Raw genomic sequence first — 72,089 nt, forward strand, 5'->3', positions numbered from 1 at the left:
GTAGGACCCACAGAAAATCCTTCAAGATAATCGTCAATTAAATAAAAAAATCCTTTTAATTCAGATTGACTATTAACCAGTCTGGCAAAAGCACATTTTTTCATGACTTGATTCTGCGCAATCATCATCAACGGAGCCGCGCTAGTGATGGAACTAATGTCGTTCCATGCTTTAGCACCACCAGCCTTTCCAGCTCCGATTCTCATTAGATTTTTAAAACTACAAAATATATGTTCTTCCTCATGCATCCAAGATATATTTGGACTAAATCTTGTTCCTGGCGTTTTAACCTTCCAAGAGTCAAACATTTCAGAGCTACAATACTGCTCCGTACCCGGGAACCATAAATATTTAACGTCCTCATTTCGTCTAAATTCAAACCTGCCCAAACCGAAATTCCATGAACTTGACCTAATCTGTTCCTGATCGTTATCAAAGTTCTCCGGCCTCAGGCTGTTACGTGAGAACGGTTTAGATGCTTTAACATCAAATTTCGACGAGGCCATCATTACCTTATATTTACCATATTTCAGTTCCGACGGCTTCATCATTGGTATATAATACTTGGTACTCCAATAACCATGAGTTAAAGTGTGACTATTTAGTCCCACAGTTTTATTATGCCTGTATGAAATTTTTATTGGGAATATGTTATCATCAGCTTTACGCGTATGAAAAGATCTCCATGTCACCGTACGATTACTGGTCTTATCCAGTCCCATCGCCACCGGAAAAACGTCCCATTCCCTGTATAAAAAATTCGATAGGCCAATCCAACTTAAAGTCCCTTTATTACTCGCATCACTATGGTTCTTCCAGATGCCCTGATTAGTATGAGTAACTCGGTGGACACCAGACCAGCCCATACAATACAGAATGATAGCCGATCTATATTGCTGTTCAGTTATATTATTTAAAATATAATCCATAATACCCGAATGATTCTCCAGTTCCAGAGACAGACCCGGTCTGGGTGCATAATTTAAGGTGACTGGATGAAGTCTACTTCCGCCTACCCCGTTTGCCCACAAGGTGGCGTTAATAGTCCACGTTTTACGTTTACTTTCTGCTTTCACCATGCTATTATCTGGATCTTGTATTCCCATCCATTCATGCCACAGCTTAATAATATTAGCACCATGCTTCTCAAAAACTTTATCATTCCATATCGAGGTGTCATTTAAATAACACACCCATGCAGATGTTGTTTCATAAGGAGACATACAGTGCTTGTCAATGTCATACCATAACTGATTCTCAGGAATATCACTTAGAAATTTATTTTTCTTCAGAAACGGACATTTCTTGTGAATTTCACACATTTCAATTGGCATAATCAGTTTTTCACATGTCACCCATTCTAATTCTACATAAGCTGGTTTAGGTTTATTTTTGTATATACCTACTATCAATACATATGGGTTTAGGCCCTTAGGCCAATAACCTTGTTGCACTGGGTTCCGGTTATCCATATTATCCCATGTATTCTTACTAATTATATATTTCGAGCCTGACGAGGCAGATCTTCCACTCCGCCTTCTGCTCTTTCTTTTATCGTCTATTGTTAGGGCAATCGATTTTTCAGAATTATCCTTACCCAGCCAAGATCTCTTAACTGTTGGTACAATGTGTTTAGTTAAACAATCCCAATCATCCTCTTTTGAGATCCGTAGTAATGGAGTATTCCAAAATCGATATATAACCATAGTAGACGTTAAATTAAACACATCGGAAAGATTATACTTAAGGCCCTGTAATTTGACGTGCGTCCGATTGTATCCTTTTAAGGAATTCCATCGTAATCTAGTTTTATTATTAACAATCTTGTTTCCATAAATACTAGGCACCTTTGTGGCACTAATACTTTTAGTACCTGTGCAATTCCAGAATGACTTATCTATATCTTTTATAAATCCTTTAAACATATTCTTTATCATTTTCGGTCCATATTTAGTACCATCAAACTTTACTGTTTGATTGTAACATATTTTCCGTACAACTTTCTCAGCAACAGAACAGGAGGCTACTCCAATCTCATTTGTTTGATTTTCTACTGTGATTCCAAAACCAACTATAAGGAGACATACTACCAGAACCATCTGTAGGGCTAACAGGAACAGTCCTACTTCACTTCTAGCACGAAGTAACGTCTGATACTTCCCCTTTAGTCCACTTCCTTTTTTCACCATTCTGCTGCTGAAACACACAAAAGATATAGATGCACAAAAAACCTCCTAAGCTTTCCCTATCTACCCTTTTAACCATAAGGCCATTCTGCTTAGTTTATTAGGTTTTTTGATGTTCATCCTTTCAACTTTGACCCCCTCTATCGATTTGCCTATACCTAGGTAATCCGAGGTGGTGGTGAGAAAAACTTTCACCTGCCATAATTCACTAGCCCTTTGTGAATCTAGCTTAACTTTAATTCTTTCTGTCCCTATACTAAGAAGGTCTGTTGTGACCTTGCTCTGACAGTCAATGAGGTTTCCCTTACATAATGACTATATTCTCTAGGCATGTATATTGGAAATTCCTCCTGAAATGACATTTTGGTCATCAATTCAACAAGTAAGTCATGCACATTTAATTATTTATACAGTCCTTCCTCTTTAAACTGAATTGAGCAACCATTGTCATAAAATGGATCTCTCACAACCCTTTTCCAAAGGTTTAGATCAGTATCCCTTGACAGTGTTTTATCCAAAACACTGTCTTTCAAAAATGGATCAGAATCCAATGGCATTGGGCCACCTGAACTCAACAGCCTTTCCCATAGGAAGGCTTTCTCGGTATTACAGACCAAAGCCAAGGGATTCACATCCCATTTATTCATAATTCTATCATCAATTAAGCAGCCTAGACTCGCTTCAGTTTTTCTAGACTGCCAAATATCTTTCAAACTTGTAATCTTTAACCATCGTTTTCTCAACATTAACTTACATCTAGGACACTTATTCAGCTGTCCTTGGTCGTCTAGTGCACATTTACACTCCTGACCCCGAAGACTGTACTTTATCTTACAGTCTATGCATGATTTGCATCCACAGTTCCCTGTGGTTAATTCATATTGCCAGACAGACCAACGCTGTCTGGACAACCGGCATGATCCACAAATGCTTACATCTCCAACAGAACATGATCCAATTGACCTGTCAATTGACCTGTCCGAACAGTACCACTTAGGTACTATTGTCAGTTGGCTTCTAAGCCAATGCTGGCTTTCCCTGACCTCTCTAGGTCCTTCCCAGAGGAGATGACAAATATCCTGTTTGCCACAGATCACACAGTCAGTAGGTTTCCTACGGATTGTAGCAGTTCCTGCCTCACAATCCTTATGCCATATCTTCACTAAGAAGGAATCACTAAAATCTTTACACACTACAACAGTGCCCTCTGCTGGACAATTAGCGTCTGACTGGAAACTTACTTTTGGTCTGTACACTTCACTCATGTTTTCCAAAATTAATCTTTGCTCTTCACAAGATTTCTAATTGACCAAATCCCGTTAGCTTCTAATCTAACAGTAGTATTTGAAGTTAATTCAACTACTATATCCTCAGTACCTGTTTTACTGCGAAACCGTCCCTGTTTTTGTTTTAATAGAATAAATACTTTATCTCCTACCGTGAATGGATTTTTGCTTGTGTCGGCTGGCTCACAAGTTCTATTGGTCTTCGAGACCCTATAATTAAGGAAATGGGTGCATTCATTAATCAAAGTGTCCCACTCACCTAGACCTTGATTCTTAACGAACCACTCTTTGGACGATTTAATAGCCCGTTCGGCGATGCCATTTGATGCTGGCTGATAACGAACTGCCTTAATTAAAGTAATACCCTGCTCTTTGCAGAAATTCTCTACTTCATGGCCAGTTAAATTATGTGCATTGTCCCCTCTCACGCGATCCGCAATTCCTCGGTATTTTATCCACTCCTTAAGGCTATTAACAACGACCGCACTTGTTGCCTGCTGGCACGGATAAATCTGTGTAAAGTTAGAACAGTTATCCACAATAATTAAGAAATAAACGTTCTTCCTTTTCGTCATTGGGTAAAGAGGCCCAGCGAAGTCGGTGCTTATTTCAACGTTCTCTTTATCAGTTTTGATTTTCCCAAAATCATGATAAATACTGGTCATCACTTTCCTACAATCAGGACAGTTAAGCTTAATTTTCTGGTAGTTAGTTTTCAAGTTCTGGATATGTAGGCCCATCTGCTGACAGTATTTCGCAAGATACGTCGTTGAAGGGTGAAACACCTCATCATGCAGTTTCTGCAGCAAGTTCCCTTCACTCTGCTTAGTAACTGCATGTATGCGTATGTATTGGTCAATTTCCTTGTTTCCAACTGCCGCAGGCGTTGTCTGAACTGTGTGACTGGACTGATGCAATACTTTCGGTTTCATAACCTTGTAATTTTCACTTATGCTCTTCCACAGTTCCGCCTGCGCTAAAGGTTTGCCTTTAGCATTATAAAAATTATTTAGTTCCCACCTTTCTAGGTGTTCAACCAATCCAAGGTAAGTATATTCACTATCCGTAATTAGTAAGCAGTCTGTATGATTATTTTCTCTCATGTGAATTAGAGCCTTTGCGAAAGCAGTAACTTCAGCTTCCTGTGCACTTTTATCATCCTCTAATCTTCCCTTGTCTCTGTGAATAATTTTACCTCTCAACTTAACCAGAAAACCCCACCACGTCTGTCCTTTTTCTGAACTTCCGTCAGTAAAGTAGCACAAATGTGCTGGGTTTATTATAGTCTTTTTCTCCTTTTTAGGAGTTTTTTCATGTCTAAATTCTATCTGATTGTCACTGATTAATTTAGTCCATTTAGACCAGGTAAAAGTGTGAACACGCTTATTTTCATTCACTAAATTCTTTGCTTCCCTGGCTAACAATTCAATTCCTTCACTTTTTGCAATGACTATAATAGATTTTTCTGCAGCCAGCGATTTAATAGTTAGCAAATTTCTCGCTACTGTGGCTAATATATCTACTGCAGATACATTTTCTTGTTGTCTTTGAGTAGCTGGTTTTTCATGAGAGATAAACATCACTGGACTTTTAGTATTGCCTTCATTATAGAGAACAACCTCCATTTCCTCAGGTGTGTTGTCTATTTTAACTATCAGGTTTTTATCAGGATCTCTTCTGATAATTCTTCCAGAATTTAAAGCCATTTCTATTATTTCACATTTGATTTTCTCTAGGTTATCATCCCATTCAAAATCGCCTCCTGAAGTCGCTTTATACAGCATTTTTGCTTTAGCACTGTAACCTGGTATTAAATCTCTTACAAAATGTAATCTTCCTAGCAGACTTTGTAATTCCCTTAAATTCGTTATCTTTTTATTTTTCAACTCTATCAATTTTTTCTGGGTTGATTTAGCTATACCTCTGTCTTCACCTGATATCTCAAAACCTAGGAAATCAACCTTTTCTTTTCCCAATTCTATCTTTTTCAAATTCAAGAGAAAACCGGCATCTGCTAACCTCTTAATGGTTTCCGATAGTACCTTCATGTGTTCGTCCACCGTTTGCGTGGCTATCAGTACATCATCAATGTAAACGGATATTGGCAATCCTTCGAGGATATCTAGGATGACGGCCTGAAAAACGTTAGGTACATTGCGTAATCCTTGAGGTAATCGATTATAAATTAATTGTCTGCCCTCAAAAGTGAAGGCGGTCCGCTCTCGACTCTCCTTTGCCAATGGTATTGACCAGAATCCATTAGCTAGGTCGATTTTAGACAATATTTTACCACCCCTGAGACCATTTGTCGCATCCCGTGCATTTATCAAATATCTGGTATCCGGTACCGTTAATTTATTCAAAGCCTTGTAGTTCGAAACCAAACGCCAAGAGCCATCCCCCTTGGCCACGCCCTGAATTGGGGAATTAGTAGGGCAATTTTCTCCTATGCTAATTACCCCTTTTTTCAACAATTCATTAATTGTTTCTATTATTTCTTTATATGCTGCCTTATTCAGAGGGTATTGCCTCTGTGGTACCGGAATTCCCCCTACAATAGTATGTTCATATTTGTCAGACAATTTTCCGCAATCATTCTTACTCCGGGGAATCTCATATTCTGCAACATCTGAATTGTAGTTATGCCATCTCCCTTGGCCTGTCTCGATGGACCACGCCTGGGCTTAGGAGTTATTTCTTTTTTAGATCCCTCTTTTCTTTCCCTTTCTTGCCGTGCAACAGCTGCCACGAGAGACAGATCTATCTGTTTGCTGATCAGAGAGGGCACTTCCTTACTGTCACTCTCCCCCTCCGTGTCAGTATCTGATCTCTCGGACTCAGATAGAGAATAAGAAGGTTCCTCTTCTTTAATCTCCCTCTGCCCATCCTTTTCATTTCTATCTTTTTTGTTATCTCTTTCATTTAAATTATCACCCTGTGTTAATTTTTGTTGTTTTCTTGGCGCTTTTCCTTTATTAGGAGGCGCTTCTTGATGTGTGGCTTTTCTGAGTTTCCACACATCATTAATTGTTGGTTCCTGTTTTTCCTTTTTCTGTTCGCCTAATAACAAGTAACATAACGATTTCTGCATGCAATCTAGTTGCTCTGCAAGCATATCTATTTTTGCTTTGGAACTCGTTCCCGGCATGTCCAGGATCTCATCAGGGGTAGGACCACAAGCCAGTTTTAATATTTTCTGGTTTGTTCCCTTTACAGCTGATAACTGTGAATCTCTGGGAGCAAAAATGAGACCCGGACATGTCAGAAAGGTTCTTCCTCCCAGCCTGTCATGTTCTCTCTGGTGAGAGCTACTTCGCCTCTCGCGAGATTGACTTCTAGACTTTTTATAATTAACTTCGAGGTATTTCCTCGTCTTCAGTATATTCTGAACTTGAACTTTTTTCGGACTCTTCGTCTACTTTTATTTGGTATCTACCTTTATCTTTTTTATCTGTAGAGGTTTTATACGGCCTAAAACCTATTTTTTCTCTTTCCCACGATTCTTCCCCTGTTATCAGGGGACTGAATCCGGCTATTACATTTCTTTGCTTAGGGATAGCTCCCATCTCTACCGGAGTGATATCATAATTTATGCCTAGGTGACCATAGTCACTTCCAGCCGCTCCCTCCCTATCAGTGTGTTCTGAAGGAGTGGGGGAGTCAGCTGCGATCAAAGTATCCGGATCAGGAACTCCATTCCTGGTCACCTTTATGTCGGTTCCTTTAACTATTGGTACAGTAATGTCACTATCCCCAATTTCAACGGTAACCTTTTTACTCCGACTTTTATGGCCTACTACTTGGACTAACTTACTTAATCCAGCTTCATTAGAAGTGTATAAACTATCTTCAGTAGCCAGTAGTTCCTCATTGCCTACTTGCCCTGCATCTTTCAATTTTTTATTTAGTTGGTCTTGTGAGAGCAAAGTAATGTTGGTTATTTTTTCCATGACTGTGTGAATCTGTACACTCCTCTTAGGCTCTTTTTGGTAACTATCTCTTTTATATGAGGTTTCTAGTTTAGGTACTCTATGGTCCTACAGCGCTGCCTCGAGATCTCTTGTTACCTCTGTCGTGCCTAACACAAAAACCTTATCTCAAGCGTCCCTGAGATATTTTCTAATGTTAGAAGGAAGTAACTGCTCTGTTAACTTCCTCAAAGCACTATGGAGACTTTGCTTTGCACTCGGATTTAGCCGTTGTCTTAGTTTTTGAAAACTATTGTTCCCTTAGGTTCTTGTGGGTTTTATTGGGCAATTAAAAAATGTCCCAATCCCGGACGAGCCCCCATGTGGTGAGTTCTGGTATTACACTCACTTTCCTGAATAGTATCAATGTGTCAAGGTGGTCTTTTGCTGTCAGGTCAGAATAATTCCCTCACTTGCTTGTTTAATTTATACCAGTAAATCTAGGTGTAGTCCCTACACTCCAAGGAAACAATAAACATCATTTCTTAACTAGACATATGAATTAAACTCATGCTTACCTTCCAGCAGAATCGCTCTTGGAACCCTTGTTATCTTCAGTTATAAGAAGGATTAATAGAATTGCTCTGTCCTTTGCTATTAGAACTGTTTTAGCAGCTGAAGTAAGACTTAACAGTGGTTGTCTTTTAGAAATAAAAATTTATTTATACAAAAGATTAAAACACTGGTTATACAAAGATTAATACTCGTAGCAAATCAAAAGAAAATGTTACAGAATATAAAACTTCAGCTTATTCAATCTCAACAGGGCAGTCCTGTATGAGTGAATATTACAAAGACTAATTACCTTGTAAGCAGTTCAAGCAGTTAGGAGTAAATATCAACTTGTTCTCATCCAAGGTTTTCCAAGTTACAATAAAACAGCAGAGCAGTTCAAACCAAAAGAAATTAAGCTAGAATTAAACTAGAAGAGATTTTAATTTCTCTCTAGGGATGCAATCGACATCAAAAATCAAAAATGCAGCAATCAGCAGTCAGAAAGCAGTTATATTTATACGGAACTGGGTTACATTGTTCCTATGCAGTAGCTTGGGTTTTTTCCAGAGGAACTAAGTTTCATGACAGGGTCTTGCGACATTAACCATCTATAGTCTCTGAGGGGGTTTTTGGTGACACCGCTGTTTCACATATATGGGCATTCTTGCGTCCCTTCCGTCCTCTGCGCTTCCGGCTTCTATGTATGTGTGTGCGTGAATATGTATCTGGAAGTGTGTTTGTGGGTCCAAAATACCTATTAAAATTCACAAATCCTGCCACACTATCTAGCTGCTAGCTAACTATGCTAACGTTATGCTATCTGGCTGTCTGCCTATCTCTCTCTATACTAGCCTATCTATCTATCTATCTATCTATCTATCTATATCTGTCTGTCTGTCTATCTATGTCTATGTATTTATCTATTATTTATCTATAATTTGCGCTGAATCTGAATACTCTCGTCTACTACTCGTCTCTCTAGTCACTCAATGCTCTCAAGGCGGGCTTTATTAAATTATCTCCCCAACGTGACGTAATGCAATGCATTGTGGTGGAAAGGAGAATTGCAAACCGCTGTAAGATAGTACCTACTTTTTCGTATTATATTACGTTTTGTGATACCCAACAACATAAAATACAATGGATAACAGTTCAAATGTTTATTACCAACAAGTAAATTGCACAAATTCGTTGAAAAATTAACCCTGCAACACGGCCTTTAAGAGCTTCTTCAACTCTCTATAAACATGTAAGATGATTTTTTATAAAACTGAAAGAATTGGTTTCAGTAGATTATAAAGAACTGAATGGTTTTCAACTTTAGTTAGTGTGATATTTAGGAAACCTCTTTCTCACTTTCACTGTGCTCTGGTATGCGAAGGAGGGGGTCAGAGCTCGCAGGAAGAGGACGCGCGCATAGACACACAGACACACACAGACACGCGCGCGCTCGCTATGTTTTGAGACGGTGTGAGATCATTCAGGTATGACTATATGAATTCAGTAAACCAGTTGTGTAAAACAATTTTGAACCCGTTTCATACATTGCATTTTTTGTGGACATCCATGGTATGGACATTGATGTGTTAACCCTCTGGAGTCTGAGCTATTTTCTGGGCCCTGGAGGTGTTCTGACATGCTCTGACATTTGTGCTTTTTTCAGTTATTTATAAACGTGTTAATGGCAAAGGTGTAAATTCACTCTATATAGCACAAACAGGGCTACCAAAATATCTGATCAACATGCATGTATATGTTTGAATTTTTAAGAGAATAATGTTTATGCGTGGTTATTGGAAAAAATTAAAATGAAAGTTGCAGAAATAAGGCCACAAAACACATAGTAAATATGTGTCAATAAGACTTTTGACTAATGGATGTGGTCGCCTATAGTTTTTTCTTCAAAATTATGTGAAAATAGTCTTGCTTTATCGTTCACATAAAACCATACATTGATTTAAATTGATGTAAAACAGGTTTTGCTTGGAAAGCCAATATGCGAGGGGGGCGTGAACGAGGAGTGGTTTTCACCTTAGATTACATTGTCCCACCCACTCTGCATAATGACTCTGCATAATTAGCCATTCATTCAGGTGTGAAACTGACTGAGCCACAATGCAAGGACAAAAGATATATTTAGAAGAAGACTTATATTGACCATTTAAGATTTTGCTTACATCTTGTAAATATGTTTTGCTATTTTATTAAAAAGGTTACAATTACAACAATAATTACAATTTTAACAATATTTCAAGTGTACTCTTTCTTTGTAAAAAAAAGATTATAGGCCTACATTTTATCTATGTATTCATATTTCAGTCGATTTTTACTCATCTCAGTCTAGCAATACAGTTTGCTAAAACATCATTCACACACGCGATTTAAATTTAACTTCTGGCAAAGATGAAGTTGATGATAGGCTTTTGACTCGCGATCTTCGCAGTAGGCTAGTGAACGCACTGGAGAAATGCACATTTATTAGGCTACATAGTTTTTTGGTTTTGGATGGTTTTGTTTAGAACCAGCTTTCTGTAAATATATTTCAATTTTTTTTAGACATGTGAGGCGAGTAGGCTACGGGTTCATGATGATCTCCAGTTCAGACCTTATGTTGTGATTGCTAGCATATATATATTTAAAATCCAGGAAATTTGTTAATGAAAAAATTATTAAAATTAAGATACAATTGATACAAAACGAAATTCGTTTTAAAGAAAGGATTTGTACTTTCTGTTTTGAGGTCTCTGTGAATGTTTGAAAGTCTTTTAGTGCTTAGAGCGCTCGCATCCATAATGGAGAACTGTCACGTAATATTGTTTTTTTCCTCATAAATGCGAACACGAAAAATAAAAGACAAAAGACTTTTAAGTAAAACTTACTCCGAAATTGTGTCCTCGGCGGAATTTGCTCTTCAAAATGCTGCCGTTCGTCGTCTGTTATAATCTTCCTCTGAGGAAACAACCCGGTATCGTGCATTCTTCCTCGCTGTCCAGAATCATCTGAAGGACGTCTTTATTACCGGAGAAGCGTGCCATACTCAAAACGCGATGAACTATCAGTAAGTCTGATAGAAACTGTGTTTTTATGGCATTGATCGGGGGGCGTTGTCATGATTCTGTCCTTGAGTTCTCTAGTTCTGAGACAGGATCATGGCAGACCCATGTTTGTGTACAACACATGGTCCTTGGTTTGGGCCATGTGCTTGTGTGTCTCGTTACCTTATCCCGCCCCCTTGTTATCCTCGTTTGTCATGATTGTCTAGTTAGCATCACCTGTTCCCCTTATTGGTTCTCCTATTTAGTCTCCTTGTGTTTGTTGTCTTGTGTCGGTTCATTGTGATCTTTACCTCTGTGTGATCATTGTGAGTTTTGAGACCTTGTGATATCTTGTGAGTTTCCTGTTCCAGAGTATTGTCTAGTTATTGTTAGTTATAGTCTAGTTTAGTCTCTTTGTGTTTTGTCTATGTTTTGCCCCCTCGTGGGTTTTGTTTTCCCTGTTTGTTAGTAAATAAACTATTTGTTATATATCCTGTTTGCGTTTGGGTTCATCCGTATTTATCGTGACAGAATGAACCGACCCTACCAGAACCCAGCAAACAGTACGCCACCACGTCTTGATCAGCATTTGGACCCTCTGGTACAATGGTGGCAGGAGACGATTGCCGATAGTAGGAGGGGCAAACTTCCCTTCCCTCCCCAGGGTGAGTGGTCCCTGAGAGAGTACGCCCGGGTCGTGGACGAGAGAAGGGGTTTCTTGCCTGACGCACTACTAAAACATTATCTCATCGCGGGCCTAAATGAGCCGCCTCCTCTGGCTGAACGAGAGAAACTGGTTCGTCATCCGTTCCAGGAGATGATTACCTGTTTGGCACAGAAGGAATCACGGACTTCCATCAGACCGTCATCACCTGGTATGCTGCCCGTGATTCCGGAGGGTCGCGTCCTCACCGTGGCCACGTTGGTGAACCAGATTTGTCCCAGCGCGACTTCTGAAGCATCCTCCACAGCTACAAGTCTTCGTGGAAAACGAGAGAGACGGCTGTCGTGGGAGTCGGCTTCAGAGTCATCCTCCACAGAGACGACAGTTCCTGCTGTGGTTCCCTCTGAGTCTTTCCAACCGGTCTCAAGTCCGGTTTTGGCCTCTGCTCCGCGGCCGAGAAGAAAGAGGAGGAAGAGGGGAACTTTCTGTTCTCCGTCTCTGTCTTCGCCTGAGTCCACGAGGACTCTCGAACCTGCTGCAGAGAGCGCAGGTCCCCAGTCAGCACTGGTGAGAGTTGTTCCTGAGGCTGCTGCAGAGAGGATTATTCCGGATCCTGCAGCAGTAAAGATGGTTTTCAAGTCTGTTGCCACTAACAATATCTCAGAGTCAGTTTCAGAGAGGGCGGCGGCCGACACAGCTGCAGAAGCACTCCTCCGGGCAGTATCAGCTCCTCAGGACATGCCGATTGCAGTTACGGCCAAGACTTTATCTAACTACTTGTCTAGTCTTGTAAAGATTCTGGAAGTTCCTGTCAGACCTGTTTTACCCTCAAGTCCTGCGTCCACAGCAGAGGAGAGTGCGGGTTTCAAGTCAGCTGCAGAAGGAGCGGTCTCCATGGTTACTACAGAGAAGTCTGTTTCTGAGCCAATGATGGAGTGTGTGGATTCCGAATCTGTTTCGGAGGATTTCGAATCTGTGGAGGAGACCGTGGGTCCTGTCCCAGCGTCACCGTCCGCCACAGCGCCTCTTGTTCCCGATTACTTACCACCGGCTACACCTCATGTCTTCGTTCCGTTGCCGGTTGCAGCAGTCCCCACTGTCACCCAGTCTCTGTATGTTTCCCCGGTCTTCCCTGTTAAGGCTCAACCCCGGACTGTGTCTACCATTTCCCCACCCAAACCCGCCCGGGTCCCTCGTCAGAGGTCTACATCCCGTAGACCCAAGACCACCGTCCCACTCACCCACCCTGGACAGTCTCCCGTGAACTTTGTTGTGCCTCCGCCTCCCCTTCCTTGTTTACTGTTCCTAATTTTTCACCCTAATCCTGTCATTGTGTTTTCATGTATGCCTTTGTTATTATTGGTTATGTTGTGTTGGTTCATGTCTATGTCTCGAGTTTTGTGTCCTCTTGAGAAGCGTCTGGTAGCCGCTTTTTAAGGGGGGGGTTCTGTCATGATTCTGTCCTTGAGTTCTCTAGTTCTGAGACAGGATCATGGCAGACCCATGTTTGTGTACAACACATGGTCCTTGGTTTGGGCCATGTGCTTGTGTGTCTCGTTACCTTATCCCGCCCCCTTGTTATCCTCGTTTGTCATGATTGTCTAGTTAGCATCACCTGTTCCCCTTATTGGTTCTCCTATTTAGTCTCCTTGTGTTTGTTGTCTTGTGTCGGTTCATTGTGATCTTTACCTCTGTGTGATCATTGTGAGTTTTGAGACCTTGTGATATCTTGTGAGTTTCCTGTTCCAGAGTATTGTCTAGTTATTGTTAGTTATAGTCTAGTTTAGTCTCTTTGTGTTTTGTCTATGTTTTGCCCCCTCGTGGGTTTTGTTTTCCCTGTTTGTTAGTAAATAAACTATTTGTTATATATCCTGTTTGCGTTTGGGTTCATCCGTATTTATCGTGACAGGCGTATGCGATGATCACCTAAACTATTTACATGTGAATCGCGCCGGGGGCGGGGCGGACGCAGCTGATTATAAAGATAATGAGGCAGAAGGAAAAACGGTACCTCTCCTTGCTTTCAAACGGATTACATGAGTTTAAAACATTTGTTTTTTATATAAATTACTTCATTCAAAAGAAGAGATTTCAAGCTTCATACAGACATATCTCACGTGCCTGTGTGAGAAGTATTCGCTGAGTTATGATTCATTTTCGGACGCGTTTCAGAATGGACTACACGGAGAGAGAGAAGGCAGAACTCGCTTCGTGTTTATTTTTCTTTATTTGGCGAAAAGCACAACACTTTGTTTTTATTGTGAGTATACACAAAAACAATACACATTTAACAGAATCGATTGATGTATGAAACTCCTATGGAAAATCAAAGTCAACAGAGTATTCATGAGTTTCTTTTACACTGATTAAAAAAAAGCGAGCTGGTATCGCCGGCGATACCGCCGACCTCAGGGGGTTAAAAGCTACTTCAACTCTCTAAAATGTAAGTCAATTTTATTTATTCAGCTAAAACAATTGGATCAATAAGATATATTTTATATACTTTTAAAGGTATGTTTTTCAACTTTTAGCAAGATATTTTATATACTTTTAAAGAACAATGTTTATGTAAGATAATTATTTTATATTCTTTTATTCATCTAAAACTGAAAGAATTGGTTTCAGTGGATAGTTCATTTATTTCAACTTTAGTTAAATTATTTTATATAATTTATATAAAGGATAGAATATAAAGGATAGAATGTGTTTGTGTGACATACACTTAACCCTCTGGGGTCTGGGGTGTTTTTGGGGTCCTTGAGATGTTCTGACATGCCCTGACATTTGTGCTTTTTTCAGTTGCTTATAAACATATTAATGGCAAAAAAAAATTACACACTATTTAGCACAAACAGGGCTACCATAATATGTGAGCAACAAGAATGTACATGTCTGCATTTTTGAGAGAATAATGTTTATGCGTGGTTATTGAAAAAACTAAAAACTAAAGTTTCTGAAATAAGGCCACAAAACACATACTAAATATGTGGCAATAAGACTTTTGACTAATGGATTTCATCGCCTAGTGTTTTTTCTTCAAAATGATATGAAAATCATCCTGCCTAATCATCCACAAAAAAACGATACATTGATTTTAGTTTTGTGAAACACTTTTAGTTTGGAAAGCCAATATGCGGATGGGGCGTAACCGCTCCAACAGCATCATGCATATGTAGTAGTTCACACCTGGTGAGACTACGTCCCTGCATACTTAATGAGCCATTCATTCAGGTGACGTGTCACCTATAGCTAACTTAAATATACAAGCTTCATAAAAATGATCATTCTAGGAGAAAATTTCAGATGGCATTTAGAGGCTTTTGCATCTGAACTCTTCATATATACACACACACATATATATATGCATGCACATACATACTTTATAATCTTTTCAAAACTAGTCAACGTCTTTCAAAACTAAAGTATACATTTTATCATACGTATTTCAAAGTAAAGGATTCATTAGTTAGTTGATGACTTTATTTTTGACAAAACACATACAGTATATATTCCTCATCTCAGTATAGCAATAGAGTTTGCTAAAAGCTGTTCATTCAATACAGCAGTATTTGAAAATCGATCATATTTTGTAAAATTACATTTATATTTGCATTTATGTCAAAACCTAGACACTTTTAAACATCAAAAGGACATTTATTAATATGTATTCGTGTCAAAATGACAAATAAACAGATTTTCCTATTCAATTTTGCATGGAAACGCTTCCAAGACGCTTGCGTGTCGCGTGAAAAATAGGCGTCGGTTCTATTTCTAGAATGCACGCGTTTTCCACGCGGCTCGTGCCGCGCCTGAGACGCGCGTCTCACACAGGCAGTATGCAAACTCTAAACTGTTAACATGGATGGGAGCCGAAATAAAAACGGACACGCCACGCAGCTGAGACGCTTACGCCACGCATCCAGTGTTTCACCGGCCTTATCCAGCGGATGTGGGCGTTTCACAGGTTTGTATGGATCGCCTCACATTTGCGTTTGAATAGCGCGGTCTCCGTAGGCGGAGTCACATTAAAACTTAATTAGCTGAGATGAGAACGACTGACATCTCTCTCTTTACATACATATTATATAAACTGTGAATATTTGTTTTTTATAAAAATTACTTCATTTGAAAGAAGATAATTCAAGCTTCATGCCTGTGTGACTGTATGCCTGTTTGACTGAGTATTCGCTGAGTTACAGTTCATTTTCGGACGCGTTTCAGAATTGACTTCACTGACGGAGAGTAGGCAGAACTCGCATCATGTTTATTTTTCTTTATTTGGCGAAAAGCACAACACTTTGTTTTTATTATGAGCATACACAAAAAAAATACACACTAAACAGGATCGATTGATGTATAACACAAGCATATAAGATAAAAATTAATATTTTTTTTTTATTTTTTTTTTGCACTCATACGAAAAAAAACGAGCCTATCGCGCCGGCACGATAGCCGACCTCAGGGGGTTAACAGTGTCCGAACAGCACATGTTCAGATGTCGGTGCCCGATGCTCTGGAATGCGAGGGTGGGAGGGAGCGCCTGTGACACACCATATAACCCTTCTTCAAAAGATCAAACACCCGTCAAAACATCTGTTCTGTTAAAATAGGTCAAACTAACCGTCAAAAATATGATTTAGGACTAGCTAGGTCATAGGGCAAAACTAACTGTCATACCACATGATCGATAGGGCAAAGGTTAATCCCATGACCTCATTCGGGAAGTTCAACCCATCAATCATAAAGGTCAACGGAAGTTCAACCTGTCAAAAGGTCAAAGGTCAAAGTCATTAATCATTTTGACACAAGCTCCCTCATAAGTACTACTAATTTAAGTTTGTCCTACTCAAACTAATTAAGTATTTTGAGTGTTAGGGCTTACAGTGTAGTCAAGAACTACAGTGTAAGTAAAACTAGATCAGCTGACACTGAACCCCATGCTGAGTTCCACAGCAGTGAAGTCACCAGTGTGCCCTGGTTGTGTAATGACGTTCACTCTATTAAACAAAACTTTCCTTAACACATTAAATTGAGCTCTGACAGAAATAGTGGCCATCTTGAAAATGGTCGCCATCTTGAATTTTTGAGTGGCACACATCTTTTTCCATGATAATGTTCCTTTAAGAATTTTTGTACCAAATTTCATGATAGCATCACCATTTGAAAAAAAAAAAATGTAAGGATTCAAGAAAAATGGCGGCCATCTTGAAAAATGGTTGCCATCTTGAATTTTTGAGGGACAAGCACCGTTTTCCAAAAAAACATTCTGAAGAGAGTATTTTCACAAAATGTTATGCCTACATCACTGTTTGAACGATTGACATAATGAGCATTTGACAGAAATAGCGGCCATCTTGAAAAAATGGCCGCCATGTTGAATTTTTGGATGGCCAACGCCTTTTTCCCAAAAAGTGACCCTTAGAGAGTATCTGTGCCAAATTTCATGCTTTTATACCAATTTGAATGATTCTCTTGAAATATGCCATTAATCTGCTGCACTACAGCAGGCAGCGAGGCAGACAGGAGCAATCGATCAGGAAGTCGCAATGTTGTCTGTTCTGTTCCTGAATCCTGTTCCCTGTTACCTAGTCTAAGTCTGTCTTGTTTTGAGTTTCTCTAATAAAGCTGCTACACGTGGATCCTGCTTCCTCCTTTGATTCAACCCTGCATCGTTACACACACATCCAAGGCGATTCACACACGTGAATGATGATTTGCACATTTAAGGATAAGCTCGCACATTTTAAACATTCAAAGGTTTTTGTGCACAGTTGTGCACATTGAGTGTGCGGTTTGGGACGCAGCCCAAGAGTCCATGTGTGTGAGAGTGTGACAGTGTGAAACTGTGTGTGAAAGAAGTAACAGATTTATAAGATACAACTCGTTTAATTCAATTCAATTCACATTTATTTGTACAGCATTTTTCACAATACACGTAATTTCAAAGCAGCTTTACAGAAAATGCATAATAATAATAATAATTCTTTACATTTATATAGCACTTTTTCTGAGACCTCAAAGCGCTTTACATAGAAGGGGGGAATCTCCTCAACCACCACCAATGTGCAGCACCCACCTGGATGATGCGATGGCAGCCATATTGCGCCAGAACGCCCACCACACACCAGCTTACTGGTGGAGAGGAGACAGTGATGAAGCCAATCAGTATATGGGGATGATTAGGAGGCCATGATGGACAGAGGCCCAAGGGGCAAATTTGGCCAGGATGCCGGGGTTACACCCCTACTCTTTTTCGAAGGACATCCTGGGATTTTTAATGACCACAGAGAGTCAGGACTTCGGTTTAACATATCATCCGAAGGATGGTGCTCTTTTGGCAGTATAGTGTCCTCGTATACCTAATACTAACACCTCTTCCAGCAGCACACACACACACACACACATGCACACACACACAGACACACACACAGGTTTCTATAGAGAATCATGAGATCCTTCATTTTAACAGGAATTGATCAACAAACTGTGATATTGATTCATTCTCTTGAATATGTGTCTTAATTCCCTTGACTTTAACTTTCTGTTCCTGTATTTCTTTCATTGTCGCTTCTAATTTTAACATCTTTGTCTTCTGATAACATCTTTAAATGTCTTTGTTTTATTTTCACAGCAATAGAGAGACAAAATAAAAGAGAGAGAAAACAAAGATAATAATAAAAAGATAAAGATCAATCCAGAAACCCCCACTAAAAGGTTTAGTACAGTACACAATATATTACAGCAGAAGCGTCTTTAATAACACACACATAACCCACAGCAGAGGAATCATGTTTTGAACAGATCCGAGAAGTTCAGATAAAACATCTCTGAATGTCTTAAACTGAGTTTAGAGTTGAAAGTCTAGTTTTGCTCGTATCATCCAGACATGTTTCAGTGATTCTCATTGTGTCTCATATTTCCTCTCTCTTCTCTGTGTATCATTGTCTGTTTCTCTTTATTTCACTGACAGAAGTTCAGCTGTGTTATTAATGTAATGAAGAGACAATAAGAGACTCTAGAACATCTCACTGTCACTGATTTATCATGCAGCTCAAAGCATTATGGGGAGTCTCTCATCAGTCTATTCTCATTCATCAACACAGTTTCACTGATGATCCAGAATAAAAAAGCCTAAACCCAGGATAGAGTGTGTGTGTGAATGTGGTCTGGACTGTGTGTATGAGGCTCAGTGTGTCAGAGACGCTGTAGAAGGACAGAGTTCCTGCACTGTGATCCACACACACTCCTATTCTACACACTCCTGTTCTCCTGCTGATGATGGGCTTTACAGGGAGTTCAGTCTCTATGTTATTGTGTGTGAATGTGTAACTGGAGGAAGAGCAGAACAAACTCCAGGACTGATCATTACGTCCAAACCCACACTCTTTACCCGATCCCTTCTTGCTGATGCTCTTATATGACACTGATATACACACACCTCTCCCACTCCACTGAATCTCCCAGTAACAGCGTCCACACACACTCTCTCTACACAACACCTGACGCACACCATCAAATCTGTCTGGATGATCAGGATACGGCTGAAGCTCTCTGTCAGTGCCAGTAATCACTCTGTTCCTCTCAGACAGACGGAGGTGTGTATTCACTGTGTTCAGATCCAGAGTGAACTGATGAGAATCTGATGAAGAGAAAACACACATCAGTGAATTACAGAAACTTTCTATTTTGAGTCTTCATTTCAGATCTGACTAGTTAATTTAGGATTGTAAGCAACCAATGATAATAAAGCACTAAAGAAATATCATTCTGTAACAGCTTTTGTCCTGAATGAGGTTCTGACTGAAATCGCCATGGTTACCAAACAGAAAAGATAGGATTCTTGTGTTCAAATATTTTTTTATGTAATCAGGAATTATGAAACTGTCTGATCTTTTACCGTTTTTTAATTGCTTTGCCACAATTTCCACAAGCAAGAATAACATATTCAAAACTCTTCGTACTAATATTACAACAGATCATCAGAAGTGTGTGTGTGTGTGTGTGTGTGTGTGTGTGAGAGAGAGAGAGAGAAAGTGTGTGTGTGTGTGTGTGTGTGTGTGAGAGAGAGAGAGAGAAAGACAAAGTGTGTGTGTGTGTGTGTGTGTGTGTGTGTGTAGACGTATGGGAGGCCGCATGGGACGAAACACATTGAAACACTTGCGTATTCACATTAGACTTGTACAGACATTTGAAACACTTGCGACACACACTGAAACACTTGCGATACACACTGAAACACTTGCGAAACACACTGAAACGCTTGCGATACACACTGAAACACTTGTGACACACTGAAACGCTTGCGATACACACTGAAACACTTGGGACACACACTGAAACGCTTGCGACACACACTGAAACACTTGCGACACACACTGAAACACTTGTGAAACACACTGAAACACTTGCGACACACACTGAAACACTTGTGACACACACTGAAACACTTGTGAAACACACTGAAACACTTGCGACACACACTGAAACACTTGCGATACACACTGAAACACTTGCGAAACACTGAAACACTTGCGATACACACTGAAACACTTGCAACACACACTGAAACGCTTGCGACACACACTGAAACGCTTGCGACACACTGAAACACTTGCAACACACACTGAAACACTTGCAACACACACTGAAACACTTGCGATACACACTGAAACACTTGCGAAACACACTGAAACACTTGCGAAACACACTGAAACACTTGCGACACACACTGAAACACTTGCAACACACACTGAAACGCTTGCGACACACACTGAAACGCTTGCGACACACACTGAAACACTTGCGACACACACTGAAACACTTGCAACACACACTGAAACACTTGCGATACACACTGAAACACTTGCGAAACACACTGAAACGCTTGCTCTACACACTGAAACACTTGCGAAACACACTGAAACGCTTGCGACACACACTGAAACACTTGCGAAACACACTGAAACGCTTGCGACACACACTGAAACACTTGCGACACACACTGAAACGCTTGTGAAACACTGAAACACTTGCGACACACACTGAAACACTTGCGACACACACTGAAACACTTGTGAAACACTGAAACACTTGCGACACACACTGAAACACTTGCGACACACACTGAAACGCTTGCGACACACTGAAACACTTGCGACACACACTGAAACGCTTGCGACACACACTGAAACACTTGCAACACACACTGAAACACTTGCGATACACACTGAAACACTTGCAAAACACACTGAAACACTTGCGACACACACTGAAACACTTGTGACACACACTGAAACGCTTGCGACACACACTGAAACACTTGCAAAACACACTGAAACACTTGCGAAACACACTGAAACACTTGCGATACACACTGAAACACTTGCGAAACACACTGAAACACTTGCGAAACACACTGAAACACTTGCGACACACACTGAAACACTTGCGACACACACTGAAACACTTGCAACACACACTGAAACACTTGCGACACACACTGAAACGCTTGCGACACACTGAAACACTTGCAACACACACTGAAACACTTGCAACACACACTGAAACACTTGCGACACACACTGAAACACTTGCAACACACACTGAAACACTTGCGAAACACACTGAAACACTTGCGACACACTGAAACGCTTGCGACACACTGCAACACTTGCAAAACACACTGAAACACTTGCGACACACACTGAAACACTTGCGACACACACTGAAACACTTGCAAAACACACTGAAACACTTGCGAAACACACTGAAACACTTGCAAAACACACTGAAACACTTACGACACACACTGAAACGCTTGCGACACACTGAAACACTTGCGAAACACACTGAAACACTTGCGACACACACTGAAACGCTTGCGACACACTGAAACACTTGCAAAACACACTGAAACACTTGCGAAACACACTGAAACACTTGCGACACACACTGAAACACTTGCGACACACTGAAACACTTGCAACACACACTGAAACACTTGCAACACACACTGAAACACTTGCGATACACACTGAAACACTTGCGAAACACACTGAAACACTTGCAAAACACACTGAAACACTTGCGACACACACTGAAACACTTGCGACACACACTGAAACGCTTGCGACACACACTGAAACGCTTGCGACACACACTGAAACACTTGCAACACACACTGAAACACTTGCAACACACACTGAAACACTTGTGATACACACTGAAACACTTGCGAAACACACTGAAACGCTTGCTCTACACACTGAAACACTTGCGAAACACACTGAAACGCTTGCGACACACACTGAAACGCTTGCTCTACACACTGAAACACTTGCGAAACACACTGAAACGCTTGCGACACACACTGAAACGCTTGCGACACACACTGAAACACTTGCGACACACACTGAAACACTTGTGAAACACTGAAACACTTGCGACACACACTGAAACACTTGCGACACACACTGAAACACTTGCGACACACACTGAAACGCTTGCGACACACACTGAAACGCTTGCGACACACTGAAACACTTGCGACACACACTGAAACGCTTGCGACACACACTGAAACACTTGCAACACACACTGAAACACTTGCGATACACACTGAAACACTTGCAAAACACACTGAAACGCTTGCGACACACACTGAAACACTTGCGACACACACTGAAACGCTTGCGACACACACTGAAACACTTGCAAAACACACTGAAACACTTGCGAAACACACTGAAACACTTGCGATACACACTGAAACACTTGCGAAACACACTGAAACACTTGCGAAACACACTGAAACACTTGCGACACACACTGAAACACTTGCGACACACACTGAAACACTTGCAACACACACTGAAACACTTGCGACACACACTGAAACGCTTGCGACACACTGAAACACTTGCAACACACACTGAAACACTTGCAACACACACTGAAACACTTGCGACACACACTGAAACACTTGCAACACACACTGAAACACTTGCGAAACACACTGAAACACTTGCGACACACTGAAACGCTTGCGACACACTGCAACACTTGCAAAACACACTGCAACACTTGCAAAACACACTGAAACACTTGCGACACACACTGAAACACTTGCGACACACACTGAAACACTTGCAAAACACACTGAAACACTTGCGAAACACACTGAAACACTTGCGACACACACTGAAACACTTGCGACACACACTGAAACGCTTGCGACACACTGAAACACTTGTGAAACACACTGAAACACTTGCGACACACACTGAAACGCTTGCGACACACTGAAACACTTGCAAAACACACTGAAACACTTGCGAAACACACTGAAACACTTGCGACACACACTGAAACACTTGCGAAACACACTGAAACACTTGCGACACACACTGAAACACTTGCGACACACACTGAAATGCTTGCGACACACACTGAAACGCTTGCGACACACACTGAAACGCTTGCGACACACACTGAAACACTTGCAACACACACTGAAACACTTGCGTGTTCATTTACATTTTTTTCTGAATGCTTAAACCCTAACCGTGATTCTTATAGCACAATTTCTAAAACTATTAATACTTATAGCAAAACCACTCACTGAATTTGCAAAACTAAAAGCACAAACACTGCTTTGCACTCAGTTTGCAATTTTGTAACACACACTTTGCAAAACTGTAGGTACAATCCACTGCACAGCACTCTTTTTGCGGAACTGTAAACACAACTAACTGCTTTACATTCAATTTCCAAATGATCAACACACTCCTAGCAAAACTATACAAATGTATGGCTATTATTTACACTATTTTGCCAACTGTCTGGCACACTGTCAGATGTGAAAACTGTTTTAGATTAATTAGTTCACTTTGCAATCAGCCTAAGCCACAGGTAAGCTGTCCGTGTGGAGTACAATGGAGGGAGCAGGAAGAGTGAGAAGAGTGAGAATTAGAGGCAGAGGAAGAGGACGTGGAGGTGAAAAAGTAGGAGGAAGAGGATGCAGAGGTGAAGAAGTAGGAGGAAGAGGATGCGGAGGTGAAGAAGTAGGAGGAAGAGGAGGAGGAAGAGGACCCGGAGGTGAAGAAGCGAGAGGGAGAGGACGACAAGGACAAGGAGGTGAAGTTAGAGGAAGAGGACAAGGAGGAGCAAGAGGAGGACGATGAGGGGGAAGAGGAAGGGTAAGAAGAGTAAGAAATAGAATTACTGATAACATCAGAGCTACAATAGTGGACCATGTAATCAACCATGGAATGACCCTGAGGGAAGCTGGCCAACGGGTTCAGCCTAACTTGAGCCGCTACACTGTAGCAAGCATCATAAGGACATTTCGAAATGAGAATCAGTTAGTACAGTCACTTTGCACTAAGTTTTGTAGCACTGCCATACTCTAATGTGAAACACAACAATACCATACATGTAAAAATACTGAAATTGTTACTTTACAGAATTGCTAGACATCCAGATGCTGGGGGCAGAGGAAGAATGTTCACTGCAGAACAAGATGCCATGGGTCATGAGCTGCTTTTTGTGGATGAGGCAGGTTTTAACCTCACTAAAACAAGGAGACGTGGCAGGAACATTATTGGACACCGTGCCATAATCAGTGTCCCAGGACAACGTGGTGGTAACATAACTATGTATGCAGCTATAAGTCAAAATGGTATTGTTCACCATCATGCAACTCTAGGCCCATATAACACTGCACACATTATTACATTCCTGGAAACCTTACATGACATGCTCACTAGTGTTCAGAGACCAGAGCAGACCAGATACGTCATCATATGGGACAATGTTAGTTTCCATAGGGCTGCTTTGGTCCGCAACTGGTTTACAGATCACCCACTCTTCGCTGTACTCAACCTCCCCATACTCTCCATTCTTGAATCCAATTGAAGATCTTCTCTGCCTGGCGCTGGGAGGTCTATGACCGGCATCCCCATCAACGCATAGCCCTTTTACAGGCAATGGAGGAGGCATGTGGGGATATTGACCAGGCATCATGTCAGGCCTGGATACGCCATTCCAGAAGATATTTTCCTCGGTGCCTTGGACTGGAGGACATTGCATGTGATGTAGACAAAGTTTTGTGGCCGGACCCAGAGAGACGACACGATGTAGACTGTTTTTTTTTTTTTTTTAGTGAAATTACTATTTTGTGTTTTGACTTGGAAAAAAACACTTGTGTTTGTTTTGATGTGTGTAAATAAACTCCAATACTTGAAGTTTGGATCCCTGTATGTTTACAGAACTATGACAAAAGTATGACCTCAAACTGACATAGCCTACCTTGTGCACAGTGAAAGCAAAAGCCAGATGTGTTTTTTATTCATACCATCAGTGTGTCGTTGCCGCATTGTGTGCTTACTAATGTGATGGCTTGTGTTAACTGTTTGATACGAAAATACAATTTTTACGAAGGTTTGAAGAGTTAAGCAAGGTTTATTAGCTTTTGCAAGAGAACTACAATGTTTTGCTGATTTGGTGAAAGGTTTTCTTATTTGTGTGTAGAGTTTTGCAAAAATAGCCAATAGTTACAAAAAATGTGCTTAAGCCATCAGAAAAAACTGTAATTACACGTTCCTCATATTAAGCCCTTGATTCAGGGAACAGGGAAATATTTTACCACTCCAAACGCCATCTTTATATTAAAAAAAAAAAAAAAAGTTTATTAAATGCAAAGTTTTTCATTTTAAAAGCATTTATAAATTCAGTTCATATTTCCAACAAACGCAATTCAGAACCATTTCCCCGCCCATAAGCGGTGATATAGTCTACATAAATAAGTTCATAAATAAAAATATAAAAATGCACATATTAATTATAATAATAATATAAACAAATACAACACTTAGCCTATCACAGATAAACGCCCAACGCTGGTTTCAGTTTTGCTTTAAATAAAATAGTTTAGGCTTTAAAATAAATATTGTTTGTCGGCTAATTAATTCTACAATAATGTATGTTTATTTTATAAGCTACTGAGCCTATATTTTTCATTTTTGTTTTGCATTGAATACCATTTAAAGGATTTGTTGTGGAAACTGCTGTGCCATCCTCTAATACAGTAGTTCCCAAAGTGGGGGTCAGCGGGGGGTCGCGAGATGATTTACAGAAACTTAATTTTTTTTTTATATGTTAAAAAAGGTTGTAATGATGCGAGTATAAATTTAGGATAATTTAAATAAACTGGAAATAAAACTTTATTTGCTCCGATTAATTATGACAGTGTGACGGTGTCAATCACAATTTACAGCACAACAACATGCGCTAGCTAGCTAGATGCACATTTGGTGTTTTGCTAAACAGCGATCGGTCTATTTTGAGATCTAAACTTGATAAAAAATGAAACGGTGGTTATTAACATCACAAGAGAACGAGAAGGGAGCAGAGATGCCTGCTGATGAGAGAGCGGGATCAGCAGAAAATACAGAGGGCAGAGAAGAGGATGAGCCGCCAGGACTACCCTCCACCTCTGGAAGGGCAGCCCGCCAAACCCGTGGCCCGCAAATGGACCATCCCTCCTCGAAAGCCAGAAAATACAGAGAGGAATACATAAACTATGGTTTCACGTGCATTGTTATAAATCAGGTACAACACCCTCAATGCGTTGTGTGCTCCGAAGTCCTCGCACATGAAAATGCAAAGACACCTGAACACCAAACACCCCAGCCTCACAGATAAACCTACTGACTTTTTCCGCAGAAAGGAGAAACTAAACTAAACTCCCCACTAAAGCTCAGAAGGCTTCATATGAAGTGGCATATTTAATTGCACAGACCAAAAAGCCACACACCATTGGAGAAACTTTAATCAAACCAGCAGCAATAGTTATGAGTCGCGTCATGCATGGAGATAAACTGGCCGCTGAGCTGGAACAAGTGCCGCTCTCTGATAGGACTGTATCCCGCCGCATTACAGACATGGCTCAGGATATCAAGTGTCAACTGATTGACAGAGTGAAGAAGAGTGGGAGGTACGCCTTACAACTGGATGAATCCACAGACGTGTCCAGCACCGCTCAACTCCTTGTATTTGTCAGATATATTTTTGAGGGGAAACTAAATGAGGAAATGTTATTTTGTATGCAACTGGAGGGATCATGCACGGGCGAGGACATTTTCAATAAGCTGGACAGCAAACTTAAAGATGAAGGACTATCTTGGGGCGAGTGCATATCAGTGTGCACAGACGGAGCTGGGGCAATGCTGGGAAAAAAGAAAGGACTAAAGGCACGAGTCCTCCAAGTTGCACCTCATCTCAATTTCACGCACTGCATCATACACAGAGAAGCCCTCGCGTGCAAAACCCTGAATGCGGAGTTTAAACATGTTCTTGACACTGCTGTGAAGATTGTTAATTACATAAAATCACGTCCACTGAACACACGACTGTTTTCCACTCTCTGTAATGAAATGGGATCAGAGCACAAAGGCCTGCTCCTACACACAGAAGTCAGGTGGCTGTCGCGAGGAAATTTGCTGAGACGCCTGTACGAGCTGCGGGATGAGGTGCGCATTTTCCTCACAGACCAAAGATCCCCACTTGCTGAGCATCTGTCTGATGCTGACTGGGTGACAAGACTGGCATAATTATTTGTCATGTATTTTTGAAAAACTCAACGGACTAAATGTGTCCCTGCAAGGTGAAAACACAAACATCTTGTACCTTAATGATAAAGTGCAGGCATTTGCGAGAAAGCTAGTGCGTTGGAGAGAGAGAGTGGAAATGGGACGCATAGACATGTTTTCTGAACTGGAAGAATTGCACTCAGTGTTAACAGCATCAAGGCGTCTATTACGGCTCACCTTCAGTCCCTTTTGGATCACTTTCATAAGTATTTCCCTGAAGGAGACGCTCCCGACCAATATGACTGGATAAGGTCACCATTTAATGTAACCACGGCAAATCATCTGGCGTCAGATATGGAAGATGCGCTGATAGAACTTTCAACCGATCGAACCCTGAGGACGGCATTTGACGGCAAGACGCTGGATGAGTTCTGGGTTTCTGTCGCGCTGGAATATCCACAGTTGTCGAAAGCCGCGTTGGATGTACTCATGCAATTTGGCTCAACGTATTTATGCGAAAAGACATTCTCCGCGCTGCCTTACATTAAGAATAAACACAGGTCACGGCTTAACGTGGAAGATGATCTGCGGGTGGCGATCTCCAAAATTGAACCTAGAGTGGACCTGCTTTGCTCCGCGCACAGCGCCCATCCATCACATTAGGCGTTTTTTCTGAATACAAAGTTATTGTTGTATGCATGTTATAGGCAGCTTGTTCGTATTCTGTCTGTAAGCATTTCACAGTTATGGATGTATTTGTTTTTGTCCATAATTTGTTAATAAAATAGTCGCGGGTCGTCAGCAGTCTAATATTGGGGGTCGCGGTCTGAAAAGTTTGGGAACCCCTGCTCTAATAGAAAGCCACGTTAAGCGTTTCCTTTATAATAATGGGTTTCCATGGGAGGAAAACTCTTAACGTGTAATTAAATGCGTTTTATTCTGGGCTCATCTGCTTTTATGTACATAGTATGGTTTATTAATAAGGTGTGTACAGAATTTGATCTTTTAATATCACTGTCTCTTAAGCCACGTTAATAGTTTTTCACGTTAAGCGTTAGCATGTCCTGCTACTATTTGCTTCAGCTTTTCGAACGTATGATAAATATATTCGAATGTATTCGAATGTAGAAGTGTCACAAGTGTTTCAGTGTGTATCGCAAGTGTTTCAGTGTGTATCGCAAGTGTTTCAGTGTGTGTCGCAAGTGTTTCAGTGTGTCGCAATCATTTCAGTGTGTGTCGCAAGCGTTTCAGTGTGTGTCGCAAGTGTTTCAGTGTGTCGCAAGTGTTTCAGTGTGTGTCGCAAGTGTTTCAGTGTGTTTCGCAAGTGTTTCAGTTTCAAATGTTTTAGTGTGTGTCGCAAGTGTTTCAGTGTGTGTCGCAAGTGTTTCAGTGTGTTTCGCAAGTGTTTCAGTGTGTGTCGCAAGCGTTTCAGTGTGTGTCGCAAGTGTTTCAGTGTGTGTTGCAAGTGTTTCAGTGTGTGTCGCAAGTGTTTCAGTGTGTTTCACAAGTGTTTCAGTGTGTTTCGCAAGTGTTTCAGTGTGTGTTGCAAGTGTTTCAGTGTGTTTTGCAAGTGTTTCAGTGTGTCGCAAGCGTTTCAGTGTGTGTCGCAAGTGTTTCAGTGTGTATCGCAAGTGTTTCAGTGTGTGTTGCAAGTGTTTCAGTGTGTGTCGCAAGTGTTTCAGTGTGTGTCGCAAGTTTTTCAGTGTGTTTCACAAATGTTTCAGTGTGTGTCGCAAGTGTTTCAGTGTGTGTCGCAAGTGTTTCAAATGTCTGTACAAGTCTAATGTGAACACGCAAGTGTTTCAATGTGTTTCGTCCCATACGGCCTCCCATATAGACGTACATTTTCGTGGTCCTGCTGTAATCCTGATCTCTCCTCCATGATCCACACTACAAAACACACAAAGTGACAGTTAATCAGTAACACTCACACACACACACACACACACACACATACTCTCTTCTCTTTGTTTCTCTCACACATACACTATCTCTGTCTCTCTCTCTCTCTCTCTCTCTCTCACACACACACACACACACACACTCTATCTCTCTCTCTCTCTCACACACACACACACACACACACACACACAACACACAACACACACACACACACACACACACACACACACACATATTCACCTGATGTCTCTCAGGCTGTGACACACACACACACACATACACACACACACACACACACACACACACACACACACGAACACATTCACCTGGTGTCTCTCAGGCTGTGGCACACACACACACACACACACACACACACACACACACACACACACACACACACACACCTGGTGTCTCTCAGGCTGTGACACACACACACACACACACACACACACATTCACCTGGTGTCTCTCAGGCTGTGACACACACACACACACACACACACACACACACACAATCACTATCTCTCTAGTATCAAATGTCTGTATATTAAGCACTTGTGTACTGTGAACATACAGTGACCCAACGGCAAAAGCCAGAAAGGTCAGAGTAAAAAACTGTAGATGAAAAGCATGTTCCAGTCATTCTGCAGTTGAGCAACTGCAGAATCACGGTCAGTGAGAGAGAGTGATTCTGCTTCAGCATCATGTCTTCATGTTGGGTTCAGACTGAGGACTTTATTCACATCACAGACACTGTCATCTCTGCAGGAGAAGGGAAAAACCCTGAAGCAGATCCAGCCTTGACCACACTATACACACCTGATCTTCCTCATCCTCCTCTTACACACCTGATCCTCCTCATCCTCCTCTTCTTCCTCTTACACACCTGCTCTTCCTCATCCTCCTCTTACACACCTGATCTTCCTCATCCTCCTCTTACACACATGATCTTCCTTATCCTCTTACACACCTGCTCTTCCTCATCCTCCTCTTCCTCTTACACACCTGATCTTCCTCATCCTCCTCTTCCTCCACTTACACACCTGCTCTTCCTCATCCCCCTCTTCCTCCTCTTACACACCTGCTCTTCCTCATCCTCCTCTTCCTCTTACACACCTGCTCTTCCTCATCCTCCTCTTACACACCTGCTCTTCCTCATCCTTCTCTTCCTCTTACACACCTGCTCTTACTCATCTTCTTCCTCTTACACACCTGCTCTTCCTCATCCTCCTCTTCCTCCTCTTACACACCTGCTCTTCATCCTCCTCCTCTTCCTCTTACATACCTGCTCTTCCTCCTCTTACACACCTGCTTTTCCTCATCCTCCTCTTACACACCTGCTCTTCCTCATGAATACAAATTTATTTTGTAGGAAAATCATTGAAATGGTTTGTGATTAATATCCTGTTGTTTGTTGTATTTTCTTTGTCTTTGTGGGTTTTGGTTCTTTTGCTGTTGTAGGCTGTCAGGACCTCTGAAATAACTGAAATCATTTTGCAAAGTGATATGGAACTGTAATGCAGTCAAGACCTGCCTAGAACTACTTTACCTGTGCGTTTACTGTAAATAATTACACACCTTATAATGTTTGTCAGTCAATCAGAATGAAGCATTCAGCAGCCCTGTAGCATAGCTAGAGCTAAACTTCTGTAAATTCTCAATAAGAACGTTTGTAAATGTAGTAATGTGAGTAATAAGTGAAGATTGAAATGCTGTTTTTGGAGTTGTTTAATCAATCTTCATGCTCTACATACTTGAGTTTATCCAGTCTGTAGTTTGGATCCTCCAGTTTATCAGTGAGCAGCTTGACTCCTGAATCTCCTGGGTGATTGTAGCTCAGATCCAGCTCTCTCAGGTGTGAGGGGTTTGAACTCAGAGCTGAAGACACATAACCACAGCCTTCCTTTGTCACCATACAGCCAGACAATCTACAAAGACATACAGCAACAGTCCACATGGCATTAGTTTGGCAATCAGACGTTACTATCACACAGTGATCTTGGCTGCATTTCCCAAAAGAATCAAAGTATGAATGACTATATTTTTTTTCAAAATTTCTGTTTTGAATTGAAAATATATCATTTACATTTAGACAAGAAACATTAACAGTCATACAAAAAACAGTGAATGTGTGCATATTTCAAAATAAATAATTATTTGCAAGTATTTCAAATGCATTAATTTACAATGAATTCTAATAAATTCTTCATTTCCCTTAAATATCTTTAAATCTGTTTATTGATCTTTCACAATAATACCAGGATACATATACAGGAGAACAATGAAAAAGATATGAAGCTCATAACATCTCTCAGCCAGTCATCAAAAGATGGAGGGAGATTTTGTTTCCACAGCAGAAGAATGCGCCGTCTAGCTAATAATGTTGAGAAGGCAAAAGCCTTTGCAGCATTTCTAGACAAGCCAGTGACCATTGAGCCATTTAGAGAAAGTTAAAAATTGCAACCAAAGGGCAAGGCTCAATTTGTCTCTTTGTCACTGAAGAAAAACAATTAAAGATTGATAGCCAAAAAGAAGTTAACGATGGACATAACCAAAACATATGTAATAAATCAGTCTCATCATCAAATGTGAGGCATAGATCCGACTCTCACGGTTGTCTAATAAAAGAGAGAGAGGAAGTGGAGATGGAGGAAATCAGCCTGTATATCGTAGACAATGCACCCCTTTTATCTAAGGCTACTTCAAGAATCTGATCAAGCAAAGATTTTGGCGGGAGATTCGGAAAGTCAGGGAATGAATTTAACAAAATTTCTGAGCTGCAAATATCTAAAAAAAATTGTGCACAAGAGAGAGAATTTTTTTTTTCAATTATAAAAAGCTGGAAAAAAACATTATCAATGTAAATATCATTGACAGCCAAAATTCCTGCTCTCTGCAAAATATTAAATGCTTTGTCATTAAGTCAGGGGGGGAATAAAGGGTTAAGGTTTATAGGTGAAGACACTGGGAAGCGCTGAAGGCAAAAATGGGTTCGGAATTGAGACCAAATCCATAAAGATTGTCGGACAATAGAATTGGCGTAAGGACAGCGCGAGATGGCAGTAAGAGGACCACACAATAGTGTGGCAGGCGAGACTGGGGAGCAGGAACCCTCTTCAATACCGACCCAAGCCGGGACCCAGTCACTGAGCCAGAAATGACTCTGAAACCAGAACAATGTAGAGTGTATATTTGCTGCCCAGTAGTAAAATAAGAAATAAGGAAGGGCAAGCCCACCCTCAAGCTTTGGTTTCTGAAGTATTTCTCTACGGATTCTGGCTGGTCCTTTGATCCCAAAAAATCCCATTCTTGCTCTCAGGCTTCCAAAGTCAAACCAAAGACACACACAGAGGAAATAAATAATAGTGTACAAATGTATAACTAAATTACTTATTTTCTAAATAATAAAATCTTCAACACCGACCAGCGAGTAAAATCTTTCCGCACTCGTTGGAGCAGCATGGTAAAATTAGCCTTGAAAAGATCTATGCACTTACGTGTAAATATTAATCCTAAATATTTAAAACTATGGGAAGCAACTTTAAACATTGAAGCACTCGTTGGTAAATCAGAAATTGAAAAATTTATTGGATATAACTCACTTTTATTTATATTCAATTTATAACTGGAGAAGAGGCTAAACAAATTAATAATTCTCAAAACTTTGGGTAAAGAAACCGGATCAGAGATATAGAGCAACACATCATCGGCATATAAATAAATGTTGTGAACAGCACCAGCTCTCCTAATTCCCTGTATGGCCGGCTCACTAAGAATGGCAATTGCCAAGGGTTCAATTACCAATACAAAAAGCATTTGTCAAAATCAAAGAAATACAAGAATGGTTGGAGGCAGGCAACCATTATTAATGGAGTCTAATCTAGACTAAAAACACATATCTTTGGCCCAGTATACAGATAACAAATTATAGACTTCTATAATTCAATATTAGGCTGCATAGATTAGGTCAGCCGAAACCGGGAACACTTCCCATAAATCCTGATGTGCTTGTTAAATCATAAGAAGGATGGCGTCTACGCTAATATTACATAATGAATATATTGGGGAGGAATATAAAAGTTTTATCCAGGATATGAACGTGTTGCCAAAACCGAATTTCTGTAGCACACAGAAAAGGTAATCCCATTCCACCCGATCAAAGCCTCCCGCGGCGGTAAATTGCGGGTGTGTATTTGTGGTCAATGTGGTCTGTGGTCAATGCAACAACATGAACCTCCCGGAGCTTCAAGCGATCTGAGATCGAATCTCAGTGTAGCCAACAGTGTTCATGTTTTTTCCGTTCCTGATGCTTAAATATGTATCTATTCTGTTTATTAAAGTCAAGCATCTTGTTTAATTATCAATTGTACATTACAACATAAATTTGAATCATTCACAAAATTGAGATGACTGACAGTGATACCCGGCCATAGCAACAGAAGACATTTTTGTCAAAACAGATCGAACAAATCAGAAAAAATACTTTCAATACAGTATTGCTTTCAATTAAAAAAATAAACAATGAAAATTTAAAATAAAAATAAAATTAAGTTTGAAAACCCATCGCACATTTCAAGGTATAAATAAAGTGTCGGGACAGTTTATTTATTTAAAACAGGGTTGCATCGATAGAGTTTATTCCCTTTGCGATGCAAAATAAGAAACACAGAATCTTATTCTTGCAACATTTAAAATTTCTATTGTCAAAGAAATTGCAGCTAAGTTAAAAAATTAAAACGGTACAAAACGAAAATAGTTCAAAGCAACATAAATTAAGAACAGGCGTTTTTCTTTGCCTATCTCTCGTGCTGGATCTTTTTTTAGTACGTTTCTTTTGTCTCCCTCACTGCGCGCGCCGGGTCTTTCTCGAAATTAAACATTTCAGGGTAAAAACACACCATACAGCTGATAATACTGTATATGTCGCTGCGTGTCATCCACACAAATCACGAAAGAAAAAATTGTAACAAATAGCCTTGTTGCTTCAAAAATACAGCATGCCTTGCTGAATTCACCTTAAAATGAGATTGATCGCGAATTAAAGAGCTCTGTATCTGCTAAATTGAAATTGTGTGTGGAAAACCTTTAAATACAATAAATAAAACTACAATATTTATAATTTAGGGCCTACATATAGACTTTTGGAGATTTATCCTTAAAAGAATTTTGCCTTTGCCTGCTCATCAGACTGCTATCCGACACTCTCCATATGAAAGACGGAACATTAACACCTCTTGTCCTGCACCCCCACGATAAAGCAACTACTGCGTTCTCCAAACCCCCCACAGGCTATCTGAGTTTGAGACTGAAAAACAAAGAGTTTGCAATTCACACTTAACCCTCTGAGGTCGGCAATCACGCCGGCGTGATCTGCTCGCTTTTTTCCTTATCAGTTGAATTGAGAACCGAAATACTCTTTTGACTTTGATTTTACAAACAAGTTTCATACATCAATCGATTCAGTTAAATGTGTATTATTTTTGTGTATACTCACAATAAAAACAAAGTGTTGTGCTTTTTGCCAAATAAAGAAAAATAAACACGAAGCGAGTTCTGCCTTCCCTCTGTCAGTGAAGTCCATTCTGAAACGCGTCCAAAAATGAACTGTAACTCAGTGAATACTCAGTCAATCAGGCATACAGACGCACAGGCATGAAGCTTGGAGTCTCTTCTTTTAAATGAAGTAATTTATATAAAAAAACAATATTCTCAGTTCATGTAATCTGTAAGAAAAGAGCGAGATGTCAGTCGTTCTCATCTCATCTAATTTCTTTTAATGTGACTCCGCCCACGGAGAGCGCGCACTATTCAAACGCAAATGACTGAGGTAATCCACGCAAACCTGTGAATGCCCCCATATCAGCTCGAGAAAACACAAGTTTATTCAGATCATTACTTGTTTACACCGTCTCGCAGCGCTGTGAGGAATAATAATAATGGAAAATGTACCTCAGAAGTGCGGGTATTTCGAGGAGCAAGGATCCGACTGAGCTGAGAATACTGTAGTAAGTTTTTTTTCCTTCTCAAGTGAATCGTGTTTCTGTTTGTGAATGAATGAACGGCAGAGATGCGCGCTGTTTACCACAGCTCGCAAAAAGACAGTTTAAATTTAAATCGCTTGTGTGAATGAATGATGATGTTTTAGCAAACTGTATTGCTATACTGAGATGAGTAAAAATCGACTGAAATATGTTGAAATAAATTGTAGGCTATTTGTATAAGCAAATTAACATTTATATGCCCTAATATTTCATAAAAACAACGTTACAGTCAGGCAAAATATGAAAGACAACATTTTGTTGACTAGATTTGGGTACAGTTTTTACTGTAGAATATACTGCCACATCAAATAAGCTTTTGTTTAGCAATTTCTGCTCATATGTTATATATATATATATATATATATATATAATACTATTTTTGTCAAAAATACAGTCATCAACTAAGATGTTAGATGTTCCAATGTTGGCTATATTCAAACTAATGAATACATATGATAAAATGTAGGCCTATAATATTTTTTTTTACAAAGAAAGAGTACACTTGAAATATTGTTGAAATTGTAATTATTGTTGTAATTGTAACCTTTTTAATAAAATAGCAAAACATATTTACAAGATAGATGTAAGCAAAATCTTAAATGGTCAATATAAGTCTTCTTCTAAATATATCTTTTGTCCTTGCATTGTGGCTCAGTCAGTGTCACACCTGAATGAATGGCTCATTATGCAGAGTGGGTGGGACATTGTATTCTCAGGTGTAAACCACTCCTTGTTCACGCCCCCCTAGCATATTGGCTTTCCAAGCAAAACCTGTTTTACACAATTTAAATCAATGTATTGTTTTATGTGAACGATAAAGCAAGACTATTTTCACATAATTTTGAAGCCAGAACTCGAAGCGACAACATCCATTAGTCAAAAGTCTTGTGGACACATATTTATTATGAGTTTTGTGGTCTTATTTCAGCAACTTTCATTTAAATTTTTTCCAATAACCACGCATAAACATTATTCTCTTAAAAATACAAACATCTACATACATGATGCTCACATATTATGGTAGCCCTGTTTGTGCTATATAGAGTGAATTTACACCTTTGCCATTAAAGCTGCACTATGCAAGAATTGTACCTTAATATAACAGCTTCAAAGTCATTTCGGTGGTAAACAAACTCCTAGTAGGGCGAATAATCCTGGTAGTAAAGCTCGGGGGGGACGCCTCTGGAAAAACCAGCAATGCAAGTTTGAGAGAGGCGCCCCCGACAAATCTCGCGAGAACACGACTTGCTTTACGGCAACGATGTCACACACATCAACAACAACATGAAGCACGAAGACACTTGCGCGCATTTCAGACGTGATTCTTGGAAGACTCGACGATGGAAAAAAACAAAGAAAGCGCAGTCGGAAGAGTGTAGGAAAAGGAAGAGAGAATCTGACTGTGTGAGGAACCGGACAAGAGTCCCATAGTCCCACTCGGTCAGGCTTTCACTCGTTGGCGCGAGCTAAAAAGCAGCACTGGATGCAACAGCGATGCTGACCTGGCGATCTTGTTGATGGACTAGTAGCCTAAGTAAATCTCTTTTTTGGAAACGACGCTGTTGAAGTTGATTCCTGCGATTATCATGAGAACAGTTGTCAATATCTCACACAATTATCAGGACATAAATAAGCCTAGAGGTTGTAAATAGTGTAAACGAGCACAATTTACAAACTATCACAAACAGGACAAGCGGTCAGTGGACGCGGCGAGAGCGCGCAAGTGATTTTTCTAAATACACCAGTTCTGCTGTTATTCAGTGTTTCATTTGACTCAAGGTAAGCCTATCTTCGATTCTCTGCTTATTTTTAATTTTTACCTTCTCACAAATCCGTATTTTATCTAGACGCGTTATAACTTAAATAACAGCCGCGAGTGAAAATTATTATTGCAGTTTAATTGCACTGAAATATTGCCTGCTAGCAGCTAGTTTCGATTTGGGCCATTTTCGCTGTTTTTGCTTAATTGCTCGCCGAGACAGCAACTGTAGAAAGATATAAATACTAGGAGATTCAGATCACAAACAGGACAAGCGGTCAGTTAGTGGACGCGGCGAGAGCGCGCAAGTGGTTTTTCTAAATACACCAGTTCTGCTGTTATTCAGTGTTATTTTTGACTCAAGGTAATTAGCCTATCTTGGATTCTATGCTTATTTTTCATTTTCTTTCAGTCTTCAACTCTCTAGTCTACCCCCAGCTGAAAACCCATCTCTTCCGTGAGCACTTGAAACGCAAGTGAAAGCGCTCTGAAAGCGCATAAGACTTTCAAACTTTCACAGAGACCTCAAAACAGAAAGCACAAAGCCTTTCTTTAAAACGAATTTCGTTTTGTATTAATTGTATCTTAATTTTAATAAATTAACCAATTTCCTGGATTTACATAAAAAGTATAGGCTAGCAATCACTGAACTGGAGATCATCATGAACCGAACCGTAGCCTCGCCTCACACAGGCCTAAAAAATGTGAAATATATTTACAGAAAGCTGATTCTAAACAAAACCATCCAAAACAAAATAAAACTATGTAGCCTAATAAATGTGCATTTCTCCGGTGCGTTCACTAGCCTACTGCGAAGATCACGAGTCAATCGTCAACTTCATCTTTGCAGCCGACACAGAAATTAATAAACAACTAAAATGTCTTATTTCAATATTTTACATATTCATAATTATTACTTTTGCTGGTTCTCTGAGGCAGCTTTTTATGTTTATTGCGTTTTGGAAAAGACCTCTTCACATACAAACACGTTTCACCAAGGCACAGCGGCCCTTCAGCACATAAGAAAAAAAGCACGGACTTACTAATTACGAAACTTTGATGTGGTTGAACAGGTGAAACAGTCACAAATTCCACTGCAACTCAAACCTTCTCAGTATGAGTTATGAAGGAAGAGAACAGCATTACAGTTTTCAGCGCGTCTTCCTCTGATTGCTGTGTTGTGACTGAATTTACGACAGTGCAAGTATTCCACAGCGACTCTAGGGGTCGTTGTTTGACAAAAACACAATTCCTGCATAGTGCAGCTTTAACCCCTTAAACCCTGAGGCCATTTTTGGAGTTGTTTTGTCTGAGTGACACACAAAAAAAGTAAAGACTCATAACTTCAAAACTATAGCAAGGAGAGTCAAAAGGTAGGTATCGTTTGAAAGAACACTTTTCAATTTTTTTGAAAATATAAATTACATTACATTTGGACATTCTCCTGCCGAGAAACTGCTGATAAAAGACAAAAAATATATATAATTTGTATAATGATAATGCATATCTTTCTTATTTGACATGGAATAACTCAGGAAGGAAATAAGGTAGGAGGAAAAGGAGGAGGAAGTCCCTCTACATATGAGCTGCATCTGGATAAAATTTTGTGGTGATTGGATAAAGCAATCAAAAGTTATAGCATTTGGAACCAAGATAGCCTTTTTGTTGAGACCTTGACGCCCCTCAAGGGCATTTTTAAAATTGTTTCACCATGAAGAATATCTTGTCATAAAAGCAATAGATTAAGTTAATTTTGGGCTCATTTTAATTGTATTAATATGCTGTAAAAAATGAAGTGCAATTTTCAACGATTTTTGAATGTTTCATGAGATGTATGATGTTTTTGACACATTGCAGTACATAGTACAAAAAAGTATTTTATAGATTATGAAAAAAAATATTCTATTTATCAGCAAATAACTCAGCAATACTTAGGAGTTTTTCAAATTGGCTACATTCACTTTAAAGTTCAGACTCTAAGCTTTCAAATGACACCAATTTTCTTTGAATCAAGGCAATATTTTTGAAAAATATGATAATGAATATTTTCGCAGCTAGGTGGCGTCTGAGGGGCGTCTGCGGGCGGTACACTCCGGTTTAGAGAGACTAGTCAGCACTCGTTCAGAGTTGATCGAAGTGGTTAGATGCTTTAAAAAGCTGAGATTCTAAGCTTTAATATGATCCATATTTTGTGTTATTCCACGTTTGAAAACGAGCACGGACGGTTCCGGGAAAACACTTTGCACCCCGGAAGGATGAGAGACTTGTTTTTTAGCCAAGTATGCATCACTTCGTGAGGAATATCTCGTGATCAAAGCAATGGATTATGTTGTGTTTGGGCTTTTTGTAATCGTGAGAATCTGCTGTCAATAAAGATGTGTGATTTTTCACAATCCATGCATGTTTAATTGAGTTATGAGCTGAAACGTCACATCAAAACAACATCGCATCACTGCTTCATAGATCCGCCTGTGGTATTTTTTTGTGTTAGAACGCCATGAGGGATATCTTTAGATCTGAGTGATGGATTATGGTGAGTTTGGGCTCTTTTTAATCTTAACAATCTCCTGTAAATAATGATGTGCCATTTACCACAATTGATGCATGCTTCATTGAGTTATGAGTTAAAATGCGACAAGTGCTACATCTATAATAAATGTTCTATGCGTGCCGATGGGGGTATATATATATAGACATATATATATATATAAATATATATATATAGAGAGAGAGAGAGAGAGAGATATTATTGCTAGTTTTTGGAAAAGTTTGAGTAGATTTTGAGAGTAGTTTAGGAGTAGTGTAGATAGTTTAGGTAGTTTTTTGTGGAAGGAAAATGAAGCGAATGTTTTTGGTCTCATTGTTGACAGAAACTGTTTTGAGGAGTGGCACAGATAAAAAAAAAAAAAAACACCTTATATTCGTTGTAAATAGTTGTATGTATAGTTTGATTTTGTGTTCATTTTTCCTTTTGTATAGTATATTTGCACTTTTTAGGAACCCCTCTTACTCAAGGAATAAAAGCCCTGTAATGTAGCTGTCTGTGTAATTGTACATGAAGTGTTTTGTAGAGTTTCTAAGCAAAAAAGAAAAGAAAAAACGCCTATTTTTTGCTGTATATAGTTTGATTTTATCTCAATTTTACCTTTTTTATGTTGTATTTGCACTAATTGGGAACCCTCATACTCTGGGAATGCAAGGCCTTAAATATAGCTCTCTGTATAATTGTGTGCATAAACTTTTAAAAAGTGGCAAAGCTAAAAAAAAAAAAAAGCCTATGGCTACACCCGCTTTTTTTTGTAAATCATATTTTTTTGTATATAGCTTGATTATATCTGAATTGTACCTGTATATGTTGACATTTACAACTTGCGTTTACATTTTAAACCTTTTAAAATGCTTCATTAAGCATGTTTGTGTTTTTTGTAGTAAAAAAACTATAATTTTTCTATTCGGATTTTGTGTTTTTTGTGTGATTTTGGGTCCAGTATGTTGATACAGTACATAAAAGTGAAAAATTAATTGTCTGTTCATATAGGTGATGTTGTGCTGAAAAAAATGATACCAAACATTGGTATGGTAAACATTTGTTTATGTCGCAAAATAAAAAAAATAAAAAGTACTCAAAAACGGCCAAAATATCCCAAGACTCCGAAGAGTTAAGGGGTTAACATGTTTATAAATAACTGAAAAAAGCACAAATGTCAGGGCATGTCAAAACATCCCAAGGGCCCCAAAAACACCTTAGACCCCAGAGGGTTAAATCGCTATTCTAGACATTAGCAATAGGCTATTAAAGTGTTGATAATGAAGGAATTAAATAATTTGCTATGTAGTAATATTTCTGTCATAAATGTTTATTACTAAATATTTAATTATTTCAATAATTGAAGAATTAAAACGCTCAAATGTTAAACTCAATATTAAATTCCACAGGGATCTTTGAATCCTTACAACCAGGGTGCGATTTGTGAATTAAAGTTTTTTCAAATAAATCTCGAACCACAGTGCTTCGATCTGCTGTTAAACTAAATAACATTTATAGAATAATTATGAACTTAAATGAAACAATATCGCAACATTGACAAATACATTTATTTGATCTGTTTTTACAATTTAATTCAGGGCGATTTAGCCTTTAATTAGAGCGAGATTTTCCCCCTTTCCTTGTCCTTTCCTCATTGGGAAGCGCTCACATGACGATAGCTAAACATGTTTGAGTAGATCCTCTGTACCTCTCGGTTTCATATGGATTTCATAATCAGGCTTTTGACATAGCCGATTAATTTCGTATCGTGACTGAGCTGAGGCAATTGGCTTTCGGTTCATTTTTGTGACGCCGTAGTTCCCGGAGACAGAGACGAGCCTAATATGAATAAAAGTTTACAGTTTTGAAAGATGTAGGCTACTCTACTCTTATCTGTATGACCGAAAAACTAGAGTAGGCTAGCCTATTAAGTTATTTTAGCTGTTAAGAGAAAAATAAATCCAAATGAACACGTTTGTCGAACACTAATTCAATATATATAAATATATATTAACCGAACTGCTTTTGAAATCACGATTAGAATTACAGAAGTCATTGTATATTTGTTCCTTAGTGTAAAATGGAAATGCATGGTCATTTTATTTCATAAATAGGCTATAAGCAAAAAACTATGGTGTAACAGAGTTGTAGAACTAGACAAATCTATCTGCATAGGCTATAAAATGCATTAATAGGCTAATCTAAAAACCTCAGTAATCCAAGTTGGTTCGGGATTTGAACCTGTGTCATCTAAATGATCGAGACACATGTTCTACCACTCGGCCATGACTTTACTCGTTGTGAAATGCCCAAACTTTCCAATGTGTGTTCGCTCACACGAGCGAGGAGCGCTCTTCATTCAAATGAACGCGCCGCCACGTTTGACGAACACTAATTCAACATGCCAGAATAAAACCTGGCTTTAGAACAATGCATATAGCGCCATTCGTCGTGGTGTGCCAAAGCACTTAATTAGGCCTATAAACTTCAATATTTCATGCAAAACAATCTCAAAACACTTTGTGACATTTTGAAAAGCCGTGCATGCATTACTGCCACTGGAACCATGAACGTAACATAATACTGGTTCTGATTTTATTGTTTGTCGTTTAAACGTGCCTGTTGCATATCTTTATTTTATATATTTTATATGGTCTATTGAATTAGCATTGACATATATATATATATATATATATATATATATATATATATATATATATATATATATTTATTTTTTTTATTTTTTTTACAGAACTGCTTTTGAAATTACGATTGGAATTATTATAGGCTAGGCTACAGAAGTAAAGTCATTCTGTTGCGTAGTTTGTTCCTTAGTGTAAAATGGAAATGCATGGTAATTTTATTTTATTTTATAAATTTAAGCAAAAAAACTATGGTGTAACAGAGTTTTAGAACTAGACAAATCTCTCTGCATCAATAATAGGCTATAAAATGCATTAATAGGCTAATATAAAAATTACAGTAGTCCAAATTTATTCGGGGTTTGAACCCGTGTCATCTAAATGATCGTAACGTAAGTTCTACCACTCGGCCATGGCTTTACTCATTGTGATATGCCCAAACGTTCCAGTGTGTGTTCGCTCACACGAGCGAGGAGCGCTCTTCATTCATCTCATTCCTCAATAGAATGCCACAAATAATCAGCTTTTCATTGCATATAATTTACTTTTGTTTGTTATTTTTGGTATTAAATTTGTTTTTGTGGGGTTTGTTTGTGTGTGTTTTTTTTTTTAATCGCACTCCTCCCCGGGAAATAGGCTTGTCGCCCACCGACGTCTAGGTCTACAATATGAAATACAGGTTATCATCTCTATTTTTAACCTGTTATTCTATTTTTTTATTTTATTTGCCTTATAAAATGTTCTATTATGTTTACCATAGTTGTAGTTTTCATCCTTACTGTTAATTGACATTAACCCCACTTATGGCAATTGAAAACAAGTAATAAAAACTCAGTGAGTGTTTTAGCGCAATTTTCTCACGTCATGGGATCACAACACTAAGAGATAGTAAATGAAAGAGAAAATAAGTTGCTTGAGAATATAACTTTCTCTTGAAATTCAAATGAACTTTCTGAAATCAAATCAGCAATGGATAATAAAAAAGGCACAATCACTTGACTAGTTGAACATCATTTTTTTTATTAGCTCATTATTTTTTACATAATATCCCTTCATATAAAGTTTTAATTAATTTTTGAAGCATAAAGGAAAGATTTTTGATCAATTCTTTTTTTCTAATATTATTTTCAATTTTATAAGCTATCGATTGCAATTTGTTTCAACTCGATAGCTATTGTGGTTGCCGAGAAATTTGCAAAAAACTGAATTTTTTCTGGAATTTCCAGGAAATCCAAAATCTTTTCCTGGATTTTTTTTGTGCGTTCCCGAGATTAGACCTTCCTTAACATAATGCCGAAAACCCGAAGTCTCTAGGTGGTCTGGTTGAGGAGTAGATAGAAGTGCAAGATTGGTGCACACAGACAGAACAGAAATCATGAGTTAACAATCGCAATTTTGTCCGGTGGAAAATTGCGCTAAAAAAGCAGCAATTGCCGCTGTCTGGTTTATTTTTACCATGGTAGTTGGCGCGGCGGTATTAGACATTCTGGTTGGTTACCATCTGTACATATGCACGACTACGCCACCCTGTTAAACAGGGAAATAAGAATATGAATCAATTTAACCACCTACAAAGGACACACAGGAACGTGGTTATCGAAGAAGGGCTTGAGACGTGGATACAAAAAAATGTACAAAAGCTTTATTTAAGTAACAACAACCTTAAAAGACGGCATTAAAAGACTGGGTCAACATTCATCACTCATTCACGGCTCTAACGAACCCAAAAAGGAGACCGAGGCTTAACAATGGCAGGTACACTATTTTAGTGAGCACAAGGCTCCTATAATCACTCTTACCACCCTGTGCACAGGTATCAACACACGCACTCCAATAAGGTCAAGCATGAATGCACAGCACTCCGTGACAAAACCTCCACCACCGCACATGAGGGCCTACTAGCGGCCTGCCTTGAAGCCTCGGCTCCTGTAATGAAAGCAAAATTACCACACTGATCTCAATATACAACAAGGCCACTTAACAATTACAAAAAAAAACAAATAATAAACATTTAAATTAATAAACCAGAAAATCATGACACAATACTACAATGATGAGGTTCAGGATTGGCACCAAGCTGGGTATATGTTCACCTCACTACCCTCCTCACTGCACTCTTAAAGCAAAACAGAGATAACAAAAAAAAACGCTACAAGACAACTTCACAAAACAAGCCAAATAAAGAATACAGTTGAAGGGGGGGTGAAATGCTATTTCATGCATACTGAGTTTTTTACACTGTTAAAGAGTTGGATTCCCATGCTAAACATGGACAAAGTTTCAAAAATTAAATTGTACGTTTGAAGGAGTATTTCTGTGCCAAAAATTGTCCTTCCGGTTTGTCACAAGTTTCGGAAAGTTTTTTTCGAGTATGGGTATGTGTGACGTCAGATGTAACGGAATTTCCTTATATGGGTCCTAAGGGCACTTCTCCGGTAAGATTGCGGGCGCGCGCGCACTCGTAGACCAGAGTAAGAGAGCGAAAGCAGTTCGTCATCAAAGTGCCCTGCCCAGCTTTTGGGAAGTCAATGTCACCAAAGAAGTGTGTTTTTGGTTGCCAGGGCAAGACAACCCTGCACAGATTCCCAAAGAACCCGGCGTTAAGGCACCAGTGAATGGAGTTTGTTTTTCCTGAGCATAAACGGAGTTGTGTAGACTGTTTGTTCCCTGCATTTCGACGATGATTGTTTTATAAACAAAGCCCAGATCGACGGATTTGCAGATCGTCTAATGCTTAAGGATCGAGCAGTCACAATGATAAAGGTTCGGTGAGTAAAACTGCTTCTATTGTCTCTGTGTGTTACTAGCTCGGCGCGTTAGCACAGCTTCGCCCACAGGGCCCGCCTCCAGCCGCTCGGTTTTTTCCGGAAAGACTCGGTACAGCCTATCTTTCTTTTATAAATATAATAAAACTAAAGACTTTTTGGAGATATGAAGGATGCAATACTACTCTATAGGTACTCAAGATTAACAGGAGATTGAGTGAAAATTAGCATTTCACCCCCCCTTTAAGCAAAGCAACATTCATAAAGGAATGCACTGAAAAAAAGGTAAAATAAATATATCAAAAACAAAATAAAACAAATTACAAACACATCGAAGAACTAGTTGAAGAAACAAAAAAACAAAACCCAACAATCACGAGGACAAATGCTGGAGAGCGTCACACAAACATATAGATCGAGCGCGCACGTGTTGATGAGAAAGTTTGTCACGGCAGAAAATCTGGATACAAAGCAGCAGCGTCAAACAGCATTTCCCCGCCGAACAGTCTATTCCTCCTAAAATTTAAACATAAACATATACTTGCGGTATAAAAAAAATGAGCGCTGCACAATAGTGATAGTTTCACGTACCTTCATTTCATAACCAGTCGCACATCCACGTCACACACACACAGAAGGATACCACCATGTCACAAAGCACGGGAATGCAGGCGGGGCATATGAATAGCCACCGCCAACAATGAACCATCAGCCATAATGCTATAAACCAAATGACTGTTACATAAAGTCACAAATCTATGTGCTAACTAGTCAGCCAGACAACACATACCTCAAAGCGGTGACCACACACACAAAAGGTGCATCCGAATCCCCATTTATACGCTCCCTCGCGGAATATAATTGGACACTACATTACCCACAAGCATTAATTAATTAAAAAACAAAACTCTATACATCCCACCACATTTGCAAGCATTTTACCCAGTATCTTTACATCTATGTTCAGAAGACTGATTGACCTGTACGAACCACATTCGTGTGGGTCTTTGTCTTTTTTCAAAATCAAAGAAATACAAGAATGACGAAGGGTTGGAGGCAGGCAGCCATTATTAATGGAGTCTAATAACATGTTTAGGAGCGGTGTTTTAAGTGTTTGAGAAAACATATTTCTGCACAGGGAACCCATCGGGCCCAGGGGTCTTGCCATTCTGCATACTCTAGCTTGCTAGCACTATCTCTTCTGTGGAAAACAGTAATTCTAGTTTTAGAGAGTTGGGCAGGTTTAGTGGATGAACGGTCTAGAGAAGGGTTCAGAGAACAATTAAAATCACCTCACATAATAAGATAGTGTGAGTTTAGGTCAAGGAGTAGAGAGAATATTTTCTGAATAAAAGTTTGGTGCATATACTTTTATACCAGAGTCATGTTTAAACCATAAAGAAGGCCTGAAACAATAACATATCTACCACTGGAATCAACTAAGGTTTGTGAAGGAGAAAATGGAATACACTTGTTGATAATGTAAGAAAAAATGAAGTGGACCTCGAAGATCTCAAAAATGAAGTTTATTACAGCTTAGCAGTGGCAAGGTACACAAAGCACCTTGGGTTCACCGGCGTCAGAATGAACCCAGAACATTCAAATCTCAAACCTTTTATCCTCTTACAGTTTTACCACTCTTCATGTAAATGAATTTGCTCTTGTAGCAACAGCTGTGATCTGTATGTTAATGAAGTTGTGACACCCCATTGTCTGAGAAAGTTATCTGTGTCGCACACCCATTCCCATTCCCATTCTACAATTGATTACCATTTGTTCAGGATGTGATCAACCCAAATGGTGAAGAAACAATATAACTTGACTTTCTTTTATCTCTATGATAATTAAGACATTTTGGGGATGAGCTCATTCTAAAATATATTTAGGAGTGGAATCTGGGTCGAGGCAGACTACAAATTCTTACAATAATAATTGGCACCCCTCTAGATTTATTGACACATTTAGAATGATAAACTTGTCCAATCCATTTCTTACAAAGTCTGGCATGATCTGAGTATTTTTAAGTGGGTCTGTTGCAAAAAAAAAAAACAAAAACAATATGAGTATTTAAATGTTCTAAATGTGACATAATCTTGCTGTGTTTACTAAGCCATATCCTGTTCTCTCAACAATGCATTGTTAGTATTAATAATAATAATTTAAAAAAAAATCCCAGCCAACTGATAAGTAACACTGTTTCAGTTAATTGCCATTTGGTGTGTGTTGTTAATTTTGAACCCTGGCTGAGATGCTAACTGTGTCCTGTGCACAGCCACTAGATGGTGACACACTTTTAGTAACTGTTGCAAATTCAGTCTTCATACAGTCCATTCCCTTCCCCTCACCCCAAACAATATTTTTCTTAAACTTATGCAGTCCATTTGAGTCATATGAGTCATACGTCTGTATAAATATGGAAAAATATCACAGTCCTGCAAATGTTTTGTCTCTTGGGGGTGCTAAGTGGCCGCTTACCTTGCTTACTAGTTAAGTCAGCCTCTGATTATAACATAGTTAATTATTTTAAAACATTCACCTCAGTATCTCCAGCTGACAGTTTGGACTCTTCAGTCCATCAGAAAGAAGCTTCACTCCAGAATCCTGCAGGTCATTGTTACTCAGGTCCAGCTCTCTCAGAAAGGAGTTTGAGGATTGTAGAGCTGATGATAAACTCTCACAGGACTGAGCTGTGAGATTACAGCTGTGTAGCCTGTGTAGAGAACAAAACAAAGAGCAGTATTAATGCTTATTAGCGTTTATAATCTGGAGCTTGAAAAAAAAACTTTAACTGTAGTGAATTAAGCACAGCTAAAACAATTATCTCTTCATAAAACATCAAACCTGCATTTATTTTCACACACATTACTTTTATTAATTTTTCTGAACCTTCTAGGCCAGCAAGTCACCCATTTAAAATGAAGGCAATTACAAAAGACTAACAGTGTTTATAAATGAATGTAAAGGAGACTCTTACAGTGCTCTTCTGGTGTTTTTGATAACTGGCAGCAGTCTAACAAGTGCTTCAACAGATCTTCTGTATTTCTGCAGTTCAAACATCTCTTGAGCCTCTTCTGACATCAGGAGCACAAACACAAGACCAGACCATTGAGCAGAGGAGAGATTCTGTGCTGAAAGATTTCCTGAGGTCAGATTCTTCTGGATTTCCTCCACAAAGTCATCTTTCAGTTCACTCAGACAGTGGAAGAGATTGATGGTCCTCTCTACTGATTCCTCCTCCTCTATTTTCTTTTTGATATAGTCAATAGTTTTTTTCATGTCCCCTTTTTTCTGTTCCAGACCTGGCAGTAGTCCCTTCAGGTCACTCTGATCGGACTCCAGTGAGAGACCCAGGAGGAACCGGAGGAAAAGGTCCAGGTGTCCGTTCTCACTCTGTAAAGATTTCTTGACTGCAGCATTATGAAGCTGAAACAATGGCTTTTTGGACAGTTTCCATGTCAGTTTTTCTCTCCAGGATTGAAGAAATAGGTCAGCTTTCTCATCTTTGCGCATCATAAACACATAAAGAGCAGCAAGGAATTCTTGTACGCTGAGATGTACGAAGCTGTAAACATTTCTTGCTGCTATCTTTTCCTCCTGAAACATTCGAGTGCATAACCCAGAGTACAATGACCCTTCACTGACATCTAGTCCACATTCCTCAAGATCTTTTTTGTAGAAAATCAGGTTTCCTTTCTCCAGCTGTTGAAAGGCCAGTTTCCCAAGCTTCAGAATAATCTGATCAAAAGACACTGCATTGGAATTAGGTTCGGGCTCACAGTATTTTTCTTCCATCTGTTTCTTCTGAGAAATTAAGAAGCTTGTGTACATCCCTGTGAGAGTTGTGGGAGTTTTGTCATTGCTCTCTCGAGCAAGTAGAGGCTGGAGGACAATAAGAGAGATCCAGCAGAAGACAGGGATGTGGCACATGATGTACAGACTCCTGGATTTCTTGATGTGACTGATGAGGTTTCCAGCGACCTCAGGACTGCTGTTGTTTTTGAAGTATTGCTCTTTCTGCTCATCGTTAAATCCTCGCACCTCTGTCACTTGATCAATGTAGTTTCGGGGTATCAGACTGGCTGCTGCTGGTCTGGATGTGATCCAGATGAGAGCAGAGGGAACCAGATGTGTCTTGATGAGGTTTATTATTATCTTACTCACTGTTGTTTTTTCATTTACATTTGTAAATATGTCGTCTTCTTTAAAGCTCAGAGGAAAGCGACATTCATCCAGCCCATCAAAGATGAACATAACTTTACCATCACCTTCAGGAAGAGAGGGCAATTCTTCAGGACTACTAAAGAAGTATTTGTTGAGCAGTCCCATGAGACTGTAATCTTCTTTAATCAAATTCAGTCTACGGAATGGAAGTGGAAATATGAAGACTATATCCTGATTTTCTGTTCGTTTAGCCCAGTCAAAGATGAATTTATTGACAGAGACAGTTTTTCCAACTCCTGCGATTCCAGTTGTCAGTACTTTCCTGTTTCGACAATCTGTGTCACACTGGACTTTAAACATGTCATTACACATGATTGGCTTCTCCTTGGCAGTCAATCGGTTGTGATTTGATTCGATGTGTATCACCTCATGGTCGTTCACTCTTCCTCCAGTCTCATTCTCCACCACATATAAATCAGTGTAAATATTGATCAGGTATTTCTTATGACCCGTCTCTGAATTACCAATCAATATCTGCTCGTAGTCCCGTTTTAATTTGTCCTTCAGTGTGATGCTGGTCTTTGTGTAATCATGAAGAGTAGCTTCTCTATCGTCTGCAGTTGAGCCTTTAAAAAGAGGAGAAAATACAGCAAAGACTAAGATATTGTGTTTTTCATAAATTCCTGCTTCTACTATATTCAAATGACTCATACTCTTTAATGCAATAGTGTTTACATGCACATCTTACACTGATTATGCTGAAGCTGACAACATAAATTATGGAAATGCCTTGATTAATACTTGAATGCAGTTGGAATTGGATTTATCAGATTTTCACTATTGGACTAAGATCAACTTAAAAGAATAGTTCACTTAAAAATGAAAATTATTTAATCATTTTCTCACCCTCAAATTGTTTCAAACCTGTATTTTTTTCTTCTTCTATGGAAGTCAATGGGTTTGGGTCATCAACTGTTTGGTTACCGACATTCTTCAAAATATCTTCCTTTGTGTTCAGCAGAAGAAAGAAATTCATACAGGTTTGAAACCACTTGAGGGTGAGTAAATTACAGAATTATCCTTTTTAAATAAACTATTCCTTTAAGGCCATGTTGACCACAATTATCTTATTTTTTTAAGATTTTTGATCAAACCATTGACATCTAGCACACCAAACAAGACATGAGATTGTATTAGAATTAGCTGCATATGTAGAAGTTACTTGTAGAAGTTTTAATTCAGGGTTTAAGAAAAATCATTTAACCATTTGTAAAAAAATGACTAGACCTCTGTTCTAATAAATGTACTTGAAAAAGTTCTTCTGCTGTTCTTCTTGGCCCTGTAATTGTTGCTTGCTGTTATATTTTCACTTGTTTCCATGTACAGACAGGGATTATTTACCCCTAATCTCTTCTGAATGAGCTCCACCAGCGGCAGACGTCTTCATATTGCCTTCAGCCTGACTTGAGTGTGTGTGAGAGAGAGGATCACTCACTGGGAAACATAAGTCACACAAACACATCAGCAGAGCAAAGTTTAAGTCAAATCTTTACATTGGTAAACAATCAATCACAATACAGTCAGAGTGAACTAAATGTTACTTTGGTTGTATTTGTTCTCCAGCTGCTCAGCCAGATTGTTCTGGTTCATCTTCCTCAGGATCTTCACCGTGATCTTCACAGTTTCTTCTGATCCAAAACATGCTACCATCTTATCCACAGTTATTAATCTATCTGCTTTCTCCATTTCAGACTTTGTTATACACTCATGATCATTCTCTAAGCACCACTGAAACTCCTTTAGATCATCTTCTCTCAGGTCCTTTAGCGAGTTCTTGAGCAGCTCTTTAACAGATGCCATCACCCTTCACAGATTCACACCTGCGGGATAAAAAAAAAAATCTGAAGTAGTTTCACTCTTAACATGTTGACAGAAGCGCTTAAATTTTATTTGGATTATGAAATGAGGCTGTGATTGGATCAGAACTCTCATCCAAACTCATCTGTTAAAGGGGTCTTATAATGCTCCTTTATGCATGGCATCTATCTGAAACATGCTGGCAATGAATACCCTAGCAACAAAATATTTAGCACAAGCTTCACCCTGTAATTTCCAAAAGTCATTGTGAAAATCTATTTCTTTACCACCTCATATTCTGTTTTTAATTTTTCCCTTCTACACTTTTGCCATTTGTTGTCTCAACATTAAGGCAGTCTATGCTCTAGTACTCTAAACGAGTTATCTGACAGGTTTATCATTTTGATACTAGAATTAGTTGATTTCTTCGATGATGAATCATACTAAGGTAGTTAAGCAGTGAGTAATGTTGTTGTACAGGAAACATAGTTTAGATTGTTGAAGGGCAGGGCTGTCCATCACCAAATTACACAAACATCTCATTAAAATGTCTACAAAACTGATCTGAGATCAGGTAAAAACCATAAACACAGGTTTACTGGGATCGTCCCTACAACAGTGAACCATTGAAATTTCGAAACATTTGGAAACAGTTGTGACGTAACAAAGCTTTTTTTTTTAATCAAATTCACGTGACGAAAGCGGCCATCACTAGTGAAGACAAAAATTTGATTGAACAAGATCCAAACTGCAGTATAAAGCCCGTATCTCAGTGCTCTTTGATGCGGGATAGTTTAACTTGCAAAAATCATAAAAGCCCAAGGCACTCGAGAATTTAGAAAAAATAAAAGCCTTTATTCATGGCTATAACATTTTTATGAACATTCATAAATCTGCAAAGCAAGTGTGTGTGAGGATCACATGCCAAGGCCATGGAGAGGAGTGAGAGGAGTTAGTTTTAACCACAGAGGAATGTGAACGCAATCTAGCATAGTTTCCACTGATGCATATGTTGACTGTATTCTCAGTCAACATGTTGAGAAGTATTCTCTTTAAGGAATGAGGATTGTGTAGCATGAGATATACATTCAATTTTAAACAAGAACACATTTCTCTACCTTGTAAAGATAATATAAGTTCCTTTGGTCAGCATATAAATGCCCAACCTTTGTGTATTGACGATTGAAGACCATCTCTACGGTAAATAGTTTTTCTCTGCTATGTCTTGACATATAATAATAAATAAGAGATCTCAAGGCAAAATAACGAACTGGTGTTAGCTTCCGTGATTCAGGGAGAAAAGCTTACAAGTCTAGACTAGTGCCAGTGCTGCCAACTCTCAGACATTCAGTGCAAGACTCTATTGACACTGTTCTCACACTTACTCACGTTACACAACCATATTCTCACGCAGTGAAAAATCACAGAGCAAAGACACTGATTCTGACAGACAAGACAGAGCAGATTACTCTGATATGAAAAAGTCTCAGCTTTCAAATTCAAATTTATTACAAAATTCAAACAATAAATACCACTCCATAGTTCTCACAGCAAGCTTAACTCAAAAGTTGGCAGCCCGGCTAGTGCTAAGTAATAAAAAAAAACTGTATTAACAATGCGTCAATGCTGTTTATTAAGTCTAGATCAATGTGAATGGATACATGACACTTTTAAATCTATATATATCAGTATTTTATAAAGTAGTATTTACTAACCATGAATAATGACGATGTGGTGTTGCTTGTTCCTCCACTGAACTTGAACTGTCATAAGCAGAAGTTACTTTGAAACTCCTTTAAACGTGCATTTTCATAAAGGACTGTGGAGTTGTTTCCTTCAGAACTCAAACCTGTTAAAACAGAACTCTTTCAGTAAACTAACAGAACCAGTTTTTTCTAATAACCAGTTTATTTTTTTTGTGGCCTGATTTCAAAGCCCTTGGAGACTTTAGGTTGTTGCTGTGATCTTCCTGAAAGCAGTCATGTTTTGCATATATAACAGTTGAAGCTGCATAACTATGATCCTCATTATTGATATCCACTGTTACAGCTTGACAGATGTCATTGTTCTCATTGGCATCTTCAGTCAGGGTGGCATTGCTGTAACCAGCGGCAGATTTCATGATTTCACTGATTCCTGTTTAATCAGTATTTCAGACGTTAACGATGGAGCGGTTCATAGAGTTCTCTTACGAGAGGTCTCTCGTATTGCGTAAGGTTAGCTTACGCATCGGGAAAGTCTTCTTTCTTCGAGATCTGAAGCCAAAAAATTATCCTTAATTTTGTATACATTGTCAACGCAGTGCAGCAGCCGACAGACCTAGGCAGGCTGTATAAGCGTGCTCATTGGCTGCTCGGCGGCAACTGCTTAAGCCTATCGGTGAGCGCTCTGAACGCGGCAACCAATGAGGGCAAATTTCAAAAGAGCATAATGTCTGACGCTTCGCGCCCTCCACACCCTTCTAACCGTCAGAATGGGTGTGGCCAGCGTGTATATATTCAGCGCTCATAGGCTAAAATTCTGATTTTCTTGTCTTCAGCGACGCTCTTCGCATCGCTGGATCTTGAGAGCCGCCGCCGTTGAAACCAGCGACCAGCAAGCTTAGGACAGCGCCTGAGGAAGCCGGCCGTCTTCGCCGCCTTCAGCCATCCGTGCCTGCTATGCTATCCGGCGACATATCCTTTACATTATTACTGTTTCTGTGTGTATTCTAAAAGAGCACGAGGCGTTTTTGTAAAAACGCCTCGTTTCTGCGGCTCGTGCCGCGCCCCGCTCAGCAACGGAGACCGCCACCTCTCTGCGCTCTCCGCCTGGGCCGCGGGCACGCCGCCACCGCACTCTCAGAGTGCGAAGAGCTTTCAATGTCGACCCTGCGGGCTCGACTTGAAGCTTTCGACCAAGCTGTTGCTCCGCCTGTCCCTGCCGGGCCGCGCAATAAGAAGCGCCGCTCGCAGCGACCACCGGAGACTGTTGTGACTGAGGAGCTCGCCGGAACCTCTCCCTCGAGCTCTCTCTCGCCCTCTCCCTCCCGGCCGCTCAACCGCCGGCTCTCGCCCGCGCCGCCGCCGCGTCAGGAGATGAGGCGAATGTGATAGATACCCGTACTCTCCCTCTGTTCGAGCCGTGCAACTACGCCGCTCACAAGGGATGGCAGAAGCGGACGGTCTCGGAGCGAGTTTCCTCTCCCTCTGTTCGAGCCGTGCAAACTGAGCCGCTCACGAGGGATGGCAGGAGCGGACGGTCTCGGAGCGAGTTTCCTCTCCCTCTGTTCGAGCCGCGCAAACTGCGCCGCTCACAAGGGATGGCAGGAGCGGACGGTCTTGGAGCTCTCTTTACGTTACAAGAAAGCTACTCCGTCCTCGCGCGTCACTCACCGGTGAAAGGGGAACAGAGTGTTTTCGTCCCGCCGTGGCCTGGACTATAACCTCCATTTCTCACACATTTCTCAGTCCCCTCTTAAGTTCAGGCGACTGGAATTGTTACTATTGCAGTATACGAGCCTGTTATAAATACACGCTCGCCTGCAAGCAAATGCCGTCACAAGACATGATGACGCTAACCGAGTACTAATGTATTCTCCCCTGTGGCTCAGTGGCGGAATCCTAGACTGTCAAGCTAGAGACCGGGGTTCGGTCCCCGCTCTCGCGGCAGTTAAAGTTTATGCTGTTCGCTTCTCCGAGCTCGCGGACAGTTTTTCTTACATACAGAAAACAAGCCCGCTTTCTCCCTCGTTGGGCCGCGCAGATTGCGCCGTTCAAGGGATGACAAAGCGGACGGTCACGAGCAGCGTTCAGCGTGGGCGCCTCACTCACCGGCGAAAAGAGAAGAGAGTGTGTTAGTCTCGCTACGGCTGGACAACCGCCAATCCTCACACATTTCTCAGTCCCCTCTTAAGTTCAGGCGACTGGAAATATTACTATTGCAGTAAACAAGCCTGTTTTAAACACACGCACGCCTGCAAACAAACGCCGACGCGACACATGAGGTCGCTTTTTATATGCTCGCGCTAACTGAAAGCTTATGTGTTTTCCCCTGTGGCTCAGTGGCAGAATCATACGCTTTCATGCGAGAGATCCGCGTTCGATCCCAGCTCTCGGGGAAGATAAAAATTTATGCTGCTTGCTTCTCCGAGCTCGCGGCCAGTCTTTCTTACTTACAGAAAGCGAACCCGCCTCTCGCACCACACCTTCTCAGGGTGCTCGAGTATTTTTGAGCGTCTAAACACGAGAGAAGAAAAGACGGTTAAATCCCGCAGCCCTGCGGCTGGACCACCGTCGAAGCTTAACGCTCTGTCAGTCCCCGTTGCCACGGCTACTGCAGCTGTTTACCCCGCAGTCAACGAGCCGGTATATCTACCCGCTCGCCTGCGCGCATCCGCCGTTCTCACGGCAACCCAGAAAAATTTCAAAAGAGCATAATGTCTGGTTGCACGGCTGACGCCGTATGTGTTTCTAGTACAGTGAATGTGCCCACGTTCTGTGCTCACCCCTGTACACAAGCACTATACATCCCGTGTCTCTCACAGAGCCCACTCTCACGAAGCAGGCAAAAGCCGCTTTAGTGTTAAAAGTAGGTCACGTGTCCACTTCTCCGTGCCCACACCTACTCACTGCCCGCTCTGTCACACGGCCTCGCACGACCGGTCATGTTTTAAATGTAAGTCCTGTGCCCGCCCTCGAGCGCTCACACATACTAACTAACATTTTCGCCCCGACGCCGACATCGCGCCTCACACTTTATGTTCCCCGTCTAAAGCCACCGGGACACTGTGTGTAAAACGGCCAGCTATCGCTGCGTGCGATCCGCCGTATCTAAGCACCAAGAGCGCGCGCGCCGCGCCCGCCCCTCCGTTTCGAGCTCTCGAGCCCGCGATGCGCGGCGATCGGAGCCCGGAGGCCATTCTGCCCCTGGCTGCACACGCAAAAGCGTGGGAAGCTATTCCAGGCGCATCAGAACGGGTGCTAAGCACAGTAAAACAGGGCTATACTCTGCAGTTCGCTCGCCGCCCTCCGCGCTTTCAAGCGCGTATCGAGACCAGAGTGAATGGGGAAGTAGCACATCTACTTCGAGCAGAAATAGCTACACTTCTGTGCAAAAGGGCTATAGAACCGGTTTCCCCTTCCATGAGCGAGTCGGGCTTTTACAGCCGTTATTTCCTCGTTCCCAAGAAGGACGGAGCTCTCAGACCAATTTTGGATCTGAGACGTTTGAACAAGGCTCTTATGAGAAGACCGTTCAAAATGCTCACAACCAGACAAATTCTCGCGCAAATTCGCCCGAGGGACTGGTTTATATCTCTCGATCTAAAAGACGCGTGCTTTTCAGATCCTGATAATACCCCGTCACAGGCCATTCTTGAGATTCGCCTTCGACGGTCAGGTATATCAGTACACGGCCCGCCTGTCGACACAGCGCGCGCGCTGCATTCGACGCCTGGCCGCGTCCCTCCGGCCGGGCAGCACCGTACCTCTCAAAACATTTCAGAGGTTACTGGGTTGTATGGCCTCAGCCGCAGCAGTGCTTCGGCTGGGTCTTTTACGAACGCGCCCGCTACAACGCTGGCTGAATGCCCGAGTGCCTCACAGAGCATGGGCTTCCGGCGGTATCCGCATCAGAGTGACTCAGAGCTGCGTTTCAGCTCTGAAGCCCTGGTTAGCGGCCGACTGGTACCAGCGGGGAGTGACAATGGGAGCTATCTCACACCGCAAAGTTATCTCGACGGACGCTTCCACCTCAGGCTGGGGCGCTCTGTTCGAGGGCAAACCGGCTTTTGGCCTGTGGTCAGACCGGGAAAAATGCCTCCACATAAACTGTTTGGAGATGATAGCGGTCGAGAACGCGCTCAGGCGCTTCCTCCCATTCATACGGGATCACCATGTGCTAGTCCGCTCGGACAACACGTCCGTGGTATCCTATGTGAACCGACAGGGCGGTGTCAGATCCAGGAATCTGTGCAGGCTGACAGAACGCCTTCTCGTGTGGGCTTACCGCTCGCTGCGCTCGCTGAGAGCCGCGCACGTGCCGGGCCACCTGAATGTCGGTCCAGACAGACTGTCCAGGGACAACATTCCCCCGGGAGAATGGTCTCTGCACCCCCAGACAGTCCAGTTTCTCTGGCGCCTATTCGGCAGAGCGGAAATCGACCTCTTTGCGTCGAAAGACAATGCTCAATGCCCGAAGTTTTATTCGAAGAGCGAGGACGCGCTGTCCCAGACATGGCCCAGCCTCCCACTGTATGCTTTTCCTCCGATCTCCCTGTTGCCACAGGTCATTTCGAGGATCAGAGAAACGCACCACTCAGTGCTGCTTATAGCCCCGCGATGGGAAAACCAAACTTGGTACCCAGAGCTAGTGAGGCTGTCGCACTCACCTCCATGGCCGATCCCGGTGAGAAAGGATCTCCTCTCCCAAGCCGGTGGATCGATCTGGCATCCCCATCCAGAGCGCTGGTCGCTGCATGCATGGGTGATCAACGGATACCCGTTGACCTGTCAGAAGGGGTCGTGAACACGATCACACAGTCGAGAGCCCCCTCCACGAGACGGCTCTACGCGTCTAAATGGTCGGTGTTTTCTAAATGGTGCGCGACTGGTACCAGCGGGGAGTGACAATGGGAGCTATCTCACACCGCAAAGTTATCTCGACGGACGCTTCCACCTCAGGCTGGGGCGCTCTGTTCGAGGGCAAACCGGCTTTTGGCCTGTGGTCAGACCGGGAAAAATGCCTCCACATAAACTGTTTGGAGATGATAGCGGTCGAGAACGCGCTCAGGCGCTTCCTCCCATTCATACGGGATCACCATGTGCTAGTCCGCTCGGACAACACGTCCGTGGTATCCTATGTGAACCGACAGGGCGGTGTCAGATCCAGGAATCTGTGCAGGCTGACAGAACGCCTTCTTGTGTGGGCTTACCGCTCGCTGCGCTCGCTGAGAGCCGCGCACGTGCCGGGCCACCTGAATGTCGGTCCAGACAGACTGTCCAGGGACAACATTCCCCCGGGAGAATGGTCTCTGCACCCCCAGACAGTCCAGTTTCTCTGGCGCCTATTCGGCAGAGCGGAAATCGACCTCTTTGCGTCGAAAGACAATGCTCAATGCCCGAAGTTTTATTCGAAGAGCGAGGACGCGCTGTCCCAGACATGGCCCAGCCTCCCACTGTATGCTTTTCCTCCGATCTCCCTGTTGCCACAGGTCATTTCGAGGATCAGAGAAACGCACCACTCAGTGCTGCTTATAGCCCCGCGATGGGAAAACCAAACTTGGTACCCAGAGCTAGTGAGGCTGTCGCACTCACCCCCATGGCCGATCCCGGTGAGAAAGGATCTCCTCTCCCAAGCCGGTGGATCGATCTGGCATCCCCATCCAGAGCGCTGGTCGCTGCATGCATGGGTGATCAACGGATACCCGTTGACCTGTCAGAAGGGGTCGTGAACACGATCACACAGTCGAGAGCCCCCTCCACGAGACGGCTCTACGCGTCTAAATGGTCGGTGTTTTCTAAATGGTGCGCTACTAAAAACTTGGATCCGCGCGCATGCGGGGTCCCGCGGGTGCTCTCCTTCTTACAAGAGCTGTTGGAAAAGGGCAGATCCCCTTCCACGCTCAAAGTATATGTGGCCGCTATTGCAGCGTTCGCTGAGACGACGCGCGGCCGGGCAATGGGAAGGAATGAGCTCATTATCCGCTTCCTCAGAGGAGCTAGACGGATGAATCCCCCGCGGCCCCCCTCGGTTCCCTCGTGGGATCTGTCCTTGGTCCTAGCGGCCCTAGAGGCTTTTCCCTTTGAACCGCTTGAATCCGCGGATCTAAAGTATCTGTCGCTTAAAACCGTTTTTCTGATAGCTCTGTCTTCAGTCAAACGAGTGGGTGATTTGCACGCGCTATCTGTTAGCCCTGCATGTCTTGAGTTCGGGCCGAATGACTCGAAAGTCATTCTCAGACCGAGACACGGTTACATCCCCAAAGCGATTGGAACCCCGTTTAGGGCACAAGTTATGTCCCTCTCGGCTCTGCCAGCATCCGACAGTGGGGACAGTGATAACCTCCTATGCCCTGTCCGGGCGCTGAGAGTTTACATCACGCGCTCCGCCGCTTTCAGGCGTTCAGAGCAGCTCTTTGTTTCCTTCGGCGGACGCACCAAGGGTCTTGCCGCCTCGAAACAGAGCTTGTCCAGGTGGATAGTGGACGCAATAGCAGCAGCTTATGCCTCCAGACACCTGCAGTGCCCTCTGGGCATCAGAGCCCACTCCACTAGAGGCATGGCGTCGTCGTGGGCCTGGTCCAGCGGAATTTCTAATCACGGTATTTGTATGGCGGCGGGCTGGGCCTCCCCGTCAACATTCGTGAGGTTTTATAACCTGGAAGTTCCTGCCCTACAGGCAAAAATACTGTCAGCATAAGTGACATGTATGCTCTGCCCATTTCTCGTGTGCAGACTACGTTCATATGCTGGCGCTATTCTGGTACTATACTCAGGGTGAAGTGTTTGACTCAGACCGGCTGATCCGCTCTGTTTCCTATTTCCCGTTACGCGCTGTTGTCGGTGCTGGCCCGCGCTGCTGGCCGCCCGTATTATTCTCTGTCGCGCGGGAATTTTTCCCTTCATGTGAGACCGACTATGTCGTTTTTCTCCTACCCTTATGAGTGCTTATGTACTGTATGGGCTCGCTCTGCCGGCCCTACTGTTTGTACTGTTATATGTTTATAGACCGGCCGCACCGCTCTATTTCATATGCTGCATGAAGTGCCTGTACTGCGCTGGCCCGTCTCTCCGACCGGCCACATTTCCCAGCAGAGTGTTTTCCCCGGTTTCCCTGGGATTCATGGGCTGGATGCTCGGCGCACACGGCGTTGACAAAGGGTTCCCGATGCGTAAGCTAACCTTACGCAATACGAGAGACCTCTCGTAAGAGAACGTACTCGGTTACTAATGTAACCTCGGTTCTCTCTAGAAGAGGGAACGAGTATTGCGTAACCTGCCGTGTCGCGCCACGAGCTTTTGCGCTTCAGACTGCGAAAACCAGAATTTTAGCCTATGAGCGCTGAATATATACATGCTGGCCACACCCATTCTGACGGTTAGAAGGGTGTGGAGGGCGCGAAGCGCCCTCATTGGTTGCCGCGTTCAGAGCGCTCACCGATAGGCTTAAGCAGTTGCCGCCGAGCAGCCAATGAGCACGCTTATACAGCCTGCCTAGGTCTGTCGGCTGCTGCACTGCGTTGACAATGTATACAAAATTAAGGATAATTTTTTGGCTTCAGATCTCGAAGAAAGAAGACTTTCCCGATGCGTAAGCTAACCTTACGCAATACTCGTTCCCTCTTCTAGAGAGAACCGAGGTTACATTAGTAACCGAGTACGTTTTCTTTTGAACTTGGACTAAAGTATAAAGAAATACAGTGCTTAGTTCAAGGAGTTCAGTAAAGTTATTCACAGATCCGATCTTCCCAGATCAATAAATCATGAGCTAAACGTTGTTAAAACTCAAATGACACCTATTTCCAATCATAGATGACGAGCTACTGTCATGGCAGGTCAAAAAGTGAAGCGAGGATTCAAGTGCAGATAAGGATTTTTATTAAATAAATAAATAAACAAAACAAAACTACAAACAAAAACCTCCCCATGGGGGAAAAACATCTTGGGTTACGTCTGTAACCCTTGTTCCCTGAGAAGGGAACGAGACACTGCGTCGTTGTAAAACGACACTTTGGGGACGCTCCCTTAGCGTGCGCCTCTGAAGTATGAATGAAACTAATCCAATCCTGATTGGTGTTGCGTCATGACGTAACATGTGACGGCATAACCGGATGCATAAAAGTGACGCTGGCACACACACACATTAGCCTCGCGATGAAACAAGCCGCTCCTAGGCATCGAGGGGCGTGGCAAGACGACGCAGTGTCTCGTTCCCTTCTCAGGGAACAAGGGTTACAGACGTAACCCGAGACGTTCTCTTTCGTTAGGGAACTCGAACTGCATCGTTGTAAAACGACACTTTGGGGAATGAATGCCCACTAGGCCACACACTGAAAAAGGCCTGCCCTAGAGTGAAACTGATCTCAGACACTCAGATACGAATAGAGTATACGTGCGCCAGGCGTACAAGGGAGGTGCAGACTATAAACCTGATAAAAGTGTGCGGGGTAGCCCAACCGGCTACCTCACAGATCTTCTGGAGGGGCGCTCCCGAGGGCCCTAGAGGACTCAATGCCTCTAGTAGAATGAACCCTTACGGTCAAAGGTGAAGGCAAATTGCGCACCCAAAACACACTACAGTAAGTCCGACCCCCTAAAAGAAGAGGACCTTTCAATGTAAATACTTGGAACTCTGACTGCCAGAGCAAGGAACCTCTCTTCTTCTGCCGACACATGTGGTGGAGGATGAAATGCTTGCAGGACCATGGACCTAGCCATGTTAGATTGGACTTAAGGCACAAAGCTGGTTCTCAGATGCAGGATGGCCATAACTCCGCCAAGGGTAAACCCCAAGCAAGCTGGTACTAATGCCAGGGCTTGGGAGATCTCCCAGTCTCTTTAAAAGAAGTAGCAAAGAGAAAGGGTATCTTGAACGTGAGGTCCTAGGCAAAGCCGACTGAAGGGATTCGAAAGGAGCCAGGGATAGGCCTTCGAGAACCACCGCCAGGTACCAGGAAGGAACCCTGGACCTGACTGTCAGTCTCATCCTCTATGTACCAAGGAGAAATAGTATGACCAGTTGGTGCCTCCCCAAAAGGCCCAATATTCAGTGGTGCATTGAACGCCGCAATGGCCTCCATGTGCACCATACTGTACATGTGGACGGGGAGAGATTCGCAGATAACGATCTTGAAGAAACTCAGAACTGAAGCCACTGGGCAGTTAAATGGGCCTAACTCATGTTCTCTATACCAAGTGGAAAAACATTCCACTTAAGGTCATATAATCTCCTAGTAGATGGAACCCTAGAGATAAGTATGGTTCCGTGCACCCCAAATGATAGAACAGCATCTAGGTACTGAGCCCCCTCAGAGGCCAGAGCCACAAATTCCACAGCTCTGGGCGAGGATGGAATATAGTGCCCTCCATCTGAGATAACAGATCCCTCCTCAGAGGAATCTGCCATGGCGGAGCTATCAGGAATGAAATTAAGTCCGAAAACCATACTCGGGCCGGCCAAAACGGGGCTACCAGAAGAAGACTGATGCCCTCCTGACGGACCCTCTCCAGGACTCCCGGGAGCAGAGCGATCGGGGAAAAGCATACAGGCAAAGCCTTGGCCAGGCCTGTACCATGGCAAGTGAGGGAGAACCAAAGTGGACAGTGGGACGTCCCTCGAGACGCAAACAGATCCACTTCCATTGGTCCAAACCTCTGCCATATCAGCTCCACCACCTCTGGATGGAGTCTCCATTCCCCGGGCCTCAGCCCCTGCCTCGACAGGATATCTGCTCCCTGATTCTGAACCCCCGGGACATATATTGCTCTTATAGATAATATTTTCCCTTGGGACCATAAAATAATCTGATACGCCAATCTGGAAAGAGGGCGCGATCTGAGTCCCCCTTGTCGGTTCAGATACGCTACCACTGATGTATTGTCCGAACGTATCAAGACGTGGTAACCTTTGATGTCTGGGAGGAAGCTCCTCAGAGCCCTGAACAGAGCCAAAATTTCTAGGCAATTTATATGCCAAGAACAAAGCGGCCGATAACCGCGCCCCAGCCTGTGATGGACGCGTCTGTCGAAATGGTATTCCGGTGACATGACGCCCCTAATACTGGCCCTTGGGACAAGAACCAAGGTTTCTTCCATATTAACCCTCTGGGGTCTGGGGTGTTTTTGGGGTCCTTGAGATGTTCTGACATGCCCTGACATTTGTGCTTTTTTCAGTTGCTTATAAACATATTAATGGCAAAGGTGTAAATTCACTCTATATAGCACAAACAGGACTTCCATAATATGTGAGCCACATGTATGTACATGTTTTCATTTTTGAGAGAATAATGTTTATGCATGGTTATCGAAAAAACAAAAAATGAAAGTTTCTGAAATAAGGCCACAAAACACATACTAAATATGTGGCAATAAGACTTTTGACTAATGGATTTCATCGCCTAGTGTTTTTTCTTCAAAATGATATGAAAATCATCCTGCCTAATCATTCACAAAAAAACGATACATTGATTTTAGTTTTGTGAAACACTTTTAGTTTGGAAAGCCAATATGCGGATGGGGCGTAAACGCTCCAACAGCATCATGCATATGTAGTAGTTCACACCTGGTGAGACTACGTCCCTGCATACTTAATGAGCCATTCATTCAGGTGTGTCACTATAGCTAACTTAAATATACAAGCTTCATAAAAATGATCATTCTAGGAGAAAATTTCAGATGGCATTTAGAGGCTTTTGCATCTGAACTCTTCATATATACACACACACATATATATATATGCATGCACATACATACTTTATAATCTTTTCAAAACTAGTCAACGTCTTTCAAAACTAAAGTATACATTTTATCATACGTATTTCAAAGTAAAGGATTCATTAGTTAGTTGATGACTTTATTTTTGACAAAACACATACAGTATATATTCCTCATCTCAGTATAGCAACATAGTTTGCTAAAAGCTGTTCATTCAATACAGCAGTATTTGAAAATCGATCATATTTTGTAAAATTACATTTATATTTGCATTTATGTCAAAACCTAGACACTTTTAAACATCAAAAGGACATGTATTAATATGTATTCGTGTCAAAATGACAAATAAACAGATTTTCCTATTCAATTTTGCATGGAAACGCTTCCAAGACGCTTGCGTGTCGCGTGAAAAATAGGCGTCGGTTCTATTTCTAGAATGCACGCGTTTTCCACGCGGCTCGTGCCGCGCCTGAGACGCGCGTCTCACACAGGCAGTGTGCAAACTCTAAACTGTTAACATGGATGGGAGCCGAAATAAAAACGGACACGCCACGCAGCTGAGACGCTTACGCCACGCATCCAGTGTTTCACCGGCCTTATCCAGCGGATGTGGGCGTTTCACAGGTTTGTATGGATCGCCTCACATTTGCGTTTGAATAGCGCGGTCTCCGTAGGCGGAGTCACATTAAAACTTAATTAGCTGAGATGAGAACGACTGACATCTCTCTCTTTACATACATATTATATAAACTGTGAATATTTGTTTTTTATAAAAATTACTTAATTTGAAAGAAGAGAATTCAAGCTTCATGCCTGTGTGACTGTATGCCTGTTTGACTGAGTATTCGCTGAGTTACAGTTCATTTTCGGACGCGTTTCAGAATTGACTTCACTGACGGAGAGTAGGCAGAACTCGCATCATGTTTATTTTTCTTTATTTGTCGAAAAGCACAACACTTTGTTTTTATTATGAGCATACACAAAAAAATACACACTAAACAGGATCGATTGATGTATAACACAAGCATATAAGATAAAAATTAATTTTTTTTTTTTTTTTTTTTTTGCACTCATACGGAAAAAAACGAGCCTATCGCGCCGGCGCGATAGCCGACCTCAGGGGGTTAATAGGGAACAAAGGCATCTGCGTGTAACCTTTATTATACAGAACGGATTCCCCTTGGGGGAAAAACCCCTTGGCTTTGAGCCACCACTGAAGGGGCCTCATGTGAAGAAGGCCCAAAGGAATTATGTTGGATGCCGCTGCCATGAAGCCCAGCAGTCTTTGAAATTGCTTTACAATGATGGCCTGGCCTAGCTTTATCCCTGACACCATGGTCAGGATGGATTCGATACGTGCGGGAGACATACGTGCCTGCATCGTAACCGAATTCCATACCACGCCCAGAAAAATTGTTTTCTGAGCTGGTTCTAACACACTTTTCTTAGTGTTGAGTCTCAACCCCAATTTCTGAATATGGCCAAGAACGACATCTCGATGCCGAACTTCCATTTCTCGAGACTGGGCCAATATGAGCCAGTCATCGATATAATTCAGAATACGGATGCCCTGAAGCCTCAGTGGAGCCAGAGCTGCATCCATACACTTAGTGAACGTGCGGGGAGAGAGTGCTAGGCCGAACGGAAAAACACGATATTGGCACGCTTCGCCCCCGAAAGCGAACCTCAGGAACATGTGACATGGAAGGATGGAGACATGAAAATAGGCATCTTTTAGATCAATCGTGACAAACCAATCCTCGGATCTGATTTGATTCACGATGATGGGAATAGTGAGCATCTTGAACCTGAATCTCCTCAGAGAACGATTCAACTGCCTCCAATCTAAAATCGGCCTCAGCCCGCCATCCTTCTTTGGAACTATAAAGTACCGGCTGTAAAACCCGGACTCCCTGTCTGGTAGGGGAACAATTTCTATGGCCCCTTTGACCGTAGAGTTTGTACCTCTTGTTCCATAATCCGAGCCTGTTCTGGAACCACTGCAGTCGGTATCACCCCAGTAAACTTGGGAGGTCGGTGCCCGAACTGCAGTCTGTACCCATATTTTATAATATTCAGGACCCATATAGATATATTCGGAAGGTGTTGCCATTCTTCTACAAAATCTACTAAGGGAACCAGCCGCTCGAGACTGACCTCGGGTGATTTTCGAGCACTATTCTCGAAAGGGAGGACTGACAGGAAAAAGTCGAGAAAGATTTTGTGACCATAGTCGGTGCCCTGTTGCAAGCTTTTGGGGCGAATGCCACGGTGTGCGTTTGCTGGAAATCCTGAGGGCTCCCCCAGAGGGGAGGCTCTTTCAGTTTCGTTCTCGACACCCTGAAGCGGAGGACCGGCAGGGAATAATCGAAAACAGTTTCCGATATGCGGACACGAACACTGCCTGGCCGCAAGCCTTTTGGGCGGGCACTACAGTGTGCATTCGCTGAAAACCAATGCGTCCCGAAGCGCACTTGACGCTGGATACAAACATCGATTTCCTGAGGGCTCCGCGGAGGAGCGATTCTCGCTCATCCCTCCACGGGGGGGACAGCCATCTTCGTCTCGTTTTCGATACCCTGACGCAGAGGACCGGCAGGGAAAAAAATCGAAACCGATTTTCAACGTTCGCTGCTCATCATTTTAATTCCTCAGAATTAAATGCAGCCAAAAACACTGGATAAGTGAAACACGGTCTAGATGGTAGGCTGAATTAAAATATCTAACTTCTTAAAGTCAGATAATATATTCCATCATTTCAATTCCATCATTTTAATTCAAGAATTAAATGCAGCCATAATCACCAGACAATACTGTTTTAATATTTATTTACGGTCTCGTAATCTACACGCTGCCTCGGCAAACGCGAGTTTCGAGCTGTTACAATATATTTGGCTTTCATCCCTCGAGAAGAAAGTCCTCAGGTGCGAGGTTGAAACATCCGACAGCGCACGGATGCACGCGCGCCGAGATATTTCTCAATGAACACTGCCAGCACCCTCAGGAGCTGACTGTGAATGCCTCGCACCCAAACAGTATTATTTCACAGATCGCGTGTGTCCCTTTTATTGCAGACTCGTAATCTACGCGCTGCCTCGGCAAACGCGAGATTCGAATCGTTCACAATATATTTTGGCTTTCATCTCTCGAGAAGAAAGTCAACGGGCGCGAGGCTGAAACACCCGAAACGCATGGCTGTGTGCGTCGAGATATTTCTCAATGAACACAGCTCGCACCCACAGAATCTTCATTGAAGAGTAGACCCGTAATCTACTCGCTGCTCGGCAAATGCGAGATCCGAGCCACTATAGATTCTGTATTGCAATGCAGACCTTTAATCTATGCGCTGCCTCAGCAAATGCAAGATCCCAGTCACAGAATCTTTATTGCAGAGTAGACCCGTAATCTAGGCGCTGCCTCGGCAAACGCGAGATCCGAGCCACTAGATTTTTATATTGCAATGCAGACCTTATTTGGGGCAATTCTTATGGGACAAACAACACCAAATAGGACAGACAGTTTGACACAGAGCACTTGCTGAAGAGCAAAAAGATAACTCTGTTGTGTGCCGGCGTCCCTTTGTAGCTTCCGTGTATACCGTCACACGTTACGTCATGACGCAACACCAATCAAGATTGGCTTAGTTTCATTCATGCTTCAGAGCTACGCTAAGGGCGCTCCCTAAAGTGTCTTATCGACGCAGTTCGAGTTCCCTTGAAAGGGAACTGTTATGACAGAGAAGTTGGTTCTTAATTGACATGGGATTCATCCTTTGGCAGGAATCCTTTTTTACATCTCGAAGACCAGGAAGCAGCTCAGGGGGAATTTTCCCTGCACTATCCAAACATTTGTTTGTTTTTTGTTAATTTCCAGCCTGACCATTTCAAACATACCATTAGAAAGCTAATTGACATTGTAAGAAGTCTAAGTTCCTAATTGTAACTATTACCTATTTGGCCCATCTGCTAGTGAATTGCTGAATTAGTAAGTCAATTGCTGCAGCTCCAGTGATTAATTCGATATGTTAAAGAGATACTCCACTTTTTTTGGAAATAGGCTCATTTTACAACTCCCCCAGAGTTAAACAGTTGAGTTTTACCGTTTTCGAATCCATTTAGCCGATCTCCTAGCCTGACTACGTCAGACTTCGTACTTCCGCTCAATTTCATTTCGCTTCTGTACTCAGTCTGAGACAGCTTCAGAGCTTTCTGTTTGCCACCGGTCTGGAAACAGCCGGGCCAATCAACGAACAGAGGGCGGGCTGAGAGCCGTGACGTACACGCTGATTGTACCTTGGATGCGTAGATTTACTTAACTTAACCTGCAAAAGTCGTTCACAGCCATGTTCACTCCGGTATTTCGCTCGATGGTTTTGTTTTCGCATCATACATGTGTTTACAGTGAAAGTTAAATGCGGCCGAGCATGCGCATAACACACGCCATAACCAAACGTTATGTGATTGGCTTACGGGTAACCAATGATTTTAAACTTCAGACAAGCGCCCCCTAGCAAGAGAGAAAACACTTCTCTGTTATGCCATTCCAGACTCTGTCTACGAAGCAAAGTGAAGTAGCAGAGTCTGGTATTACCAGGCTACCGATCTCCGGGTCTGGCGGTACCACTTTTAGCATAGCTTAGCATAGATCATTGAATCGGACAGGACCATTAGCATCTCTCTCAAAAAAATGACCAAAGAGTTTCGATATTTTTCCTATTTAAAACTTGACTCTTCTGTAGTTACATTGTGTACTAAGACCGACGGAAAATGTAAAGTTGCGATTTTCTAGGCTGATATGGCTAGGAACTATATTCTCATTCCTGCGTAATAATCAAGAAACATGGGTGCAGCAGGCGTAATGATATGACGCAGCGCCTGAAAATAGGTCTAATAGGTTAGACAAACTTAGTTCCAGTCACGTTGGAAGTTACGAGCTGGGGACTATTTTCAGGCGCTGCGTCATATCATTACGCCTGCTGGATCAAACTCTTTGGTCATTTTTTTGAGAGAGATGCTAATGGTCCTGTCTGATTCAATGATCTATGCTAAGCTATGCTAAAAGTTAATCCGCCAGACCCGGAGTTCGGCTGAATGGATTAGAAAACGGTAAAACTCAACTGTTTAACTCTGGGGGAGTTGTAAAATTAGCCTATTTCCAAAAAAAGTGGAGTATCGGGTAATAATTAGGGCTGTCACTTTACGTTCGAAAATCGATTGCACAATCGATCGGACTAACCAACGCAAGTTTCGAAAACGAAAATAGGGAATCGATTTTAACGGTCTTTTCTCGGAGCGCGTCCAGCTCGTCATGTTATGCCCGCAGCGAACGCGCGTCATTTGCAACTGCAGGCTCTGACAAACACGCATAACAGCAAATTATCCTTTTGCATAATGTGTCTCTTTTTACTACAAAACTGTGAATTTTCCCGGTATTCAGACAGTTTCATGCATTCAGATACAGATTCGGGCTACGGTCTACAAACGCCTACGTAGGCGAAATTTGTTTGACATTTCTAATCGTAAACACAGCCTTGTTGAAGACTGAGGTAATGTTTTTCATATATGCTGCTATGGCAGTCCACTCTGCTTATTGCTTTTCGAGAATGTTGCACTAGTCATTGTGCGCGAAACTTCACGCCAATAAATCATCAGAAATATTGCTGACTTGAGCGCGTCAGGCGCGGCGCACCCTCTTAACGTTCGTCTTAATGCCTGTTAGTTGTCCGTGGATTTGCCCATATTTGGCATTTTATTTTTCAATTTTCGATTTTACAATCGATTCAATGAACACTTATGTCTCAAAAATCGAACAGGATTTTTTAACAAAAGTGACAGCCCTAGTAATAATTTCATTTCACAACCTCCATTCATTATTGAATAGCTTGCGGACCTTTTATGACTAAAAGTGAACTTTGATTGTTATTTAATCTTTGCTCAAAATCAATTTTGTGTAAATGTGTGGAGTGATCAGAGGGACAGTTGAAACGCATCGACTGAACCCACAGTAGATTAATGTATCAGATGCTGTCAAATCACACACGTCAAGGCACTGATGGAGGTTATAACTGCATATGACACCACAATTAATAACTGAAGAAGAGTAAATGTGTGTGTTGCACACTTACTAAGTGAATGTTATTATTATTATTATTATTTACAGCTGTAGAGATGAACTGGTTTTAATTGTTCAATATTTAGTAGTCAAAAATGTCATGTCAAAAAAAAAATGTCATAAAAATTTGAAGCTTGGGAGCACAAAATTAAGTTTGGTCTTATTTTAAAGAAGACCCTTGGAAGATTGTTGCTGAAGTAAAAAAAAAATGTGTAAAAAGTAAAATAAATTTAAAAAAGTTATATAGGTTTAAGTTAATGATAATAATTTATGAACATTATTTTATATAAAATATATATTTTATGAAACACGTTGAACTCTAAAACGGCTAGAAAATCAAACCCACACATCTAAACAAGTTGTGTTCCAAATTAGAGGTTGATATCTCAAAAAATTAGCTTTCCGTAATATTTTGTTTGGGGGCAGTTACACATTTTCCCCATTTGATGCCAGCAAAACTCCACTGGTTATTTGCAGTTGAGTTTTTCTCTCTAAAATATTACAAGCACACACACGCACATACACACACACATTTTTTTTATAACACAAATTCCAACCAGACTCCGACATCCATACCAACACACCCACACAATTATCGTTGCATAATTTATCCAACTGGCTCTATAATATACGGAAGCCCTGAACCACAACGTAAAGAAATAAAAAAAATAAAAAATCTGTAAAAATTAAATACAATAAATTGTAAAATTAAGAGAATAAAGTCAAAATATTTCGAGATTAAAGTCGAAATGTTTCAACTTTATTCTCATATATATTTTTAGCTATTACATTTGTGTTGCGGTTATGAGTTTTTTTTTTTGCCCTATGAGAGTTTGAGAACCCCTGGCCTATAGCAACGAGCTGTATCACCCAGTTTATTCCACTCTTGGATTACGGCAGAGGTGTGTGTGTGTGTGTGTGTGTGTCAGATTATTAGGATCGTTTCGTTGATAAATGTTTATGTATAATTATTTGGTTATCTAACAATCGTGTATTTTGAATGTGGCTAGTGTCGCGTGATGAATGCCGTGTGTAGCCTATAGCAACGACCTGTATCACCCAGTCTATTCCACTCTTGGATTATGGCAGAGGTATGTGTGTGTGTGTGTGTGTGTGTGTGTTTGTGTGTCAGATTGTTAGGATCGTGTCGTTGATAAATGTTTATGTATAATTATTTGGTTATCTAACAATCGTGTATTTTGAATGTTTATGACGCTGTATGGGATTTGTGTTATAAGTAGTTTAATTTGGTTTGTATTTCAGATTTGAATATGGTTTGTTTATTTATGTTTTGTTTTTATTTGACAGATCTTTCTTTTGGAGTTCTATGTGGACCTCTGACGTCTAGGCCCTGCTGTTTTGCTTATGATTTATTTCTGTTATGCAAATCTTACATTTATGGTTATACTGATTTTTCTGTTTTGAATTGATTTCTTTTTGATGTTTGTAATTGATTTTACTATGCGAGTTTGGTTTAGACCAACCGCTAAGGTTTATGTGATGTGAAAGGAGGTTTAATTCATATCCCCTGTGTTTTAGGAGCCAGCCGGTGTGGGAGTACTATCCTCTGGGGTCATCTGGGCCTTTTTCTCTCTTCACTGCATGTGGCATGAGATTTCCTGCACTGCATGGGTATTGATTTGGGCGTGTAGTGTGGTTTGTATTATTCACTACACTTTTCTTTAGAAGTGGTTGGTTAATGATCTTGAGAACCGTGCACGTGTGGTGTGTGCTCTTAGGGCTGCGGGTCCGTGGCCCAGTGACTCTTCCTCTTCTTCCCACAGGCTTGGTTACTCCTGCTTTAAGACTAGTGGATTGTGATTTTAATAATTGACCTAATGTCTATATTTATTAAATTGTGAGCCTTCTTTTATAGTATTCAGCATTAAAGTTGATTGTTGATTCAGAGTTTTATGACTCCTGTGCAATAGAAGATTTGAGCTTGCAAGTCACGTCTTCATTCTTCCATTCAGTACTGTCTATTTGAACTTGTGTTGCTGTGAAGTTATTTCCGTGGGTATTCAACCCCGGTGGCGTAATCGGGATCAAGTGTGACCTCACGCCATGGTTACATATAGACTGGGTTTTTGCAGTAACTGCCAAAGGTTGTATCATTTTTAGCCATGATATCAGCTATAAATGATGTGATTTGACTTACTGTTTTCCAAAAAATAATCATGTTTATTATATGCAGTTAATGTTGACTTTTTATATTTTCTTTATCAAGCTATCACTGAAGAACATGTTCACCTCGTGCTGCATGAGTGTGGTGGGGTGCAAGGTCTGCATTTGGATGGAGAACTCAAGGCAGTGTCCTAAATGCAGATCTGAAGATGTTGTAATCACAGAAGTTGCAGGCCTATCCAATGTGCTTGAAGTCACTAAGAGTTTTGTGTAAAACAGTATTAATTTTTTTCTCCACTTCCTGCAGTAATATTTGTTCAGTTAATAAGGTTCAAGCAGGGTATGTGATAGACATCTTCAAAAGTTTAAAAACATTGCAGTTTTATTTGCATGTGTTGTGAGAACAGAATTAAGTTTTTGCAGATTTAATTTTCCATTGTACTGACTGACCTACAAATCTGGTTTGGTGAAGCATTAAAGATCTAGGCGGAATCAATTTCTCAATAATAAATAATAATAATATATGCTGGCTTTCTCAAGCCAACATAATAAAGAAAACTCAGA

At 41.3% G+C, this 72,089-nt stretch overlaps 1 protein-coding gene across 1 annotated transcript; it reads right to left on the reverse strand.

Moving 5' to 3' along the window:
* Window positions 1–18,468: 18,468 nt before the first annotated feature.
* On the reverse strand, window positions 18,469–50,880 carry LOC307157613 (protein NLRC3-like; the record flags this gene model as incomplete). The annotated part of the gene is made up of 6 exons (XM_079869541.1): window positions 18,469–19,273; window positions 29,068–29,114; window positions 30,880–31,053; window positions 47,396–47,569; window positions 47,834–49,646; window positions 50,622–50,880. 6 exons carry the CDS (start codon window positions 50,878–50,880, stop codon window positions 18,729–18,731), a joined length of 3,012 nt encoding a protein of 1,003 aa, XP_079725667.1. The 3' UTR covers window positions 18,469–18,728.
* Window positions 50,881–72,089: the final 21,209 nt, after the last annotated feature.

This window comes from Squalius cephalus, assembly GCF_949319135.1.
Source record: "Squalius cephalus genome assembly, chromosome: 4".
Classification (NCBI taxonomy): domain Eukaryota; kingdom Metazoa; phylum Chordata; class Actinopteri; order Cypriniformes; family Leuciscidae; genus Squalius; species Squalius cephalus.